At 31.8% G+C, this 72,089-nt stretch overlaps 1 protein-coding gene across 1 annotated transcript; it reads right to left on the minus strand.

The window, feature by feature from the left end:
- Positions 1-18,322: 18,322 nt before the first annotated feature.
- LOC133326468 (cell death protein hid) lies at positions 18,323-48,035 on the minus strand. Its single transcript, XM_061535101.1, has 4 exons — positions 47,811-48,035; positions 26,092-26,551; positions 25,276-25,462; positions 18,323-18,418 (listed from the first exon to the last, which is right to left on the minus strand). The coding sequence occupies exons 1-4, from the start codon at positions 48,025-48,027 to the stop codon at positions 18,341-18,343; spliced, it is 942 nt and encodes a 313-aa protein (XP_061391085.1). The 5' UTR covers positions 48,028-48,035; the 3' UTR covers positions 18,323-18,340.
- Positions 48,036-72,089: the final 24,054 nt, after the last annotated feature.

A 72,089-nucleotide genomic window follows, 5' to 3' on the forward strand; every position in this document is an offset into this window, starting at 1 on the left:
CGCTGACAACTCGCACATGTTGGAAGTGGTTTTATTTAAACTGGATTTTTGTGTAAAAAAAGTGAAGAAAATGTTTTGTTTACAACATTTCATGGCCAAATGCAAGAGGGGAGTAACTCTGTGGATGATATGGCAATGATCTCTTTTGTGGTAACAGTTTCGAGTTGAGTGAATGTAATTTTGGAGAATGACGATTATTGGTTAATGATGATGGTGCTAAACAGCAATTTTTTACGGAAATGCAATTTTAGTAGAAATTAAGAAGTAATTAATTGGTAATAGGCTCGTAATGTGGAAAGCTTTGGGAACAAATTAGTTTTGAAGAAGGTTAAATTTAATTGGGATAATTAAATTAAACTAAAATTTGGGCCCAATGAAAAAAGTGGGTAAATTTATAAAATAATTATTCATTAATTAATGCGCCTAAAATGTCATGAATTTGGGAAATATCTTTAAGTGTAGTTAATAAAATTAGTGCCTTAAAATATCCAACACAGGGCAATTTATAAAAAAACAATTCTGTTTTTTGCATCTTCTTTATAAAAAGTACTATTTTTCCAAATAGGTTGGTATGTCTTAGCAGAGCCTATTTAGATTTTCTTTGCGAAGGAGGTTTTTATGGTTATTTAACATTTAGAAAATATTTTAATGTATGAATGAATAGTTTAAAGGTTAAGGCGATATTTTGTCTTATAATGAAAAAAGATTCGATGGCCAAAGGATGTATTTTACTATCAGACTTTATATGGACTTAAGTTGACCCTAGAAAAATCAATAATAACAACTCCTCTTATTAAGACATCTTATAAAAAAAAGATCTTCATCCAAAGGTAAAATATTGTACAAAAAATACCTGTCTACTTTCTTGATCATTTCTTATGTCAGTGGTTTCTAAGCCTTTGTGGCGAAGCCAACTTAAACCCAGTGAGCGGAGCAGTATAATCGAACGGGCCCTACACAACTACCAGGAAAATCTTATTTTTTGCTGTTCTATATGTTATGTCTGGGTAATATTTTGCGATATTTGCATCCTCTTGACCAATTATTGATCAAAAGCTCCACTTCCACTTGCTAACCCTGGCATATTTTCCAAATTTGTAAGAGTGAATATTTAAGTCCTAAAATAAAAATTTACTAACTTTTGTTTTTGGTTGATTTGACCGATCATTATCTAAACAGCCGTTCTAAGTAATTGGTCACATCTCCTTCACTGTGTAAAATATGTGGTGTTCTGCACATTATAATGATCTCTAATGCGACTAAAATATCTGACAAAAAAGTTTTCGGTTCATTACAACCCCTAAATATCATCTCAACATCACCGGAAATTATAGAAGTCGCCCTTTACCATAACCGGAATTTCATGTAAAATTTCAAAGCGATCAGCGTGACATTTCCGACCTTTAGTGAGGTAATAGTAATCCTAAACACATAGGCACCTTGAAATATATACGTACAACTCCCACACCTCTTGGATATACTATCAACTTCTCGGGTCTCTGTCATTGAGGAGTAAATATATTCGTCATACAATGCAAATTTTGTCAGTTTTCACACAAATGTCCAAGTCCATTTGACACGCTTAATATTGATAGATATTCATCACACCAGTCATACGAATTCCTTGGTCAGATTTCCTTTCTGGTGGTGTTTCGTTTAATGAACAGACGGACAGAAACACATGTCTAGATCGCTCAGCTAGTTGAGATATGACGATCGGTATACTTAAAGATGGGTCTAGGACCAATATTTCACGGCTTTACAACACTTGGGGCTGCACAACGCTATAATACCCTGACAACATACCTCTTTAGGGTATAAAACGTATTATAATAAAGCTTTATTGAAGCTTGGAATCGAAAACTGCGTAGACCCCCCTCTCAAAGTCTTCAATAGTCAGAAGACCTTCTCGGAGACCTATATATAATAAAATAATATTAACACGTTCGTGGACGAGAATTGAAAAATCCTGCCAGTATCCCATATCTTTATCTCACACAAAAATATAATATGCACATAAGGTAGCATTTAATATTTTAATATTTGCACAAGAAGAACAGAACATAAAATTATTATTAAAAGCCTGTTGGCATGTAATGTAATGACAAATTACACCTTCTGACCAATCCTCTGAGCCAATGTCAAAACTATTCATGGACATGCATACCTACAATGGCCAGTCGTCGTTGTCGTCGTCCAACATTTTGCTCTTCAACATAATCTTTGTATCACATAGCATTGCTTGCACATTTAATATCCTTTGGCAGGACATCATCTGGATGGGATATAAAAATTGTAGTATCTTTTCCAGACAAACACACACATACCGCAACACTCACACACTTCAATGATGGAGATAGTACGCAATATATAGACTCACGTAACTTGCAAAGTAATGAATTATGACGATGTCCTTGTTACAGACCAACGAACAAATAATAATCTATGGTCCAATGGTGTGGGATTTGTGGAGTTGTCGTTGTCCTATGCATCAGCTCTAGTATGCTGTAGTTTTCTAATATAAATTATATTTGTCAGCTTTTGCCACTATAGAATGTGAATTAACAAACCACTTATGAAGATAACATATGAGGTCCTTTTTTGATAGTCCTTTGGTTTGGAAGTTCGGTTGTTTGTTATTGCGTTGTTGCCTGGTGTTGCATTTGTCTATGGCAAATTTATAACGGGCATATTCTCCCTTTTTGGGATCCAGAGTTATTTTTATGGTTGTTCTCATGGCGACTTTTTCGCCAAAGCTTTTTGACTTCCGGTTTCCGGATGCAAAGGACAACAACAATGATGTTAAACATGGAGTAATGGCTGAGGGTAATGAAACCAACAAAAATATATAAACTATCATCATTATTATTATTTTGCAGCAATGCTAAGTATTATCCTTTTTCTATACGCATCGTTGAGAATGGATGGCACACAAAAAAAAAACTCCAGTTGACCATTAAAAGCCAGAAAACAAATTACTCATATTGTCGTCAAAATGTCTCATATAATAGCAACAACAAAAATCAACCCAAAGACAGGATATGTTGTTGTATACAAATCTTTGTGTGTATGTAATCATTATTTTAATAAATCGTTTTGTTGTCTCCACATTCTCTCGTAGAGAGAGAGAGAGTACTCTCATTAGATTGACAGGACTTTCATTTATTCAGTTGATGTCCTATGTCATCCATTCAAATGTCCTTTCATATCCCCGAATTGAAAGGAATAGCTCAACACAATTTTTATTAGATTGCCAATGGAAGAAAAAAGAGAAGAAACCAACCATGGTCAATAGGAGTGGTGTTGTCGGTATGCTGAATCACATTTGGGATATCCTGGAAATATGAAGCTGTGAGTTTTTGTTATAATATCGTTTTCTGGGAAAATGTTGGTGTGATATGTAAGAATGTTAGTGGGCCTAGTCGAATACACACTTTCATTAAACAGACATTTTTAAAAATGGTAAATATCATAGCCCCCCATTTTTCAATCGAAGTGAATGTAGTTCGGACACACAGATTTTAAGAAGTTGATTTTAAAAGGAAAGGTAACTCCTCGCAGAGTATTGTCAATGTGTGAGCATGATTTGATGTTCCGACCCATTCAACAGAAGTGACTGTAGTTTGGTATTCTAAGTTCTTGAAAAGTGAAAAATGTTTGCCCAAAATTTTAATATAGATCAATGTTTTGACATATTTACCATATGGAGGTCCCATTTCATTTTCAAAAAGTAGAAAAATTTCAATGTAGACCAATTTTTTGGAGAGTCCTCAAGTCTTTGAAACGCATCGAAATATTGGTTTTAGAACCACCCCTAAAAATGTCGATTATCATATCTTGACTATAACATTGGGATATCTCGACCTAGACATGTGTGTCCGTCCCACTATTTATTATAAATTATAAAAACGCTACAGGCCACAGTTATGGACCAATCTTCATGAAATTTGGCATGTAAGGCCGGTTCGGACCAAAGAAGACCCCTATTGTTTTTGAGAGATCAGAATTTAGCGTTTGGCCATAATGCATAGCAGAACCTTCCTGGTCATTAGTCTTGGTTTGGCCTCCGTTTGAGGTGCTTCACCGCTCTTTGACCACGATCGTTTTCGCACAGGGTTATCGTATGTGATCCATTTCTCATATCTCGTCACCATCCGTTTAAGAAATGGGTCTTTATCATTCCGTTTAAAGATTTAAATCAGTTTTATGGTCAATTTTCAGCTCCTGGGCGGTATTATCACTGCTAACATGCCGGTCAACTTCGATCATTTCGCCAAAACTTAATTTTTAGTTCCAATAGATTTTCACAATCCAATATTTAAAAGTACGATTATTTTTCGTATTTGAATAAACCATTAAAAAAAATCCGTCTCTAAAAAATATGTTGAAATTTTAAGTCCATATTTTTCCCGACCTTAAGCTCAATAATTCCCATAATTATTCTCCTAAATTTCCAATCCGCCTTCCCCCTTCCCTTATCACAATTTTCACCCAAGACAGCAAACACATTTTCACAATAAAATCTTTAACTTTCACCAGGCATTTAACCCAACTACCTCCCCCCCTTTCTCCGAGTAACAACAGATTTCCCTGGGTCCTTTGGGAACAATATTGGTTGGTGTTCATAATCGTGTTGCTGATTATTTTTAACCTGTGCGGTTTTTATCAACAATTATGTAATTTTCAACATGCTAACCCTCAAAACCCAAGGTAGTAGTATCATACCTAGTAGACCACTTACATATTTATGATTGTCTTGTCACCGGCAAACAAACACCACAAATCGTGTTCTTTGCCGTGTGTTTTTTCTAAGGAAACATCAGGCGCAACAACAATCTCTAGTAGACCTTTGGGATTGCCATGAGCATAAGGAAACATTTAATGCCGTGCACACACACACGCAAACATAATTTTGCACACGTAAAGAAAACTATAACTTTGGAGATTTAAGTCACCCCTTCCATTCGGCTACCTATGCTCTGAATGTAATAGGATATTTAACCCAAAAGACCATTGAATGAAAATACCCTAAGGGTGGGAAACTGGCCTATTAACTATTATTATTGTGATCATAGTTCTAAATAAATTGTTAACCAATAATTTTGGTATTGAGTTGTGGGTGATTTTCAGTATGCACCCGTATGTGTGTGTGTGCGCGTATGAATTTTGTGATTAAATTGTCGAATATGAAATGATATTTTGAAACCATAGTCATAGCACGCGTCTCGTTAACCCAAAACAAAAACCACAATGGTGTTACCAAGGATAACCAGCAAAAGTGTCTGACATTTTGCGGTGTCCAATTATTTGTGGCTGACATGCATAACGACAATCGTATCATTTCGACGAACAACGACCAACAAAAAGGATTTCATATTTAATAACCATAATTATCTTAAATACAACAATGTATTCTTTCTTCTATTCTCCTTATTTGTTGTGCGCATTATCCTTGTTAGCTGCAGTGTATTGTGTTCTTAAGGACCTAACACTACAAGCTTAACTAATCCCGGAGCTCTCGCTTGTCAAATTTGCCCCCGGGGTGAGGTGGTAGTTAAAGTGTCAATCACAAAAATGAACATTTTAATATTATTTGTGAATCACAGCGGATTCACTTGAAAAGTATGCAAATTTTTTTGGTTTGGGTGTGTCAGATTTGTTGTTTTTTCCTCTTCAGGGTGTTTACCATCAAATAATTGCAGGATAAGCGTTTAATTCGAGAGTATGGGTTTCCGATTTCATAGAAATGGATGACACGTTTCGATGGGAACAAATTGAGAGATGCTTTTCTTTTTTTGATTGAATTCTGTCAGAATTTGATATTCATTTTTGATGGCTGTAGCGTATAATCCGTATAATGATATGGTAGTTAGTATGACAGGCAAAGGATTATTTGACAACCATTTAAATAGGACACACGACTGTGAGAACTTTTTTCGGGTTACAAAAGCATAAAAGAAATTTCGCTGAATATTTGGGATATAATTTTATTTTTATGATCATTAAAGTTATGGTGCAGGAATATTCCAAAATCGTACGATTCCAAAAACTCAGTTCCAAAAAAGTTGTGAAACATCAATTTTTTTAGGAGGAGGAAATTAGATATGCGAATATTCAGCTAATTTCGCACATTTCGGTATTTTCAGTGGCTGTTGTCATATTTTTCGACCGGAGGGGTATATTTTAAACGGCCAATACCGTCGTGGATTTAGTAACTATTTTTGCAAGGACCAATACAGGCGTAAATTTATAAAAAATAATTTTTCAAGAACCAATACAGTTGTGGATTTGTTAGAAAATATTTTTTTCAAGGACCAACACAGGCATGGATTTATAAGAAATATGTTTCAAGGACTAATACAGCCGTGGATTTATAAAAAAATATTTTTCAAAGACCAATACAGGTGTGGATTTATAAAAAATATTTTCCTCAGGCAGCTTACAAAATATATAAATTTTTCTGATAATCCCTCTTTTATAATACAAAATAGTTTTTATTTATAAAATTCCCCTATTATCCCATATACTTAATAATAATCTACTCCATATTTTAAATATATTCAAATGAGTTCCCTCTTTTTTTGAACATTCTTCATTAAATCACTTAATTTCCCTTTCCTTTCCGAACACAAACTACAAAAATACCATAACATTAAAATTCCTTTGCTCGTCTCCTTATATATCCTTTCTTTGCCAAACACCCAGTCATTGTCTAATGAATTTTTAATGCATTTTTATGCTTTAAGCATTCTGTAACATAAAACATTACTTTGCTTTACTTCAGTTTTTGACTACATTTCGATGGACCAAAAATATAACATCTTATAATTAAACACACATACCTACATACACACACCGAGTTGCGATACACTTTTGCAAACATGTTTCTACAACAAAAACATGCAAATATACTTGTTTTTACACCAAAGGAATTACAAAACCCCACAAGAACAGCAGCAACAACAACCTCAATATTTGCTTCTAAGTATGTTGTCAATGTGTGTGTAAGAGTGCTGGTGGGTGGGTGGTTGGCTGGTTGTGTGTAATTTAAATATTTATGCAAAAAAAGTGTATACCTTTTAGCAATGTAGTCAAGTTAGATGCATTTCTTTGGATACCCAATAGGAACATGTATTCGAGATGACAAATTTTACAATAAAACAAAGTAATATTTTTGTACAATGGCATAATATGGTCACTTGAAACCTACTTAGAAAAATTAGTTTCCGTTAACGAAATTACTTTCAAAATGTCCATCTTTAGATTTTAACTAGAAATTGTTATTTACTCGTATTATATTTCAATTATTGAAATCCAGAATTTTATTTCCGAGAAATAACTTTCCAATTGGGTCTTCCAGAAAACCTGAAGGAGTTTTGTTTTGACTGTATCATTTATATCATTCTCGCTTCCTATCTCTCTATCTCTATATATGCATGTAAGAAGTGCATGACAATATCAAGTGCGCCTGGGTGTTGTACAATACATTTATGTGTGGGTGTCTGTGTTCGTTTGTTTGTTTCTGTGTATCTGTAACATTTAATTAAATTTATCTCTTCGTTTTTTTTCTTGCTTACTGTAGTATTTATGCATCTGTAGTTAAATGAATTTATGTGTATGCATGATGTTGTTGTATGAGGTGCAGTACCCAACCGTCTTACAATGTATGTAAGTAAAAGTGTCGATGTGTGAAAGCTAAAAGCTATCATAAAGTAGTTTTCTTTTGTATCTTATTATTGTTTATTAAAAGAGCTTTTAATTAATTTGGATATAATAATTTTCATGTTTTTTTTCTTCTCTGATTTAAGTGTAGGGGCGAGTTACTCAATAGGTATAAGGAGATATACACGAGGTGGGTTTCGAAAATTAAGTATATGGTTCAGAGTTAAATATAGCTCTCATATATAGTTTACCATTTAGGCGTAGATTTATTAAAAATATTTTTTCAAGATCCAATAAAGGCGTGGATTTATAAAAAAATATATTGTCAAGGATATATAGAGGGGTGGACTTATAAAAAAAGGATATTTTCAAGGATCTATAGAGGGGTGGACTTATAAAAAAAATATATTGTCAAGGATCTATAGAGGGGTGGACTTATAAAAAAAATATTTTTTCAAAGGCCCATAGAGGCTAGATCTATAGAGGGGTGGACTTATAAAAAAGGATATTTTCAAGGATCTATAGAGGGGTGGACTTATAAAAAAAGGATATTTTCAAGGATCTATAGAGGGGTGGACTTATTAAAAAAATATTTTTTCAAAGGCCCATAGAGGCTTGGATTTATTAAAAAAAATATTTTTTCAAATGCCCATAGAGGCTTGGATTTATTAAAAAATATTTTTTCGAGGATCTACAGAGGGGTGGATTTATAAAAAATATGTTTTTAAGGATCTATAGAGGGGTGGATTTATAACAAAATATTTTTTCGAGGATCTACTGAGGGGTGGATTTATAACAAAATATTTTTCAAAAATCTATCCAAAACATTTCGACTTCTGGTATTGACAAAATTCTTATAAAAATTAAATTTTTAGATCGGCTTTCAATTTGCTTCATAAATTCGTGGTTTATTATCACAAAGCCGAAATTATCCAAAAATTACACATTCCAAAACTGCACAATACAGGCGTTGCATTTAAAAACATATTTTTAATGCACATACAGGTGTGTCTTTTAAAAAAAATATATATTTTATGGTCCATATAGCCGTGTCTTTTTTAAAAAAAATATTTTTCGATTACCTATACACGTGCCTTTATCCTTCACAAAGCAGGGATTTTTATTGCATGCCTTTAGGGATATTTTTTCTTGTAAAACATGGCATATTTTTAGGCATAAAAAACAATTTTCCCATCAATGCCATTACCATACCTCGTTTATGTGAAATTACTTTGTCATTCACCAACTCTCCTCCCAGAACGCACAAAATATACATGAAAATATATCTCTTCTTATATATTCTCAAAGTAATAATTAATTTGTAATTAAATTATAAAATTCTACTTAAATAATAAATAAGTAATTTAGCACTTAAGGAAAAATAGAATTGCTTACAAGAGGAAATTTCACAGAAAATGTGTATTTCCCAGGAGTTTGATAACAACTCCAAACATTCGTGTGGTATTTTGTGGTGCTCAGTCGCACTACAACTTCCGTTTCCCCCGGAATCTAATTACAGTTATTTGATTCGATTTTCGATTTCGTAAATAATTTTTTTTGTAAAACCCAACAACCAAACATACGCCATTTAAATTGTCAATTATGATTTTTTTTCCAAAATCGGATAACATGTAATTTTTTTGTTTTAATTTTATGCTGAATGCCATGACCATGGTGGACATTTTGTCAGTCAGTCACGTGACTTTTTAGACATAAGTGTCACAGCACTTTGGAAATGTTTGGTCTATAGTGATTGATAATTTAAACACTGTTAGTGGCAAAGTGGCTACACATTTTGCCACACTCCGTGCGATTTATAAATGGCGTTAAAAATGCCCGTGAGGTTTTCTTTTAACACGCTCCACAATGCAACACAACACCATGAGAGTTGATAACACAAATTGACATGCATTGGCATGGTGTGTCAAATGCTGTCTGTCGGTCGCTGGTCGGTCGGTGTGTGTGTGTGAGAGTGCGTGTGCTGTCCTACAAGGATTTCTCCTGCCGCGACATGTGTCTATAAAATTGCAGTTTAGCTGTCAAAACAGTAGGGGGTGTTTATGTCTTTATTTCCTTCTTGTGTCTTTTTTTAAATATTTAAATGGAAATTGAATTAAAGTTTTAAATTTCCTTCTAAAAAATCACACAAAGGTTGGTATTTTGGGGTGGAATTTGGGTACACCACAATAGGCTGCACATTTGTTGCCCAAAGCTAATAATTTGACAGCTATGGAAGGCTATGCAAAGGTAATCTGTGGGAATATTTGTTCATAATTATAGCTTACACCAGAATGTGTAGAAATATTGGCGCCGAAGGGGGATCTATACATTCATATATAATTTATATACAAGTTGGCTTTTTGAACAATTTAATTTTAATATTTAATTTCGAACTTTAATCCTCTTAAAACTATCAGCGTTTATGTTGGTTTATGTTTTTTTGCTTCGCCTCCTTCCCGACCACATTCGCATTACAACTAACCTCAAACCATGTCGTTTGCATTAAATAATTATCATAAATTTCACAGTCACATATTGTGAAACATAATGAGGTTTCCAATGCAATTAACAACTCATCTCTATTTGTGGCAATGTCGCCTGAAAGTAGACACCATCCTCCAAGTGTAGAACTCAAGCCAAAAACCGCGAAGAAAAGTAATTATCATAAACTAGCGGCGAGCCAAGAGGAATTGTATTTTCGTGTTAAAGGATGGAGATAATAAAGCATGGTTTATGGCAGTCTTTTAAAATAACAGTAATAATGGAATTTGCAAAAGTAAAGCTTACTTTTAGTTGTGAAGAAAAAAAGAGAAAGCAAAGATTATGGTGTTTGGTTTTTGAAGCATAATTATTTTGGGCAAAAGAAACCTATAAACTATAGCATACTTTTAGTTGTATTTATTTCACGGAATCTCTGCAAGAAGAGCGCTTAACACAGAAATTTGGATTAAAACCTTTATTGTCGCCATGGTTTTAAATCTTATTGCAATAAATTATTTTTATGATAATTTAAATATTAGTTTGTCTGTGTGTGAGTGTGGAATGGCTTTTGTGAGGGAGAGAGATTGCATGTAAAAATGTTGACAGTTGCAAATAATCGGTTTTTGTGTATAGCCATAAATTCAGGTAATTATGTCGGAAACAAAAGAATAACTCTTTCTCGCCACTGAGAGAGCTATGATGTTTTAATTTGGCCACAGCTTAAAATACAGTGGTGCTATTGTGCTAAATAATTAGTTTGTGATTTTAAGCCGATTAAAAAATTATCAAATATGTTGCATTGTATTGATGATGGTGGCATATCATAGGCGTGTTAAGTGGAAATTGTTTGTGTAAATCTGCTTAATTTTTTCAAATATTTAAATAAATAGATTTTTTTAAATAAATAATAAAGCTAATTTGGATTTTGTTGGGAAGCAATAATACGTCAATTTTTTTTGCGAAATTAGACAATATATTCAGAAGAACAACAAGTGTTTAGCAGAAAATATAAGGACCAAAAGGATTTTTGGATTTATCCAAAAGGTGTTTCAAGGACCAAAAGGCGTGGATTTATCCAAAAGGTGTTTTCAAGGACCAAAAGGCGTGGATTTGTCCAAAAGGTTTTTTCAAGGACCAAGGATCAAAAAGCGTGGATTTATCCAAAAGATTTTTTCAAGGACCAAAAGCGTGGATTTATCCAAAAGATTTTTTCAAGGACCAAAAGCGTGGATTTATCCAAAAGATTTTTTCAAGGACCAAAAGGTTTTTTTTCAAGGACCAAAAAGCGTGGATTTATCCAAAACGGGGTTTTTAAGGACCAAAAGGCGGGGATTTATCCAAAAAAAATTTAAGGACCAAAAGGCGTAGATTTATCCTAAGTTTTTGTTCATGGATCAAAAGGCGTGGATTTATCCAAAAGGGGGTTTCAAGGACCAAAAGGCGTGGATTTATCCAAAATGGGGTTTCAAGGACCAAAAGGCGCGAATTTAAAGTATTTTTAAGTTTTTTTCAAGGGCCAAAAGGCGCGAATTTAAAGTATTTTTAAGTTTTTTTCAAGGACCAAAAGGCGTGGATTTATCCAAAAGGGATTTTCAAGGACCAAAAGGCGTGGATTTATCCAAAAGGGATTTTCAAAGGCCAAAAGGCGTGGATTTATCCAAAAGAGATTTTCAAGGACCAAAAGGCGTGGATTTATCCAAAAGGGATTTTCAAGGACCAAAAGGCGTGGATTTATCCAAAAGGGATTTTCAAAGACCAAAAGGCGTGGATTTATCCAAAAGGGATTTTCAAGGACCAAAAGGCGTGGATTTATCCAAAAGATTTTTTCAAGGACCAAAAGCGTGGATTTATCCAAAAGATTTTTTCAAGGACCAAAAGCGTGGATTTATCCAAAAGATTTTTTCAAGGACCAAAAGGTTTTTTTTCAAGGACCAAAAAGCGTGGATTTATCCAAAACGGGGTTTTTAAGGACCAAAAGGCGGGGATTTATCCAAAAAAAATTTAAGGACCAAAAGGCGTAGATTTATCCTAAGTTTTTGTTCATGGATCAAAAGGCGTGGATTTATCCAAAAGGGGGTTTCAAGGACCAAAAGGCGTGGATTTATCCAAAATGGGGTTTCAAGGACCAAAAGGCGCGAATTTAAAGTATTTTTAAGTTTTTTTCAAGGACCAAAAGGCGTGGATTTATCCAAAAGGGATTTTCAAGGACCAAAAGGCGTGGATTTATCCAAAAGGGATTTTCAAAGGCCAAAAGGCGTGGATTTATCCAAAAGAGATTTTCAAGGACCAAAAGGCGTGGATTTATCCAAAAGGGATTTTCAAGGACCAAAAGGCGTGGATTTATCCAAAAGGGATTTTCAAAGGCCAAAAGGCGTGGATTTATCCAAAAGAGATTTTCAAGGACCAAAAGGCGTGGATTTATCCAAAAGGGATTTTCAAGGACCAAAAGGCGTGGATTTATCCAAAAGGGATTTTCAAAGACCAAAAGGCGTGGATTTATCCAAAAGGGATTTTCAAGGACCAAAAGGCGTGGATTTATCCAAAAGATTTTTTCAAGGACCAAAAGGCGTGGATTTATCCAAAAGGGATTTTCAAAGACCAAAAGGCGTGGATTTATCCAAAAGGGATTTTCAAGGACCAAAAGGCGTGGATTTATCCAAAATGGGGTTTCAAGGACCAAAAGGCGCGAATTTAAAGTATTTTTAAGTTTTTTAAGTTTTTTTCAAGGACCAAAAGGCGTGGATTTATCCAAAAGGGATTTTCAAGGACCAAAAGGCGTGGATTTATCCAAAAGGGATTTTCAAAGGACCAAAAGACGTGGACTCGTAAAGAATTTTCAAGGACCAAAAGGCGTGGATTTATCCAAAAGGGATTTTCAAGGACCAAAAGGCGTGGATTTATCCAAAAGGGATTTTCAAAGACCAAAAGGCGTGGATTTATCCAAAAGAGATTTTCAAGGACCAAAAGGCGTGGATTTATCCAAAAGGGATTTTCAAGGACCAAAAGGCGTGGATTTATCCAAAAGGGATTTTTTCAAGGCCCAAAATAGGTGTAGGTTTATTAAATAGTATTTTTTTCAAGGAACAATTAAGGGGTGGATATATTAAAAAGTAAGGAACAATACAAGGGTGGATTAATAAGGAATATTTTTCTAGGACCAATATGCTGAATGACAGATATTCATCCAACTGACATTGTTATAGTTTGGTCCGGATTTACGCTTCCGAGAACTTTGACGTTTTTACTCAAACTCCGAAATATTCCATCATGTTAGAGGATGGAATATGATATTCCATTCCATTATTACAAGAAATTCCCATTATCTCCCTTCCGTCGAGTACTTCAAATAAAAATCTTAACATTTTTTTTCACAAAAAATGCTTATAAAAACGTTTATTGATTTATAATTTCATTTTATTTTTATATATATAATATATTATAATATTTAATTTTATTTTTATTTTAATTATATGAACATTGATGAGATCATAAAAAATGATGAATATGTATATATATATAAAAAAATATATATACATAACTATTTTATATATATCAAATACAAATAATGAATTACAATATTTTATAATAATAATAAAAATACAAAAAATATTGATTTACAAGAAAAAAGATGAAAATCTTTATTTAAAATTAGAAACAACGTAACATACACACAAAAAAATTACAAATATACACACAGAGAGAAAAACTGGGTACTTATAATAATAATATTGAAGATATGTAACATGGTTTTGAAATGTATGGTATTTTTGTTTTATATATAAGTATATATAATAAAGAAAACTTAAATTTAAGCATAAATTTGCTATTATTGCTTATTTCAATTACAACTAAGGAAAAATACAAAAGCAAATTAAGCTAAAAAATATATAAATTTAAATTGGCAGCAAAATTACAAATAAAATGATGAGAGAATTAAAAAAAAAAACAAATACAAATTCATGAAAATGGCAGGGGTGGTGTCATTGATTTGTTTTCTTTTTTTCTTCTTCTTCCTAGCTCTGTGGGTGTTTTTTTCTATGTACAACTTAAAAATATGAAAATGTTTTGTTTGATGAAAAATGACTTTTTTGTTTAAATGTAAAATGAAAAACATTTTAGGCCCAAAAGCAATGTGTTTAACTTTAAATGTTTATTTAACAAAAAAATAATAATTATTACTCTAGTAACTGCAATTTTTGTTGTTAAACGCTTATGAATTTATTTTCCTAACAAGAAGCGATCGTCATCCGCTCCTTGGCGAAAATAAATCTAAGCATTACAAAACTTCAAAATCCGAGATCATTGTGAAAACTACCAAGCAAAAACTAATGAACTAAATTTCAAGTTTCTTATTTCGTTTTTCGGGGTTTATATTGAGTTTGTTTGTTGTTGTTTCTTTTTTAATTTAATTCGAATTCAGGAACTTTGTATTTGTGCTCTGAATGGCAACTTTAGTTTTTAGTTCATTATTTTTGAAATTTACAATTTTTTGTTTGTTTGTTGTTGTAATTAATTAATGTTTAAAATTAATGGAAATGTTTGAAATGAAGTAAAAAATATGTAATTAATTAATGTATGAATGATTTATATATGAATGTTTGTAAGAAAGAAGCAAATAATTGTACTATTTTGTGTGTGAATGAATGGAGAGAGCAGAGTGGTAGGGAAAAATCTCAGCAAGTTATTGAAAATATTATTAAAACTTTAAAATTTACTAAATGTAATTTTGTTTTTTATTTAACACAAGTTTCAATAACATTTCCAAGTTATGAATACAGTTTATACATAAAATTGAACTATTTACATAAAGAGAAAAAACTTTCAATATTACATTAAAAAAAATCAAACTTAAAAACTAAATAAAATTTACAAAAAAAGCAAGAAAAATTACAACTAAACAAAACTGTCTAATGACAAGAAATTGTGCAAAATATTGTTTAAAGAATATTTAAATTTATATTTATTTATTTTTTGTTTGTTTTTTATTTTTAAAATAACGCTTGGCGTATTTTTTTGTTTGTTTTCTTCGTTGCAAAACAAAACTAAATTTGTTCTTAAATATTTATTTAAAAAAAAATATATGACATGAGATCACTTTGTATTTGGGAATTGTTTTTTTTTTAATAAAAAATTATTTTTACAATTTTTTTTGTGTTTTTTAAATTATATTTTTGTGTTTTTGGAATTCAAGCAAATGTTTTAAATCCGGGTAAACAGAAATCTTAACAAAAAAAATTATAACACAACAACTTTTGTTTTCTAAAACAGGAAACTTAAATAAGAACATTAAAACAAATAAAAAAATATTGGCTATAAAGGCAAAAAAAATAAAACTTGTTGTAGAAAGTTAGACAGGGGCAATAGAAAAAAAACTTTGGTTTAGGAGATCGTTTTCTGTTTTTATTTTATGTATTTTTTTTTATTAATTTCCTCTATTTATTATTTTTTGGGAATTGTTGTAATTTTTAAATTAATTTTTTGTTTTATAAATGACTGCTAAACATTGAGATCATTATTATTGGCTATTTTTATTTTAATTTTTTTTATTATTTACAATTTAAAACATTTGCTTAAATTTAAAGGCATATTTTTTGTTTTTTGTTGGAGTGAAACATTAATTAATTATACAAAATATGAGACCAATTTGAAAACTTGTTTTAACGGATTTCAAAGGTTTTTTTTTGTATTTTCTTCTATAACTTAATTTTAAATTTTTTTTATACATATATATTTTTAACAAAACATATACAATTTCACTAACACAAAACGGTAAAATTGTTAAACTAAAATAAGAAATAAAAAAATCACAAGGAATATTATATACATTAACTAAGAGTTGGGTTTTTTTTCATAAAAATAAAATAAAATATTCAAATAAAATTAAAAAATTGTAATTTAAATTACCAAAGAAGACATGGATTGTTTTTTTGTTTTTGTGGTTTCATATTTCTTGTAGATAAGTATATGTTTTCTTAAGTATTTTTTTCATTTTTGTTGTTGTTGTTATAAGCTAAGAACATTTGTAAGCACCTTAAACCGAATGTAAACAATTGAAATACAAATAAAATAGTATATATTTTTTCTGGGCGAATTATTGTATACAAAAGTATTTGAAAAAAATTCCTTTTTTGACAAATGTGAATATTTTTATAAAACAAAAACCATTGAAATGCCTTCAAAATATTAAAAATTAAAATTCAATTTTTTAAATGAAAATGAATATTGAATTAATTTAAAAAAAATATTTTTTAACAATTTTTAAAATTTTACAATGGTTTTTTTAAAAAATTATAATTTTTTTTTTATATATAAAAAAAAAATTTAAAAATCAATGGAGGAATTTGAAAATTTTTTAAATGAAAATAAATTATTAAAAAAAAAATGTTTTTAAAGCAATTTTTACAATTTTACAATTGAATTTAATTTTTAAATTAAATTCTTATTTATTTTTGAAATATATAAAAAATATTAAAAATGAATTGAAATTAAATTTGTGTATTACTTGTTTAGCAAATTTTAGGAAAGTGAATTTAAAAATAAAACATTTTTGAATATATTAATTTTTTTTTTTGGCACATTTTTTTTACAAATTAGGATTTTAACATTTTAAATGTTTTTTTTTTTGTGATAAAAAAATAAATATTTTTGTCATATTAAATTTAACTAATTTTTTATATTCGAAAAGTTTACATATTTTTAAAAATATATAAATAAGGTTTTTTATTTAATTGTTGAGTTTTATTTTTTTTTTGTATTTTTATAAGAATTTATATGCTATAAATCAAAGAAAGTTAATTCAAATAGGAAAAAATTTAGAAACAAAATTAATTTAAACGAAAAAAATACTATAATCTCAAAGTTGTTTTTACAAAAAAATTATTTACAAAATTATATAATAAAAATATATAACTTGATTTTCTTGTATAGGAAAATTATAATATTTTATCAAATATTAACAAAAAATATTTGATTTCAAAATAAAATAATAGCAATGTTGAATTTTTATTTATAAAATTTAAATATTATAACAGTCCAGAATTGCAATTTTTTAATTCATTGAATTTAAGATTTATATTCGAGTCCGTCAAAATTTAAAATTAAAATTATTTCAAAATTAAACAATAAACATTTTGGTATTCATTTTTCCTTGCTATTTTCATAACCATTGAATATTTTTTTTTAATTTAAGAATATTTTTTTCAATACCTTTGTATACAAAAATTCATTGTATTTGTTGTAAAAATATAAAAAAGAATACTGTAGATAAAAAATGGTGGTATATAGCATATGAGTATATATAACTATAAGGTTTTAAGTATTAAGATAGGCATAGAAGAATATTTGTGTATTTTTTTAAGATTTCTTTGTAACAGCAAATAAAAATTGATTTTGTATTCAAGCTCCATTAAATATATATATGATACTATGTGTAAATATTTAGCCAAAAAATATATTTATTTTAGTTTTTTTTTATTAGCAAAAAATTGTTCCAAAAATTTTTATTACTCTTAAAAATATTTTTGTATTTTTTTAGATTTCTTTTGTATTTTTTATTTGTGTTATTTGTAAAGTTTGTATCAAAAAAGAAGTTGATTCCAAAAATCTCAGTTCTATATATATCTGTATGTAAAATGACATTTCATTTTTATCAAAAAATATTTATTTAATTGTCTTGTTTTGTTTGCTGCCAGTCTAAATTGTGTTTTGTTTTTTATTGTTTGTATAAAAAATGTGACTTTTTCTTTGAGAATTTGTTACTTTTTCTTGAAAAAAACTGTTATTCCCTATCCCAAATTTTTGATGGGCGGTTTTATTTATTTGTGTGTGTATATATATGTGGTGTATGTGTGTGTTTTTAGGTATATCCTCTGAGCGGTAGAGGATTTTATTTTTGTGTTTAAACTACCTCAATTTGTGCTTCGTTGCACCCCATCATTATACGGCTACCGGCAGCTTTCCGCCTCTATTTACGTATCTCCTCCACATGGTTTTATTTTGACTCACAAACAATGAACTAGACGAGTTGTTTTAACTTTTGTGTGGTTTTTGTTTCTGTTTGTTTATTTTTTGCTATGAAAAATAAATTCGTTGTTGTTGTTGCTGTGCATTTTTGTTGTTGTTTTTTTTGTTTGTATCTAGAGAAGAATTGTTCCCACTGTGTTGTTCTTTAGCTTGGCCCCTATTCATAGGCCAAAACTCATCGGGCCACAAGAAAACCACAACCCATGGCAAATACAAAGACCGTAACAACTGCGGGCCATGTAAAGCTTTGTTCCTGAAAAGAGAGGGGGAAAAGGATATTAGAAAATTAATAAAAAAAATTAAATAAATTTTATTAAAAATAAAATAAGTTTAAAATTTCGATATTATATATTCTAAATAATTTTTATTTATTTTCCGAAAAATTTTGTTAGGTTTTAAAATTAATCAGAATTTTTAAGCTAGTTTCTTCTTTGTCGTGTCGAACTTAAGGGGCCCCCCATTCTCGGGGTCAAATTTTTTGTTCATATAATTCTAATCTACACTAATTAATGAATGTCCCTACAAAATTTCAAGTGAAAATCTCAAGAACTCTTGAAGATATAGCCGATTTATTTGTCAGCATCAAGTGACGGCTGAAGGGCTTCTCAAACTTTAAACACGTTTTTCTCTAAACATTTTTTTGCTAGGATGAACTAGGATAAAGCCAATCGGTGAAGATCTTCCTTATTTTGTAACTTGGTTTTTGGTAAAAAATCGGCGATTTTCCACAAATAATGATTGAAGTTTGCAGCCAAGATTTTCGAAATATAAATATATGCATTTTTGTTAAGGATGTTTTTCCTATGGATTTTAATAAAATTTTTTAAATACAATTTTTTGTAATAAAATATTTTTTCTAATATCGGAATTATTTTTTCTGATACAAAACAAATATATGCCTTTTTTGTGAAAAATGAATTGTCCTCTCCAACAAAAAATCTACACTTGTTGTTAATGTCCTTTTCAGTATCTCATAATCCAATTGCCAGTGGACACTGAAACTGTTCAAGCGTTAACAAATCTGTTATTATTTGCTATTCATATTCAAACGCCTGACATAGAAGAGAGTGAGAAAAAAAATACCAATAAATTATCATAAATGTCAGGCTGGAAAAAATAGAACAAATTATTCACAACCAAAATGCAGTAACAAAAACAGAAAAATATTTCAATAATAGCATTAAACGTTTATCCTCCTCCCCCCTGCAATTCGATACAATTGACCAGCATATATTTTTGGTTATAAAGGACACAAGTGTTTTCTTTTTCATCACTGAGGGGAACAGGGCAGAAAAACTGTAACACAAAATTTATTAAATATAATTATTTGAGTATTGTTGCAAAAACACCCAGACACACAAAAACAACAAGTAAAGTGATTATTATTATGTTAGCAGTAGAATTTTTGCGCCCCTATTCCGCACACACAAATTTTGCAATGAAAAAGTCATGAAAATTATTTATGGCATTTTCATAACAAAAGCCAGAAGAAGTTGAGAACATTTTCATCCCTATAGCCTCTTTATGCTGTTTGGGGTCAGTGGTGGTGTGGTCAGTTCATTGTTATGAACTGTGAATGGTCAATGGTTAATAAACATAAGGATGTTGACCAAATGTTATTTGTTGTTTTTGCCACAAAAAGGACCTTTAATTGCAATGATGATGTGGCTGCTGGACTAAACTGGGTCACATCACCTTATCACTTTGGCGGGCTAAGGGGAGAGATTATGTTGATAAACTGCCTCTTTAAGTAAAAATGTTCAGAACTATGTGCGTGTTTATTATACTCTGGGGTGTAGTTTTGTTACCACAACTAAGACAAAGATTTTTCTTTGTTGGCAGTAAAATCGAGATTAGAACACGAAAAAGATTTAATTTAATATAATTATAGTTATTAAAGATTAGGATGGGGATATCTAGATAAGTAACAATTGCAAAATAAGGAATGGGGGATATCTAGAACATTACAGGCCTTCTTCCTAGGATGAAAATACACAAATAAATATTTTGAGATTTTGGTTCAAAATTTTGTTTATGCACATTATTTTACTTCCTTTTTTCATCCTTACAGGCTATCTTAGAAGTATAGGGTCGAAGGCAGCCAAATAAATATTTTGAGTTATTTTTTCAAAATGTTTCCTACGAAAATTGTTCTTACATGTTTTGCTTCTTACATGTATGAAATGGAGGACAGCTAAATAAATATTTTAGAATTTTTTTATTTATATCCATTTTATATTTTCAAAAGAATTTTTTTCCATAAGTTTTTCCCATGAAAATTATTTCACTTCCTTATTTTTCCTTTAATGACTTCCAAAGCAAATCTTTCGTTACATATCATTAGCATTTTTCCCAAAGTCATAAATTCTTCAATACTTGTTAATTTAAAAGAAAAGGAGAGCAAACAAAAAAAAAATCAACAGTAATTTTTTATTTTGTAACACTAAAGGTCATTAACTCATAAATGGCCATAAAACAAAATAAACAGCAGCCAGGCCAGCACACAATCGACAAATGTTACACATTTTCTTAAGCTTTTGTGTTACAAAATTTGATTTTTATATTTTACTCGCTTTGCCATGTGCAAGAGTTGAAAAAAAAATAAATAGCAATAAAATCAAGGAAATTTTCTACATCTGTTCGAATGTGCAGCAACAGCAATACCACCATGCTTACGTATTCAGATATTATTTAGTAATCCATTACCACATTAAAGGGAGATATCGCGCTGATGGCTTTGAAACATGAAGTTCAAGTTACAATCAAGAACAAAAGCCTACAATTTTGTGATGATCAAATTAAAATTTTGGGATGAAATGGCAACAACATAATTTTTTGTGTGTTTTAGTAGAGTATAATCCGAAAATCACAACACACCCACCGTGAAGGTAATCTGGACAAGTAATTAGAAGGACTGTACAAGAGGGGGCTGTACAAGAGGGGGAAATAAAAATATTTCGAATACAAAACATCCTCAGAAAGTTAGAGTTCGTGGTAGTTGTGAGAGAAAACAAATCATTGCCGTCAAGTCATAGAGCAATAACACGCTCACACTGGTTTATTTTTATTTTGGATTCATTTTATATATTTTCAAAAGAACTTTTTTTCCATTAGTTTTTCCCATGAAATTTATTTCACTTCCTTATTTTTCCTTTAATGACTTCCAAAGCAAATCTTTCGTTACATATCATTAGCATTTTTCTCAAAGTCATAAATTCTTCAATACTTGTTAATTTAAAAGAAAAGGAGAGCAAACAAATATAATGATACGAAAAGTTTGAAAAAAAATCAACATAATTTTTTTATTTTGTAACACTAAAGGTCATTAACTCATAAATGGCCATAAAACAAAATAAACAGCAGCCAGCACACAATCGACAAATGTTACACATTTTCTTAAGCTTTTTTTCTGACGCGATTTTTCTACTTTTACTCGCTTTGCCATGTGCAAGAAAGAAAAAAAAATAAATAGCAATAAAATCAAGGAAATTTTCTACATCTGTTCGCAGCAACAGCAGCACCACCATCATCCATATCTCAGCTGCACGTGCTGTTGTATGCAACATGAATTGTCGGCATCGGCTGCAACAAATCATTTACAATCAAACCAAAAGAAATAAATGTGAACTGCAGCTAGCTAAGGAAGACAACAACAACCAGCTAGCCAGCAATACCCGGTGATGCATAAAGAAATATATAGAGTCAGTCACAGCGGCCAGAGAAATAAAACTCATTCGAATACAAAAAAAACGAAAAAATGAAATAAACGTATTGAGAGAAAACAAATCATTGCCGTCAAGTCATGGAGCAATAACACGCTTCACACAAGTGACAAATTGCAGTTCACACTTGAAAAAAAAACACCACTTAAAAATTAAACGACTAACGAGTAATGTATGCAAATATGAGGGACATATAATAATTATGGGAAGATAATTAAGAATTCATAAATTAAAAAAAATAATATTTTAAGCCTACAATAAGGCGTGGATTTTTTATGTCTCCAATAAGGCGTGAATTTTTTAAAAATAATTTTTTATGTCTCCAATTAGGCGTGAATTTTTTAAAAATAATTTTTTAAGTCTCCAATAAGGCGTGGATATTTTAAAAATAATTTTTTAAGTCTCCAATAGGCGTGGATTTTTTAAAGGACATTTTTGAAGCCTACAATAAGGCGTGGGTTTTTTTAAAAGAAATTTTTGAAGTCTCCAATAAGGCGTGGATTTTTTAAAGAAAATTTTTAAGTCTCCAATAAGGCGTGGATTTTTAAAAATTTTTTTTAAGTCTCCAATAGGGCGTGGATTTTTTAAGAAGACATTTTTTAAGTCTCCAATAAGGCGTGGATTTCTTTTTTAAATATTTTTTTTAAGTCTCCAATAAGGCGTGGATTTTTTTTAAAATATTTTTTTTAAGTCTCCAATAAGGCGTGGATTTTTTAAGTCTCCAATAAGGCGTGGATTTTTTAAAAAGAAATTTTTTAAGTCTCCAATAAGGCGTGGATTTTTTAAAAAGAAATTTTTTAAGTCTCCAAAAAGGCGTGGATTTCTAAAAAGAAATTTTTTAAGTCTCCAATAAGGCGTGGATTTTTTAAAAAGAAATTTTTTAAGTCTCCAATAAGGCGTGGATTTTTTAAAAAGAAATTTTTTAAGTCTCCAATAAGCCGTGGATTTTTTAAATAGAATTTTTTTAAGTCTCCATTAAGGCGTGGATTTTTTAAAAATAGTTTTTAAGTCTCCAACAAGCCGTGGATATTTAAAAAGAAATTTTTTAAGTCTCCAATAAGGCGTGAATTTTTTAAAAGGATATTTTTTAAGTCTCCAATAAGGCGTGGATTTTTTAAAAAGAATTTTTTTTTAATTTTCCAATATGGCATGCATTTTTTAATACGATGAGATTTTTTTCATCTCCCTCATGTCTGAAATTTAAACCTTAAAATCTCCATTCTCTACAAAACTTAACGAACCTTAAAAAAATTATATTATTTTTTAAATTTACCCCTTTTTGCTAATTAAAACATAACATGGTGCCATCAGTTTTAATTGTTCATCTCTTCACCTAATCAAAGTTTTTATGGCAATTTTGAACTTTGGCGGAACATTGTTGCTCCACCAAGCCTTTGTTCGTTTTCGGTTGTTGATGTTGTTCTGGAGCCCTTATTTCCATGTAGCTCCTTCATTGTTAATTAATATAATCGCGACATTAATGAACATTTTCATTATAACATTTTCCAACAAAAAAATTACGTTGTAAATAATTGTTAATGGTCGTTGTTTTCAAAATAACAACAACCTTTAGTTGATTTTATTTTTTCTGTTCGAATGTTTTTTGTTAAACTACATTCGAACGAGAGTCTTCTTTAAACCGACAATAGTTAATCCTTTGTTTGATTTCCTTTAGCAAAGCTCAAGCTGGAACTGCAACAGGGCACAGCACGAGTTGTACAAAAAAGAAAGAAAAAACGAAACGAAAACTTAACTATGAGAAAACAACAGCAACAATAAAAATGAACGAACTGACAATCTAAAATAAAAAATAAAACGAAGAAAGAACTTTACAAAAATTCTGGGCTTTTTATGGCTTTGAGTTGAAAGTGACACATGTGTGTGCACTGTGTGTAAATTGTTGTAATGGGGAGCACTGTGAATATGTAGAAAAAATCAAATCAAAATAAAGAAACTAAACCAACAAACGGACTAGTACTACACAGCAAACTTAACGAAGCGTTGCAAGCGTTGAAGTACATGGCAGGGCGCGGTTTAAACAAAATACAAGCAGCCAGCAGAGACACTGCACAATCACTGGTCGTCTATGAAATCTTTTGTATATTACAACAACAACAACATTGCATCGACGACTACAACAAGAATAGTAACAGCTATGAATTGAAGGAGTAGCTCCAACAGCCGTAGTATTCGAATATTCAAATGCATAAATGTTGTTGTTGTATGGTAAAAAGTTTTTAATTTTATTATCCTACCACTACAACAACAACAACGTTACACTGCTAGCTGGGTTGCTGCGCAATTAATTTTTATCGCAAATTTGCATTTTATTTATAGGTTTTAGGTTGATTTTTTGTTGTTTTAGTTTTTTCTTCTGATTTTTTGAGAGACGATCTAGCCATGAAATACTTTAATTGTCGAGCCAAAGAGAGAGGCCATCCGTTTCTCAAAAAATGGCATGGAAAAAAATAATCAAAAATGCATTGTTAAGTTCTACATGGGTTTAATTTGATTCTAGATATTGAAAATTATTTAAGCAGAGAATGTGTGAAATTCATTGCTCACACGTGGGGTCAAGAAATTCAAACAAGGACAGTGAAAGGGGAAAAGATTACGATATGACAATCAGGAGTTATTTCTGGGCTTAAAATAATTTTTTTCAATTAATTTTTTAAGCCTACAATTAGGCGTCGATTTTTTTAAATAAATTTTAAGCCTACAACAACAATTTTTAAGCATGCAATTAGGCGTGGATTAAAAAAGCAAATTTTTAAGCCTACAATTAGGCGTTGATTTTTTTAAACGAAAAAGTTTGAGCCTAAATTTAGTCGTGGATTTTTTAAAAGAACATTTTTAAGCCTACAATAAGGCGTGGATTTTTTTTAAATAAATTTTTTAAGCCTACAATTAGGCGTGGATTTTTTAAAAGAAATTTTTTAAGTCTACAATTAGGCGTGGATTTTTTTAAAATAAATTTTTTAATTCTACAATTAGGCGTGGGTTTTTTAAAAGAAATTTTTTAAGCCTACAATTAGGCGTGGATTTTTTAAAAGAAATTTTTTGAGCCTATAATTAGGCGTGGATTTTTTAAAAGAATATTTTTTAGCTTACAATTAGGCGTGGATTTTTTAAAAGAATATTGTTTAGCCTGCAATTAGGCGTAGATTTTTTTAAAATAATATTTTTAGCCTACAATTAGGCGTGGATTTTTTAAAAGAAAATTTTTGAGCCTATGACATAATAATGCATATTTTTAGATTGCAAAACAGTATTAATTTTTAAATGGAATCTGAGCCGAAATATTGCATATTTTCAGGCTGAATCCTTACGTTGAAAATCTATGACTGATTTTTGTTTTAATTGAAATTTGTTTCCCTTATAAACTCACCTTCTTTTCCGGTTTCGGTTTTGGCACATCCTTTTTCTTCTTACGTGGCGGTATTCGGCCATTGAATTCCTGTAATCGTTCACGGCCAGCCGTAAAATTATCATAACGATCATCGAATTCATCCCAACTCGTTTCATGTTCACTTTGATATTCACGTTCATCTTCGCCCGTTGAGGTCAAACGTGATCTATATATAATTATAAAGGCGTGGGAAGGAAATGGAAAAGAAGAAAAGAAAAAATTACAAATGTTAAAAATAATTAATTAAAAATAAACAACAATGATTAATTGGTTGCAAATGCAAATCATAACAATACGCCAATCAAGCTTAAATAAAACGATTGACAAGAAATGAAGGAATTACAAAAATAAAAAAAAACTTGCAACTGGAATAATGACAGACTTAAAACAGCCTTATCTTGCGGATTATAGACAAATGGAAAAATAACAACAACAACAGCAACAAGGCAGACTCTGAGTGTGTCATCCACATGTGGTGATGGTCGTGGTGGCCCATTGTGGCTTACTGGCCGTTTTGTGGTAATTAAAAGTCTGCTTTGCCATTTCATGGGAGAATTAAAAATTTTACTATTAAAAAAATTTTTTGTATAACAAGGAGGCCAATGGACTTTGGTCAAAGACTCTATGGAGTATGGGAAAATATTATTATTTGATGTAAGCTACTTAAGAAAGGGTGTCAATTGTCTGGAAAATTTATTAGATGCTGTGATGGGAAAACAAAATTGTCTATAATTAAAATTCAAAAGGCCTATCAAAAATATGGGGAGTAATTGTCTGTCTATATAAAATACCTACCGTCTGGCTGTATCCGAAAGACTTCGATGTAAACTTCGGTGAGCACCACTGGGTCCTGAACTAACTGACAAACCGGCCGCCGCTGTTGACGTCGTGGCATTAGCTGTGGTGGGTGTGGGCGGTGGCGTATATTGAACATAACCCGGTCCATATTGATGATAGCCAAAATGTGGATAATGAGGATAATGCGGATGATGCGGTGGCAGATATTGATGACTACTACTTTGTGGCACAGGCGGTGCTGACTGTGGTGCCTGTGATGTTTGGGCCGAACTTGAACATGTCGGTGCTGACTGATGGAAAAAATTCACTTCATCGCCGGCAGCAAAGCTAACACTTGTGCGGGGTGTACGTGGGGTGCTGCGGCTGCGTGGAAAGAAAACATCACCGCCCGTGTAATTCGGACTGTGTACAGAGCAGGAGGGACTGGGTGGTGTGGGATATTGGAAAACGGGAGCACCTGAAATTGACAAAAAAAAGTAAAGAAAAATAAATTAAACTAAAAAATACACAAATTAAAGTCTATTTTTAATATTCAGAAATAAATCATTTCGAAATGACAACTTTTCTTTAAATTCCCATTAATTTCAATTAATCTCCACTGCCATAAATAAAATGTAATGCCGATAAAAAAATTACACAGCTACAACACAAAGTCATTAGCAAGCAAAATTTAATCAATTGTGAATAGTTGACAATCTACTTTACATATTTAATAAAAACAATTTACAAATTGCTGTTGTTGTTGTTGATTTTTTGCTATAGAAAGATTCTTTTTATCCCTTGTATAAAATGCATATAATTATGGCGCCTGTCAAAACGCCTACGATCTCAACTCATGCCTCTGGCCGTTTTACAGTTGATATGAAATGAATATTGTCTCGATTTGAGTTGCGTTCTGTAGAATGCTTGCTTGCGGGCTAAATTAAGTGATATTCGATTTTGTTTATTATTCATATTTAACAATAAAGAATGTATGCAATAAAAAAACTCTTAATTATTTTAAATATTAATGTTTTTCTGTATTCATTCTAAAAACATAAGAAACTGGACATTTCAGCAGATATTAACCCATAAGTGAGTGGAGGGGTATTTGAGGAAAAAAATATTTTGAGACAAATTAATATTTTTTCATAATTTGTCGACCTGACCGGAAAATTTAAGAGTGACGGGAAAATAGAAAACACATTTTTGAAGGCATAGAAAGTATTTCTGGTCTGCATTGTATATGACTAAAATACGGAGGGTATACAATTCCAATTACAAAACCTCAATGGCTCTTTACCGAGAGAAGATCTCTAAAATATATCCGAATGATAACCCTAGACCCCAGCTTTTCGAGCATGGGATATATCTTAAAAGTTAAATTCTCAAGTCTAGAGGTATTTGAAAAATCCGCCATAATTTTTTAATACTAATTCCGAACTTTAGTATTTTGAAGGACCGCCAGATCCGTTTGTGTGAATGTTTACAAAGCACTTTTTTAAGAGCTCGGAATCCCACGATTTCAAAAATTTCGGAAGCAGGACGTTTGACACATCAATTAGTTGGATTTTAAATACTTTTTGAACTGAAGCCCCCAGCTTCTAAGTTTGTAAGGAACCCTCAAAGATGCATAAACATAATTCAGGAGTCCTTATAAAATCCCAGTTTTCCTTATGAAATTCCAGTTTCCGAAAACCAAAACGACCATTTCCTTTCCCACTTTCTAGTTGGATTGCTTGAGACCTCCTGGTGTCACAATGGGTTCAATTAAATTTCCTTTGGTCTAAAGCCCCAAGTCTTGGAATGGTGTTAGTAGTGTTTTAAGCACTGGAAGTTAATTGTCATCAACAACGTCGTCATTTGTCGTCGTCACTGTCGTATATTTTGCGAATCGGTAATGTTGTTGTATATATTTTTTTTATTTAGACACATTGACCCTGAAACTACACCTGATTGTTGTTGATTTTATTACTCTTTATTATTGTTGGTGGCAAATAAATTGCAGCTATTGTAAACGGGCAACAACCACAAAAACAAAACTGGTTGTTCGGTTCGGCTTGATGTTTAGAGTTGTTGGTATTTTATTATGATAAATTATGCACATCACTTGGTATGGTTGGTACGCTCGAGTTGCCCGTATCTGTAACTGCCGGCCTGGCAAGAAGGTGTAATGTGAACAACAGATGGAAAGACAAGCCGAGAGACAGACAGACATACATTCATACAAACAGACTGACAACCAGAAAATTTGCATAAAATTGCAGACAATTTAAGATTAACGATAATGCATTTAATTTATTTAAAATACAATTGCATTCAGTGCGAATTGATGATGAACAGCGCATCCATGAAAATGCATATCTTGCGGCTTGATATCATTAACACACATTTTCTGTGTGTGTGTGTGCCTTAGACTTAGAGTAATCAATCTTTTTGTAAAAGAATTAAATACAAGGCATTTGATTTGTTAGTAAAATAAAATTAAAGAAAAACGATCTAAAATAATGTCTAGACATTTAGCTGAAAAATAAGATAAGAATTTGCCACAGTAGTAAATTCTGGTAACCAGAAAAACAACAGAAAAATGCTTTTATTACTTTGAGCCATCATAAAATTGCCAGAATAGTCACAGCAATCCGTTTAAATGATTTGATTTGCACTGCTGGGAACAGCAACAACGACAATAATAAATATTATGCAAAATTGTTTATGACACCGAAAAAAGAACCTGCATGTCCTCCATTTTATGGCTGCCTCCTTTAAATGGTGTTTTGTCATATCACACTCTGGTTGGTCCCAAGCAAATATATAAAAAGGTAAAAAAAAATATATTTTTACGATCTTACAACCGGTACAGTGCACGAATGCAAAAGGTTATAAAACTAGCAATGACAGTTGAATAACACCAAGAACAAAAAAACAAGTCGTTAAAACTCATTTCAAACATAAAAGGAATTATTTTTTTTTTGTCGAACAAAAAATTAAACAAATCAAAACTTTAATTTTAAGTGGCAATTAAAAAATTAAATTTAAATAAAATGCAAGTTTACCTCGAAAGAATGTTGACTTTTGGGGAGATATTAATAATATTTCGTTTATCAATGCATACTTTTAGGAGTGTAGGAACATTTTTTATAAATAAATATATTTATTATAGATAAATAATAGTAAATAAAAAATAATATGCCAGCTGTTAAAAGCTCTAATGAAAGAATTGAGACAGAATGGCATAATTAAATATTATTGCATATTTTTAGGAGTTAGTGTTTGTATTACTTATTCACAAATATGGCATACTTTTAGGAGTTATATCAAATTGCTTCTATTGTGTATTGCTATATTATAATGCTATTTTGTTTTTTTATTTTTTAATTCAATTTTCAATTTTTATTTATTTTTTAATTTATTTAACGCTTGACTTAAAAAACCACTTGACCTTCTTGTGAATTCTACTTCATTCTCTCGTAATACCATTAATAAGCAATTTTTGATATTTAGCACAATTCTTGGCCACAATAGTTTTAATCGAATTCAAAACGAAAATATTTGATTTTGTAATTCACAAATCAATAAGTGGTATTTTTCAAGGCTTATTCTTGGCAATTCTCGAGAGAGATCTGTTTAAATAGAAACAAAATTGAAATCAATCAACAATGGACTACGACAATCGAATGTACAACAATTTGTGTCATAGGTTTAAATTTATATTAACTTCCAAAAGACATTTGCTGTAGATAATTGATGATTACAAATTCAGGCAAACAACTAACAATAACTAAGCCATGATTGATTATTGTCAGCTGCAAAAAAAAAACGCGAAAAAATACAACAATAACAAACTCAATGGAAAACTTCAAACGTTAATCCATTGAATATATGCCAGACATTTGACCAACTATTAACAGACATTGTGACGCTGATGCCAAGTTTTGAGTCTGGCATGTTACTGTGAGTTTTTTTTGTCAGAAAAAAAACTCAAAATTGCACGTGTATCATGTTTTAGTTGTAATTTTGTTTCGTTCAGTTTTCATCATGTTTTTTCACCATTTGTCAAATTGTCATAAATTTTAACACCATAAATTTTGTAATTAAATTATCGTCAGCAATTAGCATCACACATCACAGCTAGTAGGAGGGTTTGGTCTTTTTTTTATTGCAAAAAACTTTGTTTTCATCACTTAACGAAATATGTAGAATTTAGAATACTCGTACAGACCTGTTGGCTCTTTAGCATATAATTATAATACATTAATAAAAAAAAGCGAGACAACATATGCAAATCTATAATTTGTTAATAATAATAATTGTAAAAAATCTCAAATGTGTTTAGTTTACAAAATTTTCTAGAATTTTTTCAACAAATAACGTATGTGCTTATAGTAAAGATAGGAAATTGTCGATGATGGTGTAATAATTATAAGTTGTTATTGCATTTTTATTTATGATAAATAATGTTGTACACATTTTTTAATTAAACATTCTAAACACTTTTTTTCTATTTCAGCAGTACAGCCATAAAGTATGCAACATATTTGCCAACCCCGATGTATGCAATATATTTGATAAAAAAAAACTCTTAACGAGGAAGGCGGTCTCCTGACATCCTAAAGGTAGGCTACATTTTTTATTAATTGTGATGTTAGTAAAATTGTACATCCTTAAGGTATGCAATATATTTTTAGTCAAATATTATTATATTTATATAATAATTATGAAATAATATATATTAAGAAAATATCTGTGGGAAAATATCTTAAGGGAAAACATGTAGAATAATGCAGTGTATTATTAGGGGTTTGTCGAATGATAATCCTTAATTATTATATAAGGACAATCCGAAATTTTATATCAGTTACAAAATATATTTTTTGATTAACCCTTTCAGTGTTTTTGTCGAATATATTCCACATTTAAAATTACTCTCTTCCTTTGCAAATTTTCGGTTATCCTGTGTACCGTTACAATTGATTTCTTTGTTTTTGCTGAAAGACAGACAAAACTGTCCGAGGGTTAAAATAAGAATTGCTTTTTTTTCTAAATTTTGTGTCTTCATACGATTTTAAGTACAAAATTTTAGATTTTTATTCCGACAAAAAAATTTTTTGACACTGAAAGGGTTAAAACAAGCTAGATTTTTCTTTCCTAAGAAACTATAACCTAAAGAAATGAAATATTACATCCTTAAAGTATGCAATATTAAATATTAAGTATAAATGAATTAATAATAGCCTTTCAATATTTTCTACCATCAGTTACAAGAATTAATAAAATAGGAGAAAAAAGAAACATGTTCTAAAATCTTCAGTACAATAGAACCAAAATATTAGAGCCTTAAAGTAGGCAATGCTTTTTAATAGTAAATACCTCTTTGAGAAAACATATCAGCTGATTGTCGGTCACTGGGATCGAATTAGTTTCATCACTTCTCAATATTTACTATCAAAATATTTAGATTTTTCGAATGTCTGTTTATCTGTTTTCCTAAAAGTATGCAACATATTTATAAGTTTGACTTATTCCCTATTAAAAAAAATTAAGAAGTGAATTATTTTTTACAATATTTACTACAGATTAAAGTATTTACAGATTAAAGTAATTAAGAGAAAAAATCGAAACATTTTCTGAAACCTTTAATACAATAGAATTAAAACATTAGATCCTTAAAGTAGGCAATGATTTTTTTAATTGTAAATATATTTTTGAGAAAACATTTCAGCTGATTGTCGGCCATTGGAATCGAATAAGCTTCATCACATCTCAATATTTACTATCAAAATAATTCGATTTTCTAATGCCTATTTTTTGAAATTCGCCCAAAAGTATGCAACATATTTATAAATTTGACTTATTCCCTCTTTAAAAATATTAAGAAATTTATTATTTTTTTAGAATCTTTAGTAATTCAACTTCACTTATCATACCTTTCCATTATTTCAATTCAAATTCTATAAAACAAAAAATAAATAGAAAAAATAATTCCATTACAACTAATGACTCGTTTTGTTACCCGCATTCGTAACATATATAAATAGAGAAATATAAGAAAAAGAAGAAGAAAAAATAGCAACAACATTGCAATGCATTGCGCAGAATTGCATCTTAACGATGCTGTTTGTTTGATTTTTTTTGCTATTTTCAAGGTTAAATTTGTTTTGAAGTAAGCGCGCGCTTTTTACTTCATTTGCGAACAGCGAACAACGTGCGGACCAAGCCGCTAACAGCAGTTGTTGTAGAGATCGTACGTTCTTCGTTCGTTCCACAACAAATCCAGCACGTGAATTATTGTTTATAACAACAAATGCTTTTTTTTCTTTCTTTAGGTGATTACGGACAGACATAGGAATAGATGATAGACGGACAGACGACTAACCAGCTGCATGCAATAGCCATGGTGGCAGCCGTCATCATCGTCATCAACAGCAGCTTAAGCTTTAGACACGAAGAAGAATAGAAAAAAATTACTATCAGCAACAACAAAAACAACACCACAAAAGATGGAATACATCAAAGCGTCATCAAACAAGTTTCAAATGCAATTCCACTAATGTTGTTATTTAACAATGAGAGGGTTCCAAGCAGGCAATGGGGTAGGGTTCTAAAATAACTAACTAAAGAAACAATTGTCTTCAGTTTTTTTTTTGTTTTTTCATCTAGGCTGCTGTTGCAGTTGTTAAACCACTCCTTTTTCAGCGAAAACAAAATCGTGTTTTACGCTGCTCTTCTATATTGCTTATAAAGGCTATACACGTTTGACCACGTTGCAATGAAGAAAAAAAAACACAACAACAACAACATAATGCTTAAGTGGCTGCTTAAATGTTGCTGCTGCTGTTATTGTTGTTAGAACAATTACCTCCCTCTCTCCCCATCTCTCGTTTGTTAATAAGTTCTGCTAAATGGCTTGAAAATCGCTTAAAGGCCTTATGCTTAAGAATAGCTAATAATTCTTTTTTTCACTTTTATTTTTTTAATGAAGTTTTTTTCGATTTGTGCTTTAATCATTAACCAAATGTTTCGTTAAATGAAATATGTTGTTCGAAGCTTATGTTCTGCTGGTATTATTGTCGTCGTCATATGTTGCAAATTTAAGTATTACAACCTCCAACATCACAGTTGGTGCCGTTGCTGCTGCCGCTGTGACTGCCAACCTTTGAGTGGAGATCAAGGATTGGAGGTCAAAGTAAAATAATTAACATTTATTGTTGTTGTAGTTGTTGCTGCTGCTGTGTTATATAAGTGAGCATAACGAACGAGTTAGTAGCACAGTACCCAGTAGTTTATAATATAAGGGTCAGTTTCAGGCTACCATTTTGAATTAAAGATCAATTATTATTTGACTTTCGGCAAAATTGTGAGTGAGTAATAAATTTTTTGGGTGACTAAGTTGGAAAATGTAAGAAGAAAAAGGAAACTAAGAAGGGGTGGTGGTTACAAATTTTCCATTGCAAAAAAGCAACATTTATATTCAAATCTGCTTATGGATTATGATCTAAATTTCGGTGGTATATATACATATGCGTAAATATGCCCTAGAATATATTAAAAGTCATATATTCTGTAAGGCAATAACTAGAATTTATTATCCAAACGCCTAATAGTAGACCATAAAGTGAATTGTATTAAGCAATCAGTTGTTTTGGTTTAACTCCTAATAGTATGCTTTAAAAAATATGTCCCCAAATATATTACTTGCCAATATTTTTTCTTTAAATATGACTTCTCCAAGGAAAACACTAAAATGTATAATCAAAACGCCTAATAGTATGCCATAAAGTGAATTGTTTAACTCCTAAAAGTATGCTTTATCTATCTATCAATTTATTTTTGTAATCGAATGCCACGAATTTTCTGGAAAAGAACTTCTGTTGAAAACACATTTTTTTATAAAATTTAAACAAGGATTTTAAACGATATTGATTGTTTGGGGAGTATATCAAAATATATGTATAGGCCAATGTAAGATCAGCGAAAATTAAAATTAAAAACTTAAATTAAGTTAAAAAATTAAAAACTTCTAGGAGCAAAAAAATAGAGAATAACGAAATTAATTTGAAACCATTATGAGGTTTAGGAGAACATATAAAATAATAAAGTATAGTTTCATTGCATACTTTCAGGATCTGAAAAATATATACAGTTAATCTGGTATATTTTTAGGCCCGAAATAAGATACGAGGTTTATGAAATGAAACGCTGATCCTTTCAAGAAGCAACAAGTTTCATATTTATCTAATTCCGGTTTCTCGAATATGACTCACAATAAATCTTTTATTTTATGTACCCGAAATGTTATTGTAATTTTAAATCAATGAACTTTCGAAAATTACACAAAAAATCTTTTTCCCAGGGTTATTAAACTTTCATCTACATATCCGTATTTGTCATCCAATAAAACAACCGTTAATTCTAAGAAAAAATCAAATCAATTTTGTCATTATAATTTCAAATTGAATTTGAAAAAACCGCAGAAATAACAAAAATATTGCTTGCCTAAATTGATTCTAAAAACACGTTTCGTTTAGCACGTTTTTATTTTTTACCAAAAAAACAACAACAAATCCAAATCAATAAAATTCTCATTCATAATCACGATCGTCGAAAAAACAAAATCACACATTCAAACTGTGGGTGATTTGTTGATTGGTCATAGCTGATCTGAAAATCAATCAACCAAACTGCAGTTATTTTGGCGCGTGTTACTCATGTCATGTGGTTGGTTGTGAAACATTTTTTTTTGGTTTTTTGAAATGTGCATGTTTGACCATATGAGGATGTCCGACAGGCTGTCTGTCTGTGTTTTTGTATTTCGAATGAAATACACCCAAATATGGTTAAGAGTTCATTGAAATATTTTAAGAAGATTTAACCGAAAAATATAAAACACAAAAAAACAACAAGTAAACACACTTAAGATTGCATGGCAGATCAGATGTTGCGCATGACAACCATGATGATGACTATGGAAGATGTTGCTGTTCGTTGGAGCAAGTAGATGTGTAGGTGTTCCAGATATCCCCAAAACAAAAAGCAACGAAATAAATAAATCAAGGTAGACCGTTTTGTTTTTGTTTTTTTTTTTTTTAACACGACTTTTAATTACAGCTAACTGTTACCGATTACTAGGAAATTTCGTTATTGGTCATTACCCTGGAGATTTTGTTTAACCATTTTTGGTCAAAAAATAAAAAAAAACATCAAGAAAATTTCGTGTAAATCCTTTTATGTACAATTGAGGATACAATTTTTTTTTTGGTCAAATGTAAAGCTTCCGTATGATGTTGTATTATTGTTGTAAGGCTGGCTATTAATTACATGAAAATGTTATTTGACCATAAATGGTAAGCAACTTAGAGATTAATTAGTAGATTTTTATAATTCCACGGTTAATTGTTAACATGTGTTAATTAAACAATTAGAAGAGTTACAATGAGAATAAGTATGTAGCTATTTTTTTTGTTCTACTTGGTTCTGGTTGATGTTTAAGGCCGCTCCTATTAGTTACAAAAAATAAAATAAACTAACAATGATCTTTGTTATATTTTATTGTTATTGATTTTGAGAAGTTTGTCATGTTTTCAACATGTCATGTTTTGATTTCAATTTTGGTTAAGTCAACATTCAATCATTCATTAAGATTCAACACTACTATGTATTTTTTGTGAGAAACGAGATATGTTTTTTTTGTTCTTCAAATTCAATTTAATATTTCTGACAAAAGTAGCGACAATCATTTGTCAATCGTAGATTTGTGTTGAATTGATTGACATTTTTATTTTTTTTTTCTAAATTCAAGTTAGACACGAAAAAAATATCCCAAAATCGTGTTTTTGTATTTCAAAGAAAATAAGGTGATGAAATTATTGACAAATTCCTTTTGAAGTATTCTAAGGAGAGTCTCTCTGGGGGCATTTATGGTAGTATCAGGAAAATAGTTTTTTTTTAGTTTCTTCTAAACTTGGACATTTGAAAATTGTTAGGAAATAATGGCTAATGAGCAATTCTAACCATAATAAGCAGTGTGTTCAAGGAAGAATACGAAAATTTTTGGAAAGTGTTAGATTTTGTTCTACGCTTCCTATTGACATTATAAAGGCCAAATATTGGATATGGATTTAGGAAGTAAATGCTGGGAAGAATTTTCGAAATAGCATAAATTTAGTTAAGGATGTATAAAATATAGTATGGCTCAAAATTCAAAATATACAAAGGGATACATATGGACTAAATAAATACTAATAAAACAGAGACCAATGCATACTTCTAGGGTAAATATATTTTTATATATGTTTATGCTCCTAGAAGTATAGATTGGTTTCTATTTAATTATAGTATATTTTCATACAGATTCCATGGGAGTAACGAAATTGATTAGAAACCATTTAGAGTTTTAGGAGAACATGTAAAATAATAAAGTATAGTTTCATTGTATACTTTCAGTATCTGAGAAATATAGATTTAATCCAGTCTATTTTTAGGCCTAAATTCATACGAAGTTTATGAATTGAAATGTTGATCCCTGTCAAATGTTGGGCATTTATGTCACTTCGAAGATTTAGGAAATCATTACATACCTGTAGACACCGAAAAAAAATCAAAAAAGGCTAGCCTAGTTTTAGGAGAAAATATAAAATACTAAAGTATAATTTCAATACATACTTTCAGGATCTGCAAAAATATACATTTAGTCTATTTTAAGGCCCGAAATTCATTATGAAATGAAACGCTGATCCCTTCAAGAACAAACAGTTATGGGAATAGTGTCTAATGTTGGGGAGTTCTGCCATTTCGTATATTTAGGAAATCGTTGTATACTTGTAGACACCGAAAATAATCAAATTATGCTAGTCTAGTTTTAGGAGAACATATAAAATACTTTCATTGCATATTTTCAGGATCTGAAAAAATATACATTTATTCTAGTCTATTTTTAGGCCAGAGATTCAATTCGAAGTTTATGAAATAAAACATTGATCCCTTCAAGATCAAACAGCTATGAAAATAATGTCAAATGCTGGAGTGTTCTGCCACTTCGCACATGCAGTAAATCATATTATGCTAGTCTAGTTTTAGGTCTAATACAAGATGCCATAGAAGTAACAAATTTAATAAGAAACCATTACATACTTATAGGTGGAGAAAATCGCTACACAATAACATAGACTAGATTCATTACAATATTTGTAAATCTGAGTTTTTACCGGCCAGACCGGTCCACAGCCTTACTTTTTTCAATACTAACATATTTTTTTTATCAGTTCAACATAACATAGCCTAGTTTTAGATTTTAAACTAAAATTTTCTGTGTTTCAATTGTTAACCTAAATTTATTTTTTTTAATTCAAATCCTAATCACATGTGGTACAGTTTCCACCACACTTATCCATGTGTAATGAAATTAAATGTAAATACTAAATTCTTATCGCTTATAGGTCTCTGCGTTCGTTCGTTTTTTTATATTTTTCATTATCATTTCAATGATGATAATCGTCATAGTTTTATTTGTAGTTCAATATGTAACTCCTAAGGCAGCCTAGACCTTGACATTAAAAATACAAATGCGAATAAACTGAACGCATTTGTTTGCCTGCCTGCCTTCGTCTTATCAATAATGGCGCACAATTGTTACGCTGGTTGTTCGTCGTAGCTTGTGGTGAGTGATGAGGAGGATGATGCTGCTGCTTAGCTAGCTAATGGAAACTGCATATTATATAGACATTTTACAATGAATGAAATAGAAAATCGGAAAAATAGTGAAGATTAGGAATAGCTCAAGGGGGAATCTTGCGCGACTAATGCAGCCAATACAGCTGGCACATGTGTGAGGTTAGAAGAAATATCAACAATAGTAAAAAATAATCAAATTATAAATGACAATTAACATTTTCTAATAATTAAGTTTAATACTTTCAAACATCCAGCGTAATTAGAAGAAGCTTTTCAAATAACTAATGTTTATTTTGTTTACAAATTTCCACCGGCAATATAGCACTGAGTTAAGTAATTCTAACTAAAACTTGAAAATATGTTAAGCACATATGTAATCACAATGAGGGTTTCTTCATTACAAAAAACAATAGAAAATAGTTTAAGATTATTTTAATTGTTGTTGTTTTTTTCGAAAACACTTCTTAATTATTGCTCGTACTTGACTGGAGTGTCTCAATATTAAGGGATTTGATGCAATTGCATATTACCTCACACAATAGCCTTACATTGTTTTCTATTTTGCCATCTAACAATCATTTGATCGTCTATTGTTCCCATTTCTTGGGCTCCTCTTCTCCATCTAGTCGGTAAACACTTGGAAATATGACGCATAATTTCCGTTTTTAGTTTATTATTGCACAGTATAACCCGCAAAAAAAAAAAAAGCCTAAACAAAACGTGCGATTTTCTTTTGTTATCTTGGGACACATAGTCGGCCGGTGTGTCGTTCTTCGTCTTCTTTATATATTTTTTTGGTAATACAATTATTTTAATTGCGTTGATTTTTTTCTACTTCTTCATATTTATTTTCTATAATTTCAGCACGAATCGTCTTTGGCTGCCACTTCGACATGTGTGCGAATTATTGTAGAGTAGTTTTTTTCTCGTGTTCATTGTTTAAACAATTATAGTAAATATATGTATGTATATCAGTCATGGAGAATGGAGTGTAAAGTAGTGATGATTAATCTATATTTTTTTACAAAACGATATTTTTGTTGCTGTTCTGCTATAACGTTGTTGTAGTTTGTATGTGAGTTGTTGTAATTTAATATTATTAAGTAGCTTGTGTATGGCGCTTTATCGCTTTAGTTTCTCAAAGTGTTGGATGTGCGAGTTTTTTTTACACAGCATTTAGCTGCTAATTTGGCGATAAATATAATAACTCTTGTGAGAATTGATAATTAATTGGAAACACATTATCTTCCATTTAATATATGTATTAGTAATAAATAAGTTTTGAAAATTATGCTCCTTGAGGTATGCAACAACATTAACAACATAAAGCGAAATTATTATTTTTATATTATAAAAAAATGAATTCAAAATATACTCCATGAAATAGGCAATACTATCAAGTTATTATGGCAATTCATATAGAACAATAAGGATTAAGTTAAAGAGAGCATTAAAGTAGGCTATAGAAAATATTTTGTTTATACCTTCCTCACAAGATTGACGATATTGTAACTTTATGTTCTGATCGGATATATAACAATGTATACAAATTATTTAATTTTTTTTTGCCAAATAAAAGAAATTTCCCAATATGGACCATACAAGTAAAGACCATTAATTTTTCTAATTTAATACCTAAACAAAAACAGCCTAAATGTAGGCAAGATATTATATCAATTTTATATTTCTCTTCTTACTATACCACCAAGATCTTAAACATATTTGGCTACAACCAATTTTGATCAATTAATTTTCTAGGGAATCTAGGGAAAAACATCCTGAAAGTAGTCAATATAAAAAAATCAAATTCTTAATAATCAATCTCTTTAATATAAAAAATCAAATATAAAAAATACAATAAAAAAAAAAAAAATAAAATTCATAATAATCAATCTCTTTAGTATACCATTTGGGTCCCATTTATTTGAATTTCCTCTCCCTCTTTTACTTCCTTTCCAAAAGTTAATTAAACCCCGTGATTATTTTCTTCATTCATTAAAGTGGCCACAATTTAAATTTTCTTCTCAAAGCTTTTCACAACTAATTAAAAATAAAAAAATGTTTTCTGGTAAAAAATAAAAAAAAAAAATTTCTATACTCTGTCTGTATCTATTAATAATTTCACGCCTATTTCCTGGATCCTATTGTTGTTTTGCAAACATTATATTGTGTTGCCTACTTTTAGGCGGTTAACAATGAAATAATAACAGTTTTATAGCATACCAGCCAGGCTGGCATTCATTGAAAGAAAGCCAACTACTCAATGGCAAATACTTCTCGCTCCCCTTCCACCATGCAGGGCCTACAAAACATCAAAAGAAAAACAAAAAGAAAAAACGGTTTGTTTGCATCTACTTCCTAGATCTTGTCATCAGACCACTTGAAATTATAGCAGACGACTAGGACAGGCAGTGGGACAGACGTCGTCTACAAGAAGACCAACTGAAGAATGTTAAAGAAAACCAAGATATTTTTTTATTTTTCTTTTCTTCTTATTCATCTCTACTCAAGACTATACAAATGAACTTTAAAATCATATCAAATTTGTGACGCCATGTTTTAGTTCATGGTCGAATGTCGAGACATGGCAGTAGCAGGATAACAGGAAGGCAAACCAAGGAATTTTCTTCCTGAAAAGAAATACAGAAAAAAACATTTTTGGGGTTTGAGTAATAACTCTTTAACCCCCTCTCTTTTAACCCTTTTTTGTACTGTAACTAGGCTTAGGAAAAACTTGAGAAAAACTCTTTTCATGGGATTTTCCAAACCATCTAAAAAGCAAAGTAAACAAAGTCAATGGCATTGAATAAAAATGCCAACATAAAATAAAAATAAGCAAACAATGTTTTCTAGGATAATGCAAAACGGAGACGCCAAACGTGCTAGGCTCTTGTCTCTGTGTGTGTGTGCGAATGTGTCATAGCCCTAAAAACCCAGACGAGCCCTCTATTAGGTGTCTATACCCCATGAGGAGCCTATACAACAAAAAAGCAGCTGTTTCTAGGCGGCCATATTTGCCGCCATTTTTTATTTTCCTCTTTGTTTCCTCGTTTGGTTTGCCTGCAATGCCAAGTAAACAAAGGCCACAGGAGAATGAAAATAATGAAAAAAATGGGAACGCGCCCTGTTTTAGGCTTCAGAAATTTTTATTTTTACGAAGTTGCTGAGCAAAACAAAACTTATAATAAAGATATAAATAATGTTGGTAATAAAAAAACATAAACATTGGACCTGTGCAGAAATCAGCTGTTTTTTAAGGCTAACACAAATGAGAGCGAAAAAAGAGAGAGCTGAGAAAGTCATGATGAAAACATTTGAAAAATGTGGCAAGTAATAGCAGGCGAGGTTTTTCTGCTGGGAATTTTTTTAAGGCATTTGGAGCAGCCTCAGTGGCTGCTGCAGAAAAATCAAGAGCATTGCCTTTAGTAAATATGCAGCAGTTATACAGCTGTAACTGTGTGAGTGATGAATGTGATGTGTATGTGAAGAATGCCAGAATGTAACGCCTGACAACAACACAAAGCGTTAAAAATTTTAACACATTAAGCTGGTTGCATTCCATTTGATGCTAGCTGCTGATGATGAGGATATAAAGTCAAAGCATGTTAGCTTTCTGCCTATTGTTTCCTTCTCACACCTTCGGCCGGAAAAAGGATGTAAACACAGAAAGCAAAGATGATAATATTTTCCACATAGACAACAACAACAAGATAAAATGCCACAAAGCTTAGAATGAAGTATAAAAAAAAGGTGGAAATGCCTATTCTAATGAGTGTGAATTTATGTCTGAAGATACATCCCCACATATTTCTTTGTGGTAGGGATGGATGTACAATAATTTGCCTTTGTAGGCATATATGTGCTATTCTGCTGCCGGTGTTGTTGTTGCTTTTGCTGTTATTTTAAACATAGCGAAAAATTGCTTATGATGCTGATGTTGTTGCTGTTATTTTCTTGCTTGCTGTATAAAAATGACACTGCTGCCACCAATGATGCTGATGTTGTGGTGGATGCAAATATTTATGTGTGTTTATTTTTAGCGTCTGTTTTTTATGTATAATTTCCAATGATGACTCATCGTGGATTAGGGATTTGCGGATACTTTTTTCTGTTTTTTGTTTATATAAAAAATGTGCATGGAAAAGATATGTGTGTAGGTTTAATTTGCAGCGAAATAGGCAAAGGGCGAATTTAAAAAAGAGAAAAAGACCTAAAAGTAGGCTTTAATTTTTAAATAAAATTGATTTACAATTTAAAATGTGGTTTTCAATATTATTAATATATATATATATATATATATATTAATTACTTTATAAAATTTTGAAATATTTTAAAAACAAACTCCTAAAAGTATGCACTTTAATTTGAGTTTGACTTTGAAAATATGTATTTATAATTTAATTTATAATTTGGGTTTTTAATATTATTAAATAACTGTGTATGTTTAATAATATTAAAATCCAAACTTTATTAATTATTTTCTTCAAATTTTGGAATATTTATGAAATAAACTCCTAAAAGTATGCACTTTAATTATTTTTAATCATTAATATATCAAGAGTAAGATCCTAAAAGTATGCAGCACATTTGGTTTGCAAGTACAATTTTAAATTTAAAAATCTTTCGAATAGAAATTATAGCTTATTTAATATTTAAAAATGAAGATCTTTGAGTTTCGAATCTTTAGTTCAAATACTCCTAAATGTATGCACTCCAGTTCCATTTTAGAAGCAACAATCCTATTCAAAAGAAAATTGATGTATATTTTTCAATAAAAGTATATGCGATTCGATTAATTAACCAATTCCCCATTGGCGTCAATTCGACTTCGATTTCAATAAATTTCAAAGAGCCTTACATTAAATCTACTGCATAATATATGCATGGTACTACGTAATTTTCAGAAGCTTAAACATCACATTACATGAAAAAAAACATCAACAACTAACCAGGTATTACTGCAACAAAAACACAACTAACAACCTAAAAAAGTGGCCAACAAAGCCCCCCAAAAAAACTAATGGTCAGTTTGGAAGGAAAACTAGTTTCTTTGCTAAGGATACGTATTGTAGTGGAGTTGGTGTTGTTGTTGGCTGTTTTTTTTTCTTAACATACAACAAAGAATAGTAAAAGCAGAAAAAATAACTTGAATTTCCAGATTTTGTCAAAACCAAACCGAAAAAAATCCTCAACAATAAAACTACGTTAAAACGTCATTTGATATCTGAGCACGCGAGCTTTACAAGATATACAATTTTGTTGTTGTTGCTGTTACTGTTGTGGTTATGGCAGTTTGGTTCTTAAGAAGTATAGAAGAAGTACAGGAGAAACAAAATAAAAAAAAATCGAAATCTCAAGAAAAACCAAAAAACCACAACTTTATTTGCAGCTCCAACATGGCTGGCTGGTTGGCTGGCTTGTTTGTCTTCCAGTGATTATGGATCACTGGTAGTTTTAAATAAAACCGTACACATACACCCAAACAGCTCACAAAATACACATGTATATACACATTTACAAAAGTGGGCGTGTAAGGCCTATTAATATGCCATAAGATACAATATTATGCTTAGCATAAAAATTGATTGTGTCTTGAAATGCAGGCACAACAGGCAAAAAGCAAAAAAAAAAAAAGAAATAAAAAGCCAGCATCAACTGGAGCACCAGGCAGGCAGCCAGGCAGTTAATATGGGCACGCGACAAACACACTTCGAGAACGAGAAACTACTTGGAACTGGTTAAGGAACCTAAAAAAGGCAAAAGCTTTACGGTTTTCATGTTGGAGTTTTTTGTTTTTCAGTTTATGTATGTGCCGTTTGTTATGTTTTTGTGTGTCTGTCTTTCGGTTTTGGTGGGGTTTTTGGTTGTTTGAGTTTTTTCACGTTATTTTTTTTTTAGACAAACCCATTTTCTAATTGACCTTAAGTGTTAAAAAGAGTTAAAGTGGGGCCAAACGCAAAAAAACGGCACAATAAATAATGATAGTAAATTATGAACATAAAATAGTAGTTTACATGAATTAGAGTATTTAAATTGTGGGGGTTTTGGGAGGAAATTAAGAACTTTATTGGTGTTTTTTTTGGTGTTTTTAGGAATTATTGGGTTATTTGGTGCAAGCCTAAAAGTATGCAGCAATGGAAAATGAGAAATTGAGAAATTGAAGAGTGTTATATTTAAAATGATATAGTATTTTATACCAATTACTTAAATCAATTTTTTTAAAAAATACTTCTAAAATAATGTCTAAACATATGTTTATAAGTAGGCAACAAATCCTCTAAGTAGGTAACAAATTCTAATTTATAGTTAGTGCCCAAAATTGGGGATTGATCTCCTTTAGAAAAAATCGATTTCTGAATAAGAATTCTCTTAATTTTTTTAAGTCTTTACGATTTTGAGTTTAAATCCTTATCCTTTATTAAAAAAATAATATTTTACTCCTTTGTCATAGTCCTTTACTGCATCTCAACACAACACTTTGGACACTAAGTACATGGGAATTGATTATTGAATGACATGGAAATCTTGCAAATCATTATATTGCCTACTTTTAGGGTGATAATGTAACGTGGTTCCATGGTATATATTAAGGAAAAGTTTCAAACAATAGGCTTATAATATTATTTTTAGTATACCATATTTTATAATGCATACCAGTTTTCTTTTGTTTTTAATAAATTAAGGCATATCCTTTATTTTATATTTAAAAAAAATTCCATATTATTATAATTCTTACAAAACTTTTCTAAATTGCCATTTACGTTTTTTACAAAAAATACACAAAAAGTATATAAAATACACCTCTTGTCGAAAATTTCAAGCCGACATTGCCAAGACCGTCCATTAAGATTTTTTTTGTGTACAGTATCTAATGTTTAGCTAACGGTTATTATTTAAATAATATTGGTAAATGACCACCAGCAGCAGTAACAACAACAACACCAACTGTTTGGCTTTATTTAATTGGTGGTCAATAAGATTTTGTGGTTTTTTGGTTGTTGCTGCCGCTGCTGTTTGTTTTGAATTTCGCAACAGTTCCCAGTTTTGTGTTTACATTTTTTCTATATTTATTTTTCAATTACAATAATAAAAATGTAACATAAAATATTTATGTCTACTATAAAAAAATAAATGAACTAAGATTTGTGGTAAGCAGAGGTAAAAATGAATTAAAATATTTTTTTTTATTTGTTAATTATGCAGTGTGGAGTCTGATTTGATTTTATGACTCATTTATAATAAGCTGGTTAGTGTAAAAAATAAGAAACCAAACGGAGTGGGGTTCTTAAGAATTTAACAGCCAACATAAATGTACCCTACAGTGGGGCAAACAAATTAATGAAATAAAATTCTAAATGATAGAGAAAAATTATGATGTTGATAGCATACCACATATAGTTTTTAATATTAGTATCTACGTAAAAAATATTAATTTCACATATTAATTATGCCTAATATATTTACAGAGTTTAATAAAAAATTAAGAGCCTAGGACTCAATTTCTGTAGTGCAATTCTGTTCTAAGAATGCGAAAAAAAAAATAAATTCTACGTTTACAATTCAGTTATCTCTAATATATTAAGGCAGTTGAATAGAAGATCTTAAAAATTTTTAATAAATCTAGGATTAAATTTTTCTTCAAGAAAAAAATGAATTGAACAGAAAACATGAATTGTTACTATTTTCTACAAAACATTTAAATGAAAACTTCATATTTTAAATAAATTGGGCGCCAATCAATACTTATCACTATGAATTACTGCAATTTTTTGTATATCCAATTTCTCAGTTCGTTTGAGTATCTTTCCAGTTAATGTTCAGTTATCTAAGACCTATAAAACTATATATTTTTTAAAGTTTTTACTACTTCGACCATTACCACCATCATTTCCACTATCATCACCATGGTCTACACCACCTCCAATCGTCTTAGGTTCCTGCCATTTTTTGTAATTTAAGATATTTTCTTGTCGAAGAAGTATCAAAAATTATTGATAATGCAGTTCTTTTTTATTGTAATTGGATATCTAAGCTGATTATTGCCATAATAAAATTACACCATAGAGACGATGACTGTGGCGCGTAGATTATTTGATTGCTGATGGTTAATTCGTAGCCAATGAATGATGTGACAAGAATTATCGCAGGTGTGAATAATGCTTTAGTAAGCATTAATTGTTTTTTTTTAGTTCTACTTTAGAAAAGGTGTATAAAAATATGAAATGATGATTTTGAAAAAACAAATAATAATTTCCAGTCATAAAAAATATTATGCAATGTCAGCAAGAACATTTTAAAAGGCATAAAAATAATGATAGGGATTGAATTGGATCCTCTCCATACAATTTGAGGTCAATGACACAATGGCCCTTTTAATGAAATACTACAATAAAAATAGGGTGAATAAAACCTTAGACATCTAACAATATCACTTGTAAAACAAAATTTGTATTTGAAAAAAAAATCAAAATTAAGGAAAATATATATATTCCCTTAGTATTAGTATTTCATTTCATTAATTTGAAAGGGCCAAAAGAACTTTGTCCATTTAGGAAAGACCACAAATAAAAGAACATGTCATAAAAGATGACTTCGAATAATCCAGAACAGTATGTTAAGCGTCTACATAGTATTTCAATATTTCTGACAATATTTCAAAGAACATGGCACCAAAAATGACGTTTTATGTTTTCAATATGTTATTTTTGGCAATAATTCAAATTAGTGGCGCCCAACGTGTGGGAATCTGTACCCATAAATTACCGATTTGAGACATACTCATGCATAAAAGTCAACATTAACAATGATTTATAATTTTTTAGCAGCAGCGCCCAATGTGGTGCACTTTTTATAAAGGAAAAAATCAGGAATATTATCAAAATTTAAAATAATGCCACCTAATGCGAATTATTGTGTTCTTAGAATTTCTACTTGGCTTGCATTAACTAAAGTGGCGCCCAACGAATGACAGTTTTTTTTTCGTAAAAATCAAAATTTGCGTTAAGGGTTTGCCATCATTCAAAAAATCCAAATTTCCAATATGATTTTGAATTTTTGGTAATTTTTTACGAAGTAGCACCCAACGTGGAGCACTTTTTATAAATGAAAAAATCCTAAAAGAGTATTTCGTGATTTAGTTTATTTTTAAAAGCTATCCAAAAACATAATACCCCGTAAATTGTTTCTGTAAGCTCAAGTCATAAGGGACAACAAATTAGAACTTCCAAACATTAAACAAAAAATCGCGAATTCATAATCTTCAGATTTAGCCCCTAATAATAATAATTTCATATGCAAAACCCTAATTAAGAAGTTATAGATCAAATCTTTTTTTAGGGATCTCGACAAATCCTGAAACCCAAGAAACTTAGTTATTGGGTGAATTTTGAAAAATATTTTTTATTGCATAATTTATGGAATGATTATTTTGCCCTGGTATATAATTACATTTCAGAATAATGCAAGAACATTTTGAAAATATTGTTTTGAATATCCTTAAAAATATTTATTTACCCGCAATATTGTATATGTTGGTGTTCAAGACCAGCCTTATTCAAAAGTAGTTTTGATCTGAACTTGCTTACTCACAACTGCGCATGTCTGGTTGATACATACAATATTATATCAGCTGATGAATTTCACAATACTTTCAATTGGTTACAAATTTTGTGAATATTTTTTGAAAATTATTATACAAAAATTTATAAATAATATATTTAAAATTATTATTTAACTAAGGAAAATATTTTTGATGGGTTTTTAATTTTAGTGAAAATTCGTATATAAAAAATATATATTTTTTATTCCTATTAATTTTTCATTTTTTTTTTAATTTTTGGAAGAGAAAAAATATTTAACCTATTTTTTTAAAAAGCCTTCATTTTTATCTCAATAAAAAATATTAATATTTTTTTATTTAATAAATATTATGTTTGTTTTAAGATTTTTATGAACAATTATTCCTAGTAAATAAAATTTATTTGAATACTCCTTTTATGGCAAATAAACTGTAATTCCCAGTTTTTAAATTCAAAATAAAAAATTATAATAAAAATAATACTGAAACTTACCACTGTTAACCGAATAACGATACAATGCTTCGTACAGTGCCATTACCATTCCCGGCACCAAAGGACTTTGCATTGGGGTCTGTGTCGCTGATGAGGTGGTATTTGGTGAAGCTTGCAATGAACTAGCAGCACTGTTGGTGCCATCTGAGGAGGTGTTGCCACCAGATGAGACCGTATCATCGGCACCACCCTCCGGCAAATAAAAGGGCACAGCCATTGTGTAATAATGTGACAATTAAATAATAGATATCGTAATGATTCCGATGGCAATGATCCTGATGACGATGTATTTCGTTGACAACAGCAACAACAAAACTGAATTGGCAAAAAATGTTTGTTGTCCTTGTTGCTGTTGCCTATCAAATTAATGGGTGTAACAGAAATGTTTTCTTGTTGTTATGTTTGTTTGTGATGGCAGTATTTTGTAAGGAATAAAATCCTTTTTGTATTTTCTTATTATTATTTTTTTAATTATTGTTGGTTGTCGTTAACTTTCCTTTTTGTGACTTCTCTTGATATGTTCAGAGAATTTCATCAATTTTTTCTTCTGATAACTTGTTTACATGTTTTTGTTTTTAATTTTTTAAAATAATTTTCAGTAGTTTATTTTTTGCACTGTTTATTTTTTTTGTAACTGATTTTTATTTCACAAATTTTTCTTATATTTTGTTTTTATTTTTGCACAATTTCTTTTTCACAAAAGTCGTGTTTAGTACAATTGCTTGAATTGTTTAACTAATTTGTTTTAATTATTAATTATTTTATGTTATATGTTTTTTATTTTGTTCACATAAAAAATATTGTTTGTTTTGATTTCGGGGCACTTTGCGCTATTTTTTCGTAGTTTTTTTGTTTGTTGTCTTTTTCTTATTCTTCTGGTTAGGGTCAGTGATTTTTCTTAAAAAACAGAAATCTTAACTAAAAAGCACTTAAAACGTCGTCGAACGTATAGATAAATTACAACAACACACGTCTTACTCGCTTCGTAGCTCGAATACAACTGCTGGTAATGTGGCTAGGAGCCTCACACCATACCCGACCGATTGGGGAGCACTTTTGCTTATTGTCGTCGTCTCTACTCTACTCTGCAGTGCAGCACACAGACACACAGTGCAATAAGAACGACGACAGAACAACAACAACAACAGCACACCGACGACGACAACAACAACGACACCGACACCATACTAAACACCGAGCAGCCACAGAATTATAAAAAAATCATCATCAACTCACAATAAAAAACAATGCAAACACACTCACACACACAGGCTTACTCAGTCACAACGAACAGGCTGGCTGGTTGGTTAGCTGCGAGAACGAGAATTGTGAACCAGCAACAAAAATCACAAATGAATACAACAACAGCAGCAACAACAACATATAAACAGAACACAGCACAAGACTCAGAGATCTCAGATGTTAGGTAGGCTGGCTGGCTCACAACAAAACAGTGCATCGGGTTAGTGCAACAACGACAACCAAATCATGCACGCAACATAGCCAAACAAAACAAGTCAATGCACAACACATACAGCAACAACAATAACACCAACAAATATCTTAACCATGCATCCATCTATCCATCCAAAATCGACAAAACAGAACCAGTAATGTTGTGCTGATGATGATGATGACGATGGAGAAGAAGAAGAGATATCTCAGAGGCAGACAAACAACAACAAAACCAATTCTGATTCAGCGGAGCTGTGTGTTAATAAAGCAAGACGAGGCTCTGATTAATCAAACTTAGAATTGTCGAAACTAACATAAAAAAGAGATATTAAACGAGAAAGAGAGATAGAGAACATAAATGAGAGAGAGTTCATTTCTTATTTGGCATAGGCCTATAAACATTGAAAATAATTACACGGTGCTACCAAACTTGAGGGATATCCAATCCAATTAAAAAAACTATATCCGAACTGAAGCCATATTTATGGTATTTATTGAGTTGAGTTCATTGAAGTTGCTTCTGGACCTAAAATATTTTATATGGGTTCTGTTTTGGACCCTATATTATTGAGATATTTACTAAAATAACTTGGCTGAATTATATTTTTTTATAGAAAACCATAGCTTCACATAGAAAAAAATTGCTGATTTACGAAGTTCCACTGAAACACGATAGTAAATAGAAAAATGATAGAAATACTTTTCTTGGGTTTTCTACAGAAAAAGCTAGCTGAATTGGGAAAATATCATGTTTATTTGAATTTTTAACAGAAAAATGTAGCTGAATTGAGTTGACTACAAAAAGAAAAAAAAGCTGAATTGGAAATTTTGACATAAATGTTCGACTTTTTCAATAAGAAATCATGGCTGAATCAGTGCTTTATACGCAGAAACATTGCTGAATAAGGTTAATCTTAAAAAACGTTAGTAAATAGACTTTTCAACGCCCAATTTCAGCCCAGCTGAATTGATTTTTTTCAACGAAAAACATAATTTTAACTGAATGGGTTTTCTGAATTAGAATTTGTTAATAGAAAAACTTCCCTGTATTCTGATTTTTTATGATAAACTTAGGTGAATTCATTTCTCTTATAGAAAAATGTGGCTGAATGGATTTTTCTGCAGCATTCTCTTTATTTTTTAATAAAACTTAACTAGATTTTTACACCAACTCATTGCTGAATTTAATTTTCCCATAGAAAAACATTAGTTAGTTAATGATTTTCTTAGCTGAATTGATATTTTCTATATTAATGTGTATTCATGTCTAGTAAAACCTTACTTAATTATTATATTTACATAAATCCATTGCTAAATTAAATTTTTTTCCGTAGAACAAAAAAAAAATTCGAATTTATGATTTTCTAAGCTGAATTGAAATTTTTTTAGAAAATTTTAGCTGAATTATGCTTCTCAATTAACATTTCTACTAAATTGATTTTTTCTATAAAAAAAAACATTGCTGAATATATATTATTTAAAGAAAAATTAGCTGAATACACTTATTTCCATGAAACTATTCCTTGAATTATTATTGTTTTTCTGAAAAACATAGCTATATTAGTTTTTCAATTCATATTGAGACTATCCATCTCAAATTGTTGTTCATTATCTGCCAAACTTGTGTACCAGTCAAAATTGTTCAGAAAATTCGGAAGTAAAATGGAAGAATTCCTTGTTCAAATTGTCAATTCAAGCTGTATAACTGCAATTCTATTTTCAGTTACTGTGACATTCTTTTATTTTTTGAGCACCACTGATTTAGTTCTACTGCCCTCCTTCATATTGAGCGCAACTTCTCTACTCTCATTTAAAACTGTAGCCCAGTGTTATATATGGAAACTGATTCTGATAATCATTGCCGTACTTGTTGTTGTTGCTGCTGATATTCTACAGATGATGATTTTTGGTTCATTTGTTTCCTCAAAATTTTAATAAGAGCGAGCCCCTAATTTTCTATCTCTGCCCTAACTGAGAGCAGCAGCGACAGGACAGAATTACTTCTTAAATGATTTTTTTTTAATTTGCCGTTGTTGTTGTTGCTATAGCAGGTATAAACATGTATTTAATCAGTGTAAAATTGTTGTTGTTGCTGTCGCCGCTGCCAAACGTGCCAACAAAATAACAGCAGCATTACCACCACCACCATTAATAGCAGGAACAGCAACAACAATCATCCATCCAACGAATGCTTAAGCAAAACAAAACATACGATTGCAGGTTTTTTCGCTTGTTTTGTTTTGATATTCACATTTGTCTTCATCGGTGTTTATGGATTGTTGTTGGCTGCCAGCTTGCTTGCTTGCCAGGCCGTTCGTTCGTCCGTCTGTCATGCATCCAGCCGCTAGCTGGCTGGCTTGCCCGTCAGCTAGTTGGCTGCTAAAACACAAATTTAAAGAATATAAACAAAACTACAAAAACAAAAAATATACACACACAAACAGAGTGTATCTGTGTGAGCTGTGCGGCTGTGTTAGTGCGTGTGTGTGAGAGTATCGTTGTGTGTTGTTTGAGATTTGTTGTGTAGAATAGGAGCACAACAAATAAGAATGAGATACCATGACCAAAGAGAAAATGTGATTTAAATATTAATTTTTAAGAGCAGCAAAGAGCCAGCTAATGGCGCAAAAAGGTAGTAGAATTGAAATGGTAGTAAGAAAATAGTAGTTAAAATGGAAAATTAATGCTAATAATTTATGAATTAATTTTCAAATAAAAATAACGAAATTCGTTTGAATTTTTTGAAAATTCGTATAGGTTTCCATTTAGATCCAAAATTAATAAATTATAAATATTATTATTAAAGTATTACAACAATGAACTTTCTTATACAATCACAAAAAAAAATAACATCAAAGTCCAAAACATAAGCGCCTTATTATCAACCTTCTAATATCAACATTAAATGCATTGGCCTAGCCAGCCCTTTACATTGGTCATAGCCAAATGGTGTTTACTATCGGATCGCGAATCTTTTCACAATGCCAGAAGCGATATTGTAATATGTTTGTTTGTATTAAACCGAAAAAACACAACAGCAAAAAATGATGTCTAAAGGCAATGATTTCTTCCTAGAGTTTTCCCAGTTGTGTGTTTGAGATTTTCATGGAAAAAGTCAAGGAAAATTAGCCGACTACATACTAGATGATGGATAAATGCATATCAAATGTTAAAACAAACAACGGAAAATCTACAAACAACAACAACAGCAGCAGTTCGAACTAATAATATGTTGCCAGAATGAGGGGTAATGGATCCAAAGATCTTTTAGCACATTATAAATGTTTATTTAAACAAAAAATGAAAAAAAACACAAACAACAAAATTGCAATGCTCTATTAATTGTTGACCTCAAAGTTGCCGACGTAGTAGCCGGCTGCAGAGAGATTCTGCGTTTAGGGATCAAAGTCAATTTGATAGCGATCGATCAATAGCATATTTAGGGGTAACATAGGATGTGTCATAAAATGTCATACATTTTTGATTATGGAAATACGAGAGTTGTTTCACCCTGGTTCAACTCCTGTTCGGCGAACAGAAGTGTAATAATTTCGCTTCAGAGTAATCGAACTCTCATTGTGCCATTTACAAAATTGTGGACTTATGTCTAGAAATAAACTGTTCAAGCTGTTCACCGAAACGAATATTTTTCTCGAAGATCAGTACAGTGATGCTTAGAGTATGTGGGTGCTGTAAACACCAGTATATACAAATACAAATCGTCAACCAACGCCTCCACACCAAAATACAGGTACAAATCGATCACACGTATTTGGACGTGATAATCACCTTTTATAAAATGCTGAGCCCATCTAAAACCCCTACGTTTCTGTGGATCAGGAACCCAATTGTAATGTAACTCCACACCAGGCCGAATATCTACTCGCGATTTGGGTATAGATCACCTCTAGCACGATACTCCACGAAGATCCAACACCAACTGCCAGGCTAGATCCGCAGATCTAGGGGACCTGACACCCGTGCTACAGAATACTTTGGTCAGGTTCATAGTCGAAACTATTAGCAGTAGTACCCCAAACAGTTCGAGGCAGGCCACCGAGAGACTATAGCCTTTGCCATTATAACAAATATTTGCAGGCTCTCTAAAATGGAACTATCGGTGAAAGGGGATACAAAGCAAAAGCGACTACCAACATCGGGAATAGTCCCCTACATACTAGCCTCTGCATGTTTTCGTTGCCGAAACTACTACCATTTGAAAAAATAGCTGCAACAACTCTCTGACAATTTACACACCGTCTTCCATCCCCACCCAACGAACATTCCACAAGCAAGATCTGTACAACAGAATCATATCGATGAGTTGCTTTTGAAGCAGGATGGAATGCAATTTTTAAGAAATGACTCTAAAATTTTGCACAGACATTGCTAGTTCTCCTATTGCATCGCAATTTTTAAGAAATGACTCTAAAATTTTGCATGGACATCGCTAGTTCTCCTAGCATGTTTGGTATTGCAAATAGGAAATATCCACGTCCACGTTTTGGTGTAGTTCCCATATAACAGTACCGCCAATATTCGGTATTTTGGGGATTTTGGACACGTTTTCCAACCGGTAATTTGGTATTTTGGGTTATCATTGCATATCACATGCACCAAAAATTATTAATATTGACCCAAATTTCAGGGTAGCCTTCATATAACGATACTCCCCAATACACGGTATTTTGGACACGTTTTCCAATAAACTTGACTATAATTTAGTATATGAGTTCACATAGTATAATAACGTTACAGGGTAGCTCCATTGGCCGTAATTTGTATTTTCCGTACCTAACAAAGATCCCTGCCCCTTAATAGTACATTGAAGCTCCAAATCTAATTTCCCAACTGGCAGACAGTTTATAATTTCACAAGGCCTCATATTAAAGGTCCCGGTAGATTTAAGGAAAGTTCTACCCGGCCGAACTAATTTTTCTTTCATGTTTTAAATATTAACTTATTCTTCCAACGCAATTTTCCAACTAAAACTTCAATTAAAACAAAAACTAAAAAAACTATTTCCTGGTAATAAAAAAACCGACATGTTGACCTTTACCCCAAAAATAGAAAAGAACCATGGAAACGAGTCTTTAATTAGATTATTTTAACTCTCTACTAAGAAAGTGTTGTGCCCCCTCACATTGCCTAGTTGTAGTTACACTTGGCAGTTTGAAAATCGTCTTCATCTTCAACTCCGTCATCGTCATCATCATCTGGTATATTTCCTTGCAGAGAAGGCCAGAGAATTATTGCCCTCTATGTTCAAGTTAATGACCAAAAAAGGAAAGGAACAGAAAGAATAACAAAAACAAAACCTCAACTGGGCACCCAAACCAATGAAAGAAAAATTAACCCAATTTGAATTTACTACTTTTGTTGGAATCATTGTTGTTGTTGCTATTACCATTGTCGTCATCGTCATCATCTGCAACACAATATTTTTGATGCATCCTGCACCAGAGCGAGAGATTCATTTGTTCGTTCGTTTTTGCTGGCGGAAAAAAGGGTCGAGGAACTCCCTGCTGCTGTTGTTTGATTCTGCTTTTGATGTACATCAAATCTAAGAACTGGGTCCATATGTTGTGGCCACAGTTGGCAACACTTTGTTGTTGTTGTTGCAGTAACATTGATTTTGTGCTTCGTTTTTTTTTGTCGACTTCTATATAATATTTGAGAAGATTTTTTACCCTTTTCATTCTCTTTGCCTTATGCCTTTAGAAGCTATGAAGAAGAAAAAAACAAAAATAGCAAAACAAAAGCGTTTTTTATTTTTCTCCCTATGGCATTGTGTTGGTATCCATTCTAGGCTTTTGCCGGTTGATGATGATGATTTTTTGCTGTTGTATACAGCCTGCAACGGGTTTATTTAGAGGGGGAAACAGCCTAGTATGTTGCACGGGACCCAAAGCAAAATAAGGAGTTGCATGACGACAATGGTGATGATGCTGCTGCTGTTGTTGTTGATGATGCCTTGCTTGAAACACCCAAACAGCAGCTGCTCTCCCGTTGTTGTTGTTGCTGTTGTTAGTTTGAAGTTTTAATATTGAGAACTCTTAGCCACAGCTACTGTTACCCATGTTCCTAGCGTGTGTGTGTGTTGCAGGCAATGTTGCAACAACTCCTATGGCCGCTACTGCTATACCTTCTGCTGTTACTGCCACATTTTACCGATACTGCCAGTAGTTGAGTTTTGAGGCAAAAAAAAAGAAGAAAAAAAATGAAATGGAAAAAAATCACTTGATAGGTCAGCGACCCAGTTGAAGCTGTATAATTGTTAAATGCGCGTGTAGTACTGAATGTATGTATGCCGGCAACAACAACAACGACGCCGTCGTCGCCGCCGCTACAGCCGCAACCAAACCAACCATTTGTCCAAACTCCACCTAAGCCTAAAGAGGAGAGTGTATTTTCTTCCACTTTTTTCCTCCATTTTTATTGCAGTAATGTTGCTGAATGCTGGGTGCTGGGTGTTTTTTGTGATTCTAACTCTGTTTGTGACGTTGGCGATAATGATGCAGCAGCAACTGCAAAACAACATCGGTAGCAACATAGGCTGTGATACTGCTGCTGTGCTGTATTTTGTGTGTAATTCTTTTTTTTTTTGTTGGGTTTATGCTGCTACCGTCATTCGTTCATTTATTGTGTAAGTCGTTTTTTTTTTGCTGAGTTCTGGTCCAAGATGATGCTGGTTTTAATTCGTTTTTTTACAGTTTTGTTATTCATTTTCAATATTGCAGAGAGAGAAATGTTGGTAAGATTTTGAATCCAGAATATTTTCAAATTCTCCATTTAAGGGTTATAAGGAAAATTTGGTGCTACTTCGAGAACTAGAGGGAAATACGTTGGGGACAGATTCCAAGGTATTAGGACTTTTTTATACACGTTATTGGCAATAACTCGAGGTCATGGTCTGGGGGTGGAAAATTCCCTTTGGGGATGAAAGGCCTTGGCATAAGAGTATATATATGAAACCCCCTGAAGGAAAAATTCGCCATAGGTCATAGTTCGGAGACATAAAAAGTTCATGGATACTTTAGAGGACCTTTAGATTTCAATATGTAGAAAATCTTTTGTACTGCAAAACAAGTGGAGCTGTTGACCACCTATAATCGGTCAAGTGGCAGCAAATATCGCGAAATATTGCCCAGACCCAGAAAATAGAATCGCAAAAAGTTAGATTTTTGTGGCAGTTTGTATGCCCCGGACCTGTCCGACTATACTGCTCACTGGTTTTCTATAGCTTCTATGTATGTCAGTACATTCGAAGTTTATGATAGCTTTTGAAAGAACCGACCCTTTATTTTCAATTTCTTATTTTTCAATATTTCATAAATACAACAGCCAAATTTGAAAATGATTTCGTGTTTCAGTGTATTTTCCTTTGAATTTATTCCTTTCATTTTACTGCTTCTGTTTTCTGTTCTTGTTGTTGTTGCTGCTGCTGTTGTAGTTTGTTGGTCTTGGCATTAGGTTTTTGGTTTTTTTCTTTCTCTGTTGGCATTTTGGCCCCCGTTTGCTGTATGATGTTGCACTTTCGAAAGGAGAAAAAAATAACAACAACAACAAAACATAAATTATGAAATAAAAGACTCTTTACACTACGCCATGGTTGGTTTCTTAAGGGCAACTTCTGTGTACACAAAGTCATAGGCGAAAGTGTACACTGGCGGTGTTGTTGTTGTTGCTGCTGCTTCTGTTGTCGTCATCGTTTTATCGTCTTTATTATTATTATGATGGTTGTTGTTGTTGTTGCTATGATTTCTATTTACAATTCTTAGAGTTGTTGGTGCTACTAATGCTGCTGCATCAGCTACTGGTACTGACAAAATTGCAGCTACTCGGGCGTTGTGATAGGGAGTGCTGTTCAAATTGAAGGCTTTTTTAACTTGAAATGTTTTTTTTTTATGGTTTTATGATACAATTTTACACATAAACGGAATATTTTTTTTTATGTATATTACATTACAGTCAAACAGGGTTATAAATTACTCATGAAGATAAGTATAGAACAGCTTACAATCTTCTCTTCCACCTTATGTTGTGTGTGCGATATATTTAGTGTCCTATAGCCACGTTTTACTGTACATTTGCCCTATCCCAAAAAAGTAATTGTGTTATTGTTTATAATAGTCTTGTCATTGTAAATGTGCGTTTTCTTGGTAAATTTGAGTTATTATAATGTTATTTTTCTAAAAAAGGAAAGCTAAAGTGCTGTGGCAGCAAAAGGGCAAAATGTAGAGCCTATATCAGAGGTGAGGGATACATCATCATAGAGAGAAAGAATAACAATACGTTATAATGTATTTTGTTTTAAAGTCAACTTTGACAAAAAGATTGAAAGATATCCTCTATGCAGGGGAAATGCGTCAAAAGCTTTGTGGCACAGATATGAGGCAGGAACAAATATCAAGTATATAATATTTATTTTTATAAAGGGAAACGAATTTGCTTTTGGAGTTGAAATTCAGTGCGTATTTGGCTATCGGTATGTGGAGAATGATGAGAAAGATTTTTTTGTAAAAAATTAAAGTGAGGCTCAAGTTTGTCATTTATATTCGATATAGTCACAACATTTAATTCCCATACCTCTTCTAAGACCACAAAAGAAAGTGTATGGTCATATTATCATTGAAGAATTTATCAGAGACCCTTTATAATATATATTCGAAATTTTGTGGAGTAAACTCAATAAAAGACTAGCTCATAACATAACGGTTCGATTCAAGTTTGCAGTATTTTGAAGGTCGCGGCTGAATTTTTCAACCAAAGTGGCAGTAATTTGCTTTTGGGGCTTTAAAATGGTATAATACAATCTGGCAGATTCTTAACTTGTTTTCACCATAAGGATAATTGTATATAAACTTTGCAACACAACACGAAATATTTATCGGTGGCCCATAAAGCATATATTCTTATTCGTAATAAAATTCTATGTCGATTTAGCCCAGTTCTTTTGCCTGTTTGATTGAGATTATTTATAGAGAATAGAAATTTTTGAGCATAGATTGCTACTATTTCTAAGATATATCGGTCCAGGTTTTGGTATAGACCCCGTATACCTATCCTATCGAAGCCCTTCGAAATTTTAAATCCACGCCTATCGAAGCCCTTCGAAATTTTAAATCCACGTCTATCGAAGCCCTTCGAAATTTTAAATCCACGCCTATAGAAACCCTCCGAAATTTTAAATCCATGCCTTTTGAAACCTATTAAAAAATATTTAAAAAATATCCACGCCTATCGAAACTCTTCGAAATTTTATATTCACGCCTATCGAAGCCCTTCGAAATTTTAAATCCACGACTATCGAATCCCTTCGAAAGCTTCGGAAAATATTTTTAAAAAATCCACACCTATCGAAGCCTCTCGAAAAAGATTTTTAAAAAATCCATGCCTATCGAAGTCCCTCGAAAAAATATTTTTAAAAAATATATTATAAATTATCAAGTCTATTGAAGCCCCATGAAAAAATGATTTAAAAATCCTCGCCTATTGAATCTAATTTTCTCAACTGAAGTGTCTGTAATGGGCATACCGGTTTCTGCGTGGGCTTAAAAAATATTCCGATAAATTGTGAAATTATGCCCTCCATATAAAGTGGCATGTACTCGGTACGTGCTATGCTGGGTTATTGCTAGATAAAATATATTTCGATTCGTTTGTTTATACATATATGTACCAATGTTTGACACATATAAAGCTCATAACTTATTTTCGGTAGTTTGATCTTCTTCTTCTGCATCTTTACTCGAAGTGGTTTTAATTTTATAATAACAATATATTGGCGATTTTCAGTATTGGCCAATTTATCGAAAAAGCTCCCATACGATAAAGCTCACATTTCAGTAATTTTTCTATTTTTTTTTCTCTTAAAAAAAGCGTAACATTGATAAAAAATTTCCCAACCAATCGTGGAGATCAAAAAAAGTTCATATTGCCCGAACTTGACTATATTTTTTTTAATCGGAGTGTATAAAAATATCACCGAAATTTATGATCTCCATGAATTCAAAGTGTCAAAATTTTCAAATTACCTAACTTGTATCTTGTATGGAGACGAATATTTTCTCAAAATTAAATGTTAAAGCACCTGGCACCACAAATCATAGCGATACAATTTACTTAGAAGTTTTTTTTTCGGATTAAGCAATTAATCTTTTTAGAATTAATCCGTTAAACTGTAACGGCTAAAACTAATCTTAAAATTATCACATATACAATAGCATAGACGCACTACAGTCCACACTTCTGAATCTCAGAACCGATTAATTCCTATCATATCTTGCTGTTCAATCACCTCCTTCCAAACCAAACTACAGCCCTTGATTTTTATTTATAAAAGTAGACATTAATGTTCGATTTTTCATTGAATACGTTTGATACATTTCCAAATGTTTGATACGAAAATAAAGATCACAACAAAACAAACAAAAATATAAACAAATAAAAAAGAACCACTTTCTGCCTTTAAGATTTCCCCTTTTGGCTTTTCTCCCCTCAACAAAAAAGAGAAAATTCAAATTTGATTAAAACACGAAGACGAAAACGAAGCAGACGAATGAAATGAAAAATAAAACAATCAAAACAAAATATAAACATAAAATCAATAAATTTATGATCGTTGCATTTAAAATGTTGTCAAGTCAAGCTAAAAACTTATGGCTGTGTGTTGGCTCTGTGGATGATCTGTGGAGTAACTCAATAGGGAGAAGGTGTGGCAGTCATGCACTTCTGGAAGCCCATTTGGATACAAAACGAAACAAAAACGTGGAATACGTTAACACTAAAAACAACAACAACACAAATAAACGAATATGCATATGGATTTGTATGGCTGTCCGTCCGTCTGTCTCCCTGACTGGCTGGCTGATAGTCAAAGTTATAAACAACCCATCATCATCATGGTAAGAATAAAAGAAAATCCACACAAAAAGAAAAGAATAACAGCCAACCAAATCAAAATACTTCTCCAAAATAGAAAGACAGAACAGAAAATACTAATCCAAGTAGTGGAAACATTTATTCAATATTCGATGAAATACGAGCGAAGTTAAAGTTTGGTTTTAAAGTAGTTATAAATAAGCAAACAACTTGAAGTACTAATCTTCTTCACGAATTATAGAACCCTGTGGCTGTTCCATTCTATTTACAAAAGGCTCCTGGGAGTGTTGTTATTCTTCTTCATCTGTTTTTGTATTCATTTCAAAATCTAATGACCGTTTTATAATTTAAATACTACCACTCGAATTCAAACAAAGAACAACATTAAAATTGATCATAAATTGTTAAATTGAAAATAGATTTGAAATCGAATCGACTACTCCCCAACACACTTCGATGGCAGGTCATCCAACCACATACACTTGCATTTTGATTTTTTGTAATGAATTTTCAAATACATTAAATTAGAATAGAAACCAAATATGTACGAACGAAGCACACACGAAGTAGTGTGGGCTTGTCATTTATCGTCGTCGTCGTCGTTGTTGTCTCCACTATTTTTATATATTTAATAAATTAATTGATAATTTATGACTAATTGCATTTTATGAGCAACTAAATTATAAAGATAATGCAATGTGAAATCGATATTTACAGGCGACATGTGTGCAGTATACATATGTATACGGTATAGGAAAATCTTTACCGGGGTTAATCTTAAGTGTTTTTAACGACACATAAATAATGTGTAATTGAATTTAATTTCAATTTGTTGAATTATTTAATTTTGATCGTATTTTTCCATAAACTCCGCCGCATGGAGAAATCAAAAAAATTCAAAGATAATTCAAAATACATTCAACATGGCTGAAGAGTGTGTGGAAAACCTTAGGGAACCTAATGTATCTAAATGTTTTCAAAATAAATCGATCGTTAATTTTTTAAGGATCCGCAGAGCTTTAAGGATCCTTACAGTTATGAGCGCGACCTTTTTAAGGAATATTTTTTAAAGGATTCTCTGAGTTATAGGCGTGGATTTTTAAGGAAGATTTTCAGAGCTATAGGCGTTGATTTTTTAAGGATTTTCAAGGAAGGTCTTCAGAGCTATAGGCGTGGATTTTTAAGGAAGATCTTCAGAGCTATATACGTGGATTTTTAAGGAAGATCTTCAGAGCTGTAAACGTGGCTTTATAAGGAAGATCTTCAGAGCTACAGACGTGGCTTTATAAAGACGATCTTCAGAGCTATAGGCGTGGCTTTATAAGGAAGATCTTCAGAGCTGTAGACGTGGCTTTATAAGGAAGATCTTCAGAGCTATAGGCGTGGCTTTATAAGGAAGATCTTCAGAGCTGTAGACGTGGCTTTATAAAGAAGATCTTCAGTGCTATAGGCGTGGCTTTATAAGGAAGATCTTCAGTGCTATAGGCGTGGATTTTTAAGGAAGATCTTCAGAGCTATAGGCGTGGCTTTATAAGGAAGATCTTCAGTGCTATAGGCGTGGCGTTATAAGGAAGAGCTATAGGCGTGGATTTTTAAGTAAGATCTTCAGAGCGATAGGCTTGGCTTTATAAGGAAGATCTTCAGAGCTATAGGCGTGGCTTTATAAGGAAGATCTTCAGTGCTATAGGCGTGGCTTTATAAGGAATATCTTCAGTGCTATAGGCGTGGCGTTATTAGGAAGATCTTCAGAGCTATAGGCGTGGATTTTTAAGGAAGATCTTCAGTTCTATAGGCGTGGCTTTATAAGTAAGATCTTCAGAGCGATAGGCTTGGCTTTATAAGGAAGATCTTCAGAGCTATAGGCGTGGCTTTATAAGGAAGATCTTCAGAGCTATAGGCGTGACTTTATAAGGAAGACCTTCAGAGCTGTAGACGTGGCTTTATAAGGAAGATCTTCAGTGCTATAGGCGTGGATTTTTAAGGAAGATCTTCAGTGCTATAGGCGTGGCTTTCTAAGTAAGATCTTCAGAGCGATAGGCTTGGCTTTATAAGGAAGACCTTCAGAGCTATAGGCGTGGCTTTATAAGGAAGACCTTCAGAGCTGTAGACGTGGCGTTATAAGGAAGATCTTCAGAGCTATAGGCGTGGATTTTTAAGGAAGATCTTCAGTGCTATAGGCGTGGCTTTATAAGTAAGATCTTCAGAGCGATAGGCTTGGCTTTATAAGGAAGATCTTCAGAGCTATAGGCGTGGCTTTATAAGGAAGATCTTCAGAGCTATAGGCGTGGCTTTATAAGGAAGATCTTCAGAGCTGTAGACGTGGCTTTATAAGGAAGATCTTCAGTGCTATAGGCGTGGATTTTTAAGGAAGATCTTCAGTGCTATAGGCGTGGGTTTATAAGTAAGATCTTCAGAGCGATAGGCTTGGCTTTATAAGGAAGATCTTCAGAGCTATAGGCGTGGCTTTATAAGGAAGATCTTCAGAGCTATAGGCGTGGTTGGTACCCTTATGTAGGTTTATATGGGCTTTTACATAGACCTATATTTAATTTTTTTTGCCAGAATTTATTTTATTCTCTAAGAAAATGAAATGCCAAATTAAAAATGCCCATCGGGTCTTCAACATACCGAAAATTAGGTATTTATGCTAGGTAAAAACATGGACCCATATTAAATGATTACTTATCAGAAACCCAAATCATACAAAGAAGTTGATTATATCCACATTATTCATAATTTTGGAAAACGAGTTTGATCTTGAAAAGATATTTTCTCCCTCAAGAATCCGAAATAGCAAATTACAACCGCTGTGGTTGGAAAATGTAAATAAAACTTTTAAAATACTGAAAATAGGGTGATACCATAAAACTGAATTGAAACGAGATATATCTGACCTCGTTTTGAAGTGGTATCCACTTAAGAAACCTCCTGCCTTTCGGTATTTTTAAACGAAGTGATTGCAATTTAAAATGTCTGGTTCTCAAAAAGTAAATATGCCTTCAATGGACACTTTTAATAGGTCCCGCTCCAAATGTTAGTATTTTCAAGGTTCTAGTACCAATTTTCAATCTAATTTGCTTTAAATTCACATTACGAGAATCAGGAGATATCAAATATAACTATTAAGATTTTCGATATAATTTCCTGTATAGTTCTATACCATAATAAAAACAATTGGACTGGTAATTACTTAGTGGGCGAATAGGTTGTAATAACACATTTTTTTCGTTTTCGAACTTAGTAATTTGAACTTGGCTCAAATGGTGCTCAATTCCAATGAGTGAATGCATCCTATATATCCGATATTCAGGATATATAGGCAAGAATTAGTAATTATAAAACAAGCAGGTTAGCACATAGAACTTCTTTTTCTAGACTCAACATTTTCTTATTTTGGTAAAAATTAATATTCAGCATAAAACACACCCATTTTACTTATACCACTTAACTATAAAACATATACCCCCTTGACAAAACACTGCCGTCTTATCACACCACTTCAAGCTACAAAGCAAATAAAAAGAAAAACAACAACACACAACTCCAAGTATCCATCAGCCAACTGGCTTGTATTGAACGATGTGTGTGTGTGTGTGCCTGTCATGTGAGTATAAAATTTCAAAATATTATGAAATTGCATAAAATGTGCATTTAAATGATAACATAAAAAAGCCGTGCATGTTCGTTCATGTTCATTCTAAAATTTCCCATACCAATTTGAAGATACAATTTTCGAAGCAAAAACAAAAAAGTAAAGTCAGGAGAATGGAAAATAACCACGACTTTTATGTTGCACTTGGCAGCAGCATCAGTTGCGCCAACAACAAAAACAATAACTTGAGCTTGAGAAACATGTTTGCAGGATACTCAAATGTATGGGAATCACTTGTTGTTCGAGCCATGGTTTTGTTGTGTTGTTCTTATTCCACAAGCGGATACCGAACAATTAAATCGAGTTGATGTGGTTTTGTGCACTTTGCAACCCCCATAAATTAAAGGGTTAATTAAGGGTTATTCGACATAAAAGAAGGAAGCTTAACTTAACCAAGAGGTTAAGCAAGCTAAAGCATGCTAAAATTTTGCAATTAATTGATTTGAAAATGTACCACAATTTGTCCTAATTTTATTTGTGTTCCCATCTTTTTGATGTTGTTGTGGTTGGTGTTTTTATCATCTTTTGTTTTGCAGTCATTTGGCTGTGTCATTTGATGTGTGGCCTTCATTTCCTCCATATCCCTTTTTCGTCATAATGATTCATTGTGACTTTCACTTTTTCTCTTCGTTTGTAAATCGTAGTCTGAGGTTAAGTCTTTGATACGCTTTCGATGATTTACAATATGACATTACATAAATTCTTTAAATTTGAAACTTATCTTTGTTTATTTTATGAAAATATTCTGCCGACTGACACACAAACTATCGGGGGGATACAACAACAACGACATATTTTTTGAAAGATAAACTCCTTTTAATGCCATCGAGAAGATGATAATTGCGGGGTATGTGTCCACATTGCAGAGAGACCATACCACATATTATAAGTTGGAATCGAACAAAGGGTGTTGCGACAAAGGAATGTTTTGTAATATAAACTCTTTCGAAAATTTAAAATTAGGACTGTTACCCAAAATGGATGAAAAAAAAAACATCAGAGGAAGTGGAATATAAATGACTAATTGGCTTATCTTATTTGCAATATATGGAACACCATTACCAGCCATTAATTTTATCGCGATAACTACCGCAAATAGGTCAGAGTAGGGGGGAATTCTACACAATTTTTTACAGCAGTCAACTTTTTTCCTACCTTAAATCATTTTCTTTACACTTCTATGGACAATAAGTGCTTTTACTTTTTGACAGTTATTGACATTTAATGTTATCCAGCAGAGGTACTTAGCATTTTACAAAATGCTACTGGTCATTAGCAACTTCGTATTCCCATTTCGTTGCCAATTGATAACAGCCGTCATAAAATACACCTTCGACATCAATCACTAATGAAATTTTCATCACACCTAAGACCCGCACCATAAGTACGACAGATCCTTTGTCACAGTGTGAAATGTAAACATAGCTTGAGCTGAGCTGCAGCAATTGCGACAGCAGCAACAACAACAATAAAGACGTCATAAATAAATTTAAATCATTAAAGAAATACTTCAAAAAATACACAAATGTCGTTTTGTCGTTCGACCATATGTGAGCTCGCAATAAAATAAAATCATAACCAATATACACACATATATACATGCAGCCGAACACATAAATAAAAACAAATACTACTCCACTGCATTCGCTGTGTGTTTTGCAGGCTCATATAATAATGAAATGAAAGAACATTTTTACAGTTTTACTTCCCTGTTGACATTTCTGGGTCAGCGACCCAAACAACACTTTTTATTATTGGTTCGATAGTTGGCTGGCTGGTTGGTCGTTATGTTGTTCGTTGATGTTTTGTGTTTTTGCGAAGTTGTAGTAAAGAGCATAAACTTCAATACATTTACAGCAAACTTTAAATAATAATAATAATCATAACAACACACAGCTAACACACATGACACTTATTTTGGCAGTGTTGCCACATTCGATCAATTAAAAATATAACAAAACCATTGAGCGGAACAGTACAGTCGGACGAGGTCGACCATGTGATACCCTACACAACTGCAACGGAACTCTGACATTTTGCGGATGTTTATTCCGAGCCTTGGTAACATTTCGTGATATTTACACCCTTTTGCCCGTTTAGAGATCAAAAGCACCTCTTCCTTACACTGACATATTTTCCGAATATTATTCAGTACAGCCCTTCTAATTACTTTTCCAGATTTCCTTCACCGTTGGTTGTGTTGTGACGTTCGGCTTATAATTGTGGCCTATAGATCGACTCCAAAAATAAAAAAAATATGTTTTCGATCCACTTCATCCCAAAATTATAGATCATAACGGAAAATTATAGGCGTTGTCCTTGACCATACTTGGATGCTGATGGACCAATCATTATCAAAATAGGCATGCTTATTCTTTTGGCCGATCCCCTTACTCATGTAAAATTTTAATGTTCGGACCATAATTGCGGCCTCTGGAGCGACCAGAAAAACCGAAAATAATTAAAAAATTAGCCCTTTTCATCACCTAAATATTAACCGATTCTTGATAAATGTCGTGACGATTGATCCATAACTGTGGTCTGTATCGTGCTTAAAAATTATAATGGGCAAACTGTCCGGTATACTTATAGTTAGGACCAATATTTCGTGAGTTAAAAACTCTTGGGAGTGCTCAAAGCTATAATGCCCTAACAACATACTTGTGTAGGGTATAATGACGTAGCCCCCATATAAAAATCGAAACCGATTTAAGAATTTTATTGGAAATATGGCTCACAACTTTCGTTTCATAATCCGTCCTTAAAAAAGATTTCCAGGCGCGTCGTTCTATTGCGCAGTTTTTCCAATTTGAAATACCATGTTCGGCAATGTTGTCTTCCACTTGATCTTTTCATCTAATTCGTGGCCTTCCCCTTCTGCGTGAACCATCGTTGTCAGCTCGATACGCCTGACAATACCGATCTCCGGGAATAGATGGTACAACTCATGGTTTATTCGACGGCGATATTCTTTCGGAGAATTTTTCTCTCAAAGACTCCAAGAGCTGCCTCATCTGCTTGATTCAGATCAATATAACAGCACGGGCAGTATCAGCGTCCTGTAGAGTATGAGTTTGGTCTGGCGGTAGGTGACCTTGTTTCTAAACTGCTTACTTAGACCTTAGCAGCATCTTTGACTACCTCGAAGATTTAGTTCTCGTAGTTGGTCCGAATCGTTTATACCGATGTTGTTTGGTGTACAAAGTGCCATTTCTGTTCAATTTTGCCTCTCGTAAATAATATACATAATCCATATGAATAGAACTTATTTATCTTGAGTCGTTAGGATGTAGATCGATACAACGATTGTGTAAAAATAAAAGACCCGTTAAATTGTTTCTCTAAAAAGTTTGTCAGAACTCAAGCTTCATAAAATGATTCATTTCAATGCAACATTCAGTCTACTCAAATATTGTCGAACCACTCCAAAAACGGTTAAAACGATTTTGACTGTGCTAACCTGATGACCAAAATATATACTGTATAGGCAATGCATGAGATGTCCATCATATATTTGTATAATTCGATATTTCCGGAAAAGGAACATCTTGACCGATTTTATTTTTTTTATTTTCCAACAAATGTAGCTTTTTCTGAAATATTCTAATAACATATTTTCCAATATGACATGTAGGAATGGCAACACTGATTGTTTAGTTTTGTTGCTATTGTCGGTATACAAATAACTAGCAAACATTGCAGAAATGATATTCGCATTTAAAGAAATTCCAAATTAAAAAAATATATCAACTGAAATGTATGATTGTAAGTGATACAATTCATTTGGTGTTGTTGCATGGCAAACAAATAGCTCTGAACTCAATTCTACGTACACAAACAAATACACATTTATATATGATCATTTATACACATAATAATATTAAATAATATTTTTGTAAGTAATGAACAAGACATTCGTTTAATAGATCGACCAGCAGCAGCAACAACAACGCCAGCAATGGTAGTTCACAACAATATTCACACGCATACATTGACAACATGTGTACTCCTTCTCATACAACTTCATGCTAAACTTGTGCGAATATTTGTAGCAACACCAACAACAATACCATCAGCAGCAGATTTTAACATTCAACGGTAGTTGCCATGGAAGGCAAATGCCTGAAGATAGATGGTTTGGGTATGGTCATGGAAAAGCAAGCAAAAATTACTCCAGAACTATTTTGTTATTCTTCTTCTTTGCTGTTGTAATTGTTGTACGTGGTGTGATGTATGCCAATTCTTATGACGTAGATTGACGAGTCTGTTAAATATGAACTTCACCGAAACTAAACAAACAAAATGTAGCTGTGTATGTCGGGTTTGTGTGTGCTATGAATTGATATACGCAACAGGAGACGTAATAGATTGTTGGACAGACACAGTTAGCCTAGCAGCTCGAAAGTCAGTCAAACCAATAAATATTCTAAACAGACTTAGGACGATATATATTTTTTTGAATATCTGTTTTGTTCATTTGTTGATATAGTCGTCTATTATTTAACGCAGTCGTTTTTCTTCTTCTTTTACTATGCAACAAATTATTGTAAATTGTTTATTACAATTGCATATAGACCAGATATTGAATACAGTGGTAACCGATTGGAATGAAATGCTAAGGGACCAGCTAATATTTATGTTCCGGTTTAAAAAAATGTTTTTTGAAATGCCATAGAAAAATCCTAAAGAAGCGTGGATTTTTTGAATATTATTTTTTAAACCTCAAAGAAAATTATTTTTTTCTAAGGTCCCTAGAAAGTGTGATTTTTTTAAGTATTATTTTTTCAAGGTGCCAATTAAACGTGGATATTGTAAAAATGTTTTTTCAAGGTCCCAAATAAAGATTTTAGGGGATTTAAACACGAATTTTTTAAAATTATTTTGGATTTTTTGAACAATGCTTGAATTTTTATATCCTACAGAACTATGTTGTTAGGGTATTACAGCTTTGTGCAGCACCATTAGTTTCGAACCCCGCGAAATATTGGTCTTAGACTCACCTTTAAGTATATAGACATGTGTGCCGTCCACCCACTGTGGTTGGAAAATGGGTTTAGAACTTTCAAAGTACATAAAGCAAAAAACATGCACCTATATGTGAAAATGTTTACGAGGAATTATTTTATCATTTCAGAACCAATAATGCCATGTTACAGCCACACTCCATCTTATATAACATGGAATAAAAACCGCTAAACCATAACTGTGCCTCGATCATTTGATTCTATTTCTTACTTCACCGAAATATAGGTCTCTATATTTATCTAATAAAACAGATATTAATAACTGACCGCACAAAATTCAATTTACTTAAATTAATAATTTAAAATAATAAATGAATCCCCTAGGATGGCGATGTTTACTGTTTTGTAGGCCTGCTGCAGCATTGCTGCTGGTAAATGTTAAAATTAAAACGTATTTCTAATGTTCGGTTCCATAGAGTTTGGCCCTCCCCATATAACAGTTCTGGTTTGTGGTCCATATTATTATTGGCGGGACATTTGATAATTCTATTTTATGGGACAAGAAGAAATTAAGCCTTTTTTGCACACACACACATACAGACTATGCAGACAATTGTAAATGTAGTGTGGGTCTGCAGAAAAAGCCCCACCAGCACCAGCAGCAACAACAACAAATTTCAATTAACATTAAATGAAAGCGCACGCTGTCACAATCATTAAATCAAGTGGCACACAACTGCACATTTGTGGCACATATTGAGCTTACAACAAAACCGAAACGAAGCCATCATCGCATATGCATCGCGCTAACAACACGAAGTCACAATGTAAAATATTTTATGACTTTAAGTTAAACAAAAACAACAACAACAAATGAAAATGCATACTTTGTTCTTGGGCGGTGGGGGGTAGGTGGGTCATACATTGACTACGTAGGTCTTCAAAGTGTGATAAAAAAGAGAAGCTTACTTTAACTATTGCCGTTGAAGTTCGTTGCGAGGGTGGGGGTAGTGCGCTGCCGAGTGTGTGTCAGTTTGTAAACGCATAAGCGTTCTTTATGCAAAGTGCAGTTTTGTAGCAATTTGATTACAACAAGGCGGGAACAGCAACAACAACAATAACGACAACGATATCTGGTGGGCACGAGTCGTCTTTCACGTAGATGTGTTATTACGTCGTAGAAATAATAGTTTTACTGCACTCTGTACTCCACCAGCCCCCTCTTCATCATATAATTTACACATGATGACGGTTCGAAGAGATAAGAATGAGGGGAGAGGGAGTTACCGACATAACTTGTAGTAAATCACAGCAAGTAAAAAGTATCTAGTTTAAGAGGTCCTAGATAGGGATGGGATGGCAAAAGTCGAAACCGTTAATTATGTAACCGATTTAAAGAAGGGTTTTTGAAAAGGATTTGAAAATTTAGAAAAATATTGAGAGGGGGTGAAACGATTTAAGCTTCAAGACCCTAGGAGTACATTTATTAAAATAATTAAAAATTAGATGTTATTGATTAATAAAAGACTAAGACACATATCCTCGATAACAAATAGTTTTTATTAATCTTTAAAACGTCAAAATATATTAAAAACAAGACGCTTAAAGAAAGGTCTTCTTTATTGAAAAGATTTGAAGACGGGGAAAATCTCGTGTAATATTTGCACTAAAAGGTATTTTTACATAGAAACCATCAGTAAGACAGGGGAGGGAGTTAGAGATTTTGTAGAGAAAATAGCATTTCCTATTTTTTAAATCCCTGGGAGAATCTTCCCCTATATACACACATAATATAAATTTGTTCTTAAACCTAGAATATTTTACTATTGTCGATAATTTATTTTATGCTATCTACAAACAACATCTAATAGAGGGGTCCTCTAACTCCACAATTTTAATATCATGAATCATTAATATTTTTTGAAAATTGTTGTATTTTTCTTGTTCTTCTTCTTCTACTTCTATATTTCTGCTAATTATAAAACAACTTGTTTGCTCTTTTTGTTTATTACTGCCTGACTACATCATCATTCCACAATTTTGGACTAATACTTCTTTTCAAACGAAAAAAATGGGGGGATTCTCCCTATCATATGGCTGGCTATGCATCTCCTTGATTTGTAAGGAAGAAATATCATTGTACATAATCTATGAGATGCAATGCATTTGTTGTTGTTGACGACACAGGCACCAACTATGAATTCTAAACTTAGTCAGATGTATACGATTTAAATCGAGATAGATCTTCTTATTCTGTTTTGCTTGTTTTGTTGTGTTGTTTTTTGTTTTATGAACAATTTGTGGCGCGTGTTGCATGCCACCACATAATGCTAGGAAAAAAATATATGAAAAAATAAATAGGAATGAGGAGTAAATTGTACTCCTTCTTTAATAAAATATGTAATAGGGTGAAACGTCAAATGATATTGAATGTTATTTTTATTTCAAATCCGGTCAATAATCGGCGTCGCCTGCAAGGAAAATGTTCTTCAAGTCATTACCGAGATTACAGCGGTTACGAATAACTGAGCCATTATGCGTCGATATGGCCTCGGTATTGCCATCAAGATCATCTGTTGAATATCTGAATATTTTTGCTTGTGTTTGGCTTTAAAAGTCCAGTAAAGTCTTCTTAATTGGGTGAACTCTTAACCCTTCAAAAATAGTCTTCACACTCACCTGCTTATCTACTACCGAAGCGAAATAAGTCGATTCCCTCTATCATCAAATATATAGAGCTCATGTAATCCAACATTGCATTTATGTTTTATAACGGAACCGCTCTCTTTGCTCCCCGCCAAACACAACTCAATTATTTGACAATTGGCGACTTTAGTTTACCTCTCGGTTTTAATGCGCGCGGTCGTGCTTTGCCAAAGAACAAGGAATTACATATATTTTGCAATTCGTATTCAATAAGAAATATATTAATCAAGTGAAAGTGTTTATTTGACATAATTTTGAAAGAAAATATATCAAAAAAAAAAAAAAAAAAAAAAAACAAATTATTAATATTAAACAGAAATGTAGTATTTTTCAGAAAGTGTCCATGTTTGCAATTATTTTTGTTTTTGCACCATTTTATTGGTGACCAAAATGTAAACAGAGAAATTGCAAGAGAGAGTGCAAGAGTGAGAGAGAGTGAGCGTGCAATGTTATTCTCTGGCATTGCTGCAGTGGATGCAATCTAATAAGAACAGTGGGGATAATGAAATTTGGTGTTTTGTGAAATAATAGCTGTGTTTTGTTTGTTTAGCTAAAAAAGGAATAAAGTGAAAAAGAGTAAAATGATGAGTGGTTATATTTTAAATGGAAATTAAATAA

This window comes from Musca vetustissima, unplaced genomic scaffold, assembly GCF_032173495.1.
Source record: "Musca vetustissima isolate MV318-11 ecotype Yass unplaced genomic scaffold, APGP_CSIRO_Mvet_v1 utg13952, whole genome shotgun sequence".
Lineage (NCBI taxonomy): Eukaryota > Metazoa > Arthropoda > Insecta > Diptera > Muscidae > Musca > Musca vetustissima.

Bases quoted from the DNA above. Each gene is read 5' to 3' on its own strand.
- LOC133326468 (XM_061535101.1), bottom strand. From the start codon at position 48,027: ATGGCTGTGCCCTTTTATTTGCCGGAGGGTGGTGCCGATGATACGGTC. The intron at 26,552-47,810 runs GTAAGTTTCAGT...TGTCAATTTCAG, and splicing joins TCGTTATTCGGTTAACAGTG to GTGCTCCCGTTTTCCAATAT. The intron at 25,463-26,091 runs GTAGGTATTTTA...AATTATATATAG, and splicing joins CTTTCGGATACAGCCAGACG to ATCACGTTTGACCTCAACGG.